We start from the raw sequence: 72,089 nt of genomic DNA, 5'->3' as shown, positions 1-72,089 counted from the left end.
CAAGGATGCCTATTTTGCTTCTTGAAGCCCTCTAATTCAAGCGCGACTTCCTTCATGGTAGGCCTATCTTTACCCATAATATTAAGGCATTCCTTTATGAGTTTTGCCATTTTAACTAGTTGTTCCTCACTTGCTTCCCTCACCAGTTGAGGATCAAGAATTTCCATTAAGCGATCTTCCTTTAATGCCATCAAAAAGTATGTTGCTAGATTTCGTTCTTCAATTTTCCTTTCGGAAGACAAAGGGTTTTCTCTAGTGAGAAGCTCTGCAAGAACAACTCCAAAGCTATAAACATCACTTTTCTCTGTTAGCTGGCTTGTATGGAAATACTCTGGATCCAAATAACCCAAAGTTCCTTGGACTAATGTTGTGACTTGAATTTCATCAATTGGTACTAACCTTGACGCACCAAAGTCAGACACCTTTGCAGTGTAGCTTTCATTTAATAATATGTTAGCTGATTTAATATCTCGATGGATTATAGGAATTGAAGCAGATGAATGGAGATACATCAGTGCATCAGCTGTTTCAGTTGCAAGCCTTATGCAGTTGGCCCAAGTAAGCCAAGATGTCATGCCCTTATTTTTATGGATATGTTCATAGAGAGTGCCGTTTGAGATGAATTCATATACTAGCAAAGGAACCTCAGTTTCAAGACAACATCCCAACAGTTTCACTACGTTTCTATGATTAATTTGTGTTAAAATATCAACTTCATTGATGAATTGTTCGACTTGAATATGACCTACCACTTTAGATTTCTTAATTGCAACTTCACGACCATCTGGTAATATACCCTTGTACACAGTTCCATAGCCTCCTCTTCCTAAAATACGATCATCTCTATAATTTTTAGTTGAGGCTTTTAGTTCGTTCTCTGAAAATATTTTTGATGATTCCGTACTTCTTCCATACTGAATAAGATGTTGTTTTAATAATAATCCCCCATTTTGCTCAAAGAATTTCTTTTTCATTTTAATCTGCTTATTTCTTCTAATTGTGCTAAAACATATGAAACTCATTACCAACAACAATAACAATCCTAAGCTCAAGCCTGCAATATTTTATGAAGATCATCAACACATTTCATTAGATGCGACATATAGATATAGATAATAGTAAAATAACCAATGATATTTTATGATATGGCAGCTATCAACAATAATAGATGACTATAACTTTCTTAATTTTATTTATTTACTTTTTTCTAATGAACATACGCCTAATGAAATATAAGAAATATGTATATTTATTCATTTATTAATGTACGATTAGTCTTTAGGAAAATAAAAAATATAAAATGAGAAATTTCAACGCATTAAAATCAAACTTTTTGCATTCGTGCCTAGCTACTAACAACACAATTCTAGGCAAACTAACTTAATTGTAGGAACTAGGAACAAAAATGTAGTTCCAACCATAGTTAAAGATAATGTTTTATCAATTATATAATATCACAGATATTTTAATCAAACATGAGTTATGTTAAGGTGTATTACCTAAACTTAACATTGTAGCTAACTTGGATGTATTCCTTATACAACCGGTTCCATGTTTTTGACCATCACCATGATATCCTTTCGGACAAGAGCAGTTGTAGCTACTTGGTGTGTTGGTGCAAATATGAGAGCAATTAGTATTGCTTGCATCTGTACACTCGTCGATATCTGTGCACAAAAAGTTTATATAAATGAAAATGAAATAAAAGCCTCAAAGAGGTTCAACAATGAAAAACAAAATGAAAATCATGTGAAAAATGAACACAAGTGTTTATGAGGTATCTTGGATACCTCCCCCTCAAATGTAGTTTATTATATTGAATATTGAGAACAATCTCTCAAGATCAAAATACTAATTCTATGAAGAACACTCTCAAGTTTCTTACAAATAAATAGCCCTCTCAACAATATGTGTTTGTGGTGTATGTTTCTATGAGTGATGAATCCTATTTATAGGCAAGGTATTCATCACTCTTAGAATTCCCTCATAAATTATCATAAACTCACATGTAACACCCCAATTACTATGGTAATAAACATTGCAATAAACTTCACGATAAACAACACATTAAACAAGGAATAATGTGCCCACATCAATGCCAAACGTTCACATTTTGACCAAGAAACAAAATCCTATGTCCATGCTCGAACGAGCCCAACATTGCCTCGAACGAGCCATCAAAACATAAGCCACTAACAGCTCACTGCACAGTTGATCGAACGAGCAGCCTTGCTGCTGCCTTCTGATCATTATTTTTTCGTTGTTTTGATCGAGCAATCTTCTTCCCATGCCTTGACTCATTCAAGGCATGGTTCCCTCCCTCCTTTAGTGAAGCATTATTTGCTCCACGTTAAGCACCTTGTATATCGTTTCAAACCTTAAACCAACGCTGCTCGACACATCCTTACCATCCTCCTCCAATGTACATGATAACGCATGTTCGATAATATGTTTAAAGTTACATCATTGTCACGAATATTGGTACTTGCATAAACAGGAAATTTGAAAATGCGTCAAACAATTTCAAATAAATTAAAAATTAACTTTCAAATTAAACACTAGTACACAATAAAATAAATTTAATTAATGGAATAAAATGTGTAATGCACCACATTTATACTATTTTTATGCAATAAAATAAAAGTTAATTGATGGAATCAATTGTGTAATGCACCATATTTACTTAAAAATTTGATTCCATATTTCAGATAAATTAACTTTAAAAAATGGACCTTAAATTTATCTTTTAAAGATTTGACCTTTATATGTCATTTTCTTTTGAAGGTCTACCTCTTCTCTCTTCCTTCATTAGAAAATCAAATATAAACAAACCCACATGTCTTCTTTCATTAAAACTTGATCAATTACTTTACTCAAATTTATAAAATTTTTCCCAAAATTAAATCTAATTTGATTAAATTTTACCCTATATGTTGTTAATGGTGACTCAAAGTAGTAAGCGCCATTGAAGAAGATGAGTATGGGTGTGGGTCAAAGAGGAGGTCTGCGGGGCGCGGAGAAGCTGCTGCCTCAGTCCGCGGGGCGCGGAGTGCGTTCTGTCTCCATTTCGCGGCTCGCGTAGTTGTACACAGCTCGCAAAATGGCGGTTTCTTTTCACGAGTGGTGTCTTTTGGGACGGTTACTTTGTGTTTATTATGTAATGACTTCCTTTTATTGGGCATTAGTATATAAACTCCCATTTTAGGATTAGTATAATGATTTACAAAATTGAGAGAGATTACAAGAGAGCCATTAATTTGTGAATGTGATTGAGATTCATCTTGTAATTCTTTGCGATCATAGTGAAATTATTTGATCCTTGTGTTGGTGGATGTATCTATCACATTGATAATGAACCACGTCAAATCTCTCATGTCAATTTCTTATTTTGCATTGAATTTTCTTATTGCTTCATTATTGTTCGACGAACTTGCTTCCGTTGTCGCACAACAATTGGCATCAAGAGCTCAGGTTTAAGTCCTTGGAGAGTTTTTGAGTGGAACAATGGCTGGAGTTTCTACAATAAGAATCGAGAAATTTACCGGGAAAAATAGCTTCAAGCTATGGCAAATAAAGATGAAGGCTCTGTTGAAACAACAGCAAATGTGGCGTCCCTTGGCTTTAGAGAGTACAACTGCGGGGTCGGAAGATCGGTTAATTGACGGGCAATTAGCAGTAATGGAGGAAAAGGCTCATTCTACCATTTTTCTAAGTTTGGATGATCATATCATCACGGAGGTCGCTGATCAGGCTACAACGGCGGAACTATGGATGAAATTGGAGTCATTGTATATGACTAAGTCGCTGACCAACAAATTATTGCTGAAGCAGCGGTTGTTTAGCTTCCGAATGCAGTCAGGTACTCCCTTACGGGAACACCTTGAAAAACTTAACTCTATTTTACTAGATTTGCGTAACTTAGATGTTAAAATAGATGATGAGGATGCTGCGTTGATTTTACTTGTGTCTCTACCGTTTAGCTATGAGAATTTTGTTGAGTCTTTTGTTGTTGGTATAGACTCACTGACCTTAGAAGAAGTGAAGGCAGCACTTCATACTAGGGAACTTCGTCAAAAAGTTATAGGTGATAATGGGGAGAGTGGCAGTGGATTGTTTGTTAAGTCCGGGAAGTCTAAAAAGAAAAAGGGGGTTAACAAGGGCAACAATACTGGATCGAGTGCTAGAAATGGCAATGAGGGACTTGGTAAGACTGTGGGAAAGACCTGTTATTACTGCAAGGAAACGGGTCACTTTAGTGCTAATTGTCCGGTGAGGAAGGGCATGTCCCAAGCTGCTGTAGTTGAGGAAAAACCGAAGGAGAACTATAATTCAGAGGAAGACTTGGCGTTAGTGAGTTCTGCTAATCTGGGGATCTTTCTGATGATTGGGTTCTAGATTCGGGGTGTTCGTTCTATATGAGTCAGCGTTGAGATTGGTTTGACACATATGAGTCTTGCAATGGGGGTAAAGTTATCGTAGGTAACAATGCACCTTGTAAGATTACGGGTACTGGGTCCATGAGATTGAGGACTAATGATGGGCGAAAGAGGACATTGACTAGAGTGCAGCATTTCCCTGCTTTGGGGAAGAATCTGATTTCATTAGGTACCTTGGAAGATTTGGGGTACAATGGAGTGTTTTCGGATGGGGAGTTGTCCATTTACCAAGGTTCGGAGTTGGTACTTAAGGGTATCAAGAGGAACACCCTCTATGTCTTTGAGGGTGTTACACTGTCTAGTTCTGCGGTTTGCACATCGGCGTCTCACCAGAAGATGACCAAGATTTGGCACATGAGGCTTGGTCATATAGGGGAGAAGGGGATGCAGCTATTGTCTAAGAGGGGTCCACTATCCAGAATCAAGGTTGCCAACCTTGAATTTTGTGAGCATTGTGTGTTTGGGAAGAAACACAGGTCAAAGTTCAGCAAGGGTGCTCACATTACTGATGAAGTGCTCGATTGTATCCATTCAGATTGCTGGGGTCCATCTAGGGTTGAAGGTATGGGAGGTTTCCGCTATTTTGTGTCATTTGTAGATGACAAATCCCGATACACATGGCTTAGGTTGCTTAAGTCAAAGGATGAGGCCTTCAATGATTTTAAGCAATGGAAAGCTTTGGTGGAGAATCGACAGGGTAGGAAGATCAAGAAGCTACGAACAGGCAATGGGCTAGAGTTTTGCAAAGAAGAGCTTAATAAGTTCTGTGTAGATGAGGGTATTGGTCGGCATCATGCCGTTAGGATGACACCACAGCAGAACGGTGTTGCAGAGCGAGTTAATCAGATACTGCTTGAGAGAGTTCGATGCATGCTCTCTTATTCAGGGCTAGGGAGGAGGTATTGGAGTGAAGCTGTGATGACAGCTTGTTATATCATCAATAGGGGTCCGCATTTGGGAATTGATTTCGGAATTCCGTTTGAGATTTGGAGTGGTAAGTTCCCTAGTGTCTCTAAGTTGAAGATATTTGGTTGTGTTGCTTATTATCATGTTAGTGAGGTTAAGCTGGATCCACGAGCGAAGAAAGGGTGTTTTGTTGGGTACGGTGATGGTGTGAAGGGGTTTAGGATCTATTCACCTTCGGAGGGTCGGATGATTCTTAGTAGGGATGTCACTTTTGATGAGAGCACCATGTATTCCAAGAAGAGCTCGGGAGTGTTCTAATCTGGGAAAGGAAGGGGAGAACTTGCTGCAGACAGATGGAGTACTTGAGGTACATCAGTCATCCATTGCTGATTTACCTCGAGTGCAATATATTGATGATGATGTTGAGGCTCTAGTGCCGAGTACTCCTGAACCTGAGGTTGTTCCATCCTCTCCTAACTCTGGGGAGGAGGTGGAGCAGTATAATCAGAGGTCATCTAGTCAATCTGACACCATTTTTGAGAGACCTAGACGAGTTATCAAGAAGCCTGTTAGGTGGAATGAAGAGATGGAAGGAAGAAATTGCTTTGTTGAGAATCTGGTAGGTTATACATTGATTGTAGCTGATGATGTAGAGTCATATGAACCTGCCATGTATAAAAAAGCAATTAGTTGTAGTGAGTCGGCTCAATGGCTTGCTTCAATGGGTGAAGAGATGTAGTCTCTTTACAAGAACAAAGTGTGGGAACTTGTGAAGGTACCAGAGGGGAGAAAGCTTGTAGGGTGCAAGTGGATTTTTAAGAAGAAAGAAGGATCATCTAAATCTGAGAAAGTTTGTTTTAAGGCTAGGCTACTTGCAAAGGTGTTCAGTCAGGTAGAAGGGGTTGACTTCGTGGAGATATTCTCACCAGTGGTTCGACATACTTCTATTCGTGTGCCATTGTCGAATGTAGCACATTTTTTGACCTTAAACTGGAGCAGGTAGATGTTAAGACGGCTTTCCTTCATGAAGCAACCCGAGGGATTCGAGATCCCAGGAAAAGAGCACTATGCATGCAGATTGCTAAAGTCGTTGTATGGACTTAAGCAATCCCCTCGGCAATGGTACAAGAGGTTTGATTCTTTTATGGTTTCGCATGGTTTTGATAGGAACGTGTATGATTGCTGTGTGTATCATAGTAAGTTGGATGACGCTTCCATGATTTATTTGTTGTTATATGTTGATGACATGCGTGTTGCCACAAAGAATAAATCGGATGCTGTTAGACTTAAAGAGTTGCTTAGCTCGGAATTTCACATGAAAGATTTGGGTCCAGCTAAGAAGATTTTGGGTATGGAGATCTATAGGGATCGGGCTAGAGGTAAGCTTTTCTTGACTCAGAAAAGTTACATCGAAAAGATTTTATCTCGTTTTGGGATGGAGAAGTCGAAGCCTATAAGTACACCAACATTTGTGAGCTGCATATTGTCTTTGTCTATGTCACCTCAAACTGAGGGGGAGTTGGCGTATATGTCTAGAGTCCCTTATGCCAACGTCGTTGGTTGTTTTTTGTATGCTATGGTCTGTACTAGGCCGGATATTGCGCACGTTGTAAGTGTTGTGAGTAGGTTCATGGCTCGACCTGGGAGAGAACTGGCAGGTGTGAAAAGAATTTTTCGTTATTTAAGAGGGACAACTGATATTGGTCTTGTGTATGGGAATGGTAAGGAGTGTTTGGTAACTTGATATAGTGATTCTGATCATGCAACTGATGTGGATACCAGGAGGTCGGTGACCGGGTATGTGTTTACTTTGGGTGGATCTGTGGTTAGTTGGAAGTCTACATTGCAGTCTTCGGTTACGTTGTCTACTACTGAAGCTGAGTACATGGCTTTAACTTCTACAGCTAAGGATTCCATATGGTTCAAAGGCCTTGTAGGTGAACTGGGTATCGCACAGGATTTTGCTACGGTGTATTGTGATGGTCTAAGTGCCATTTGCTTAGCTAAAGACCAAGTACACCATGATCGGACCATGCACATTGATGTCAGGTATGATTTCTTGCGTACTGACAAGAGAGTAAAGGTAAAGAAGATCGAGACCGCTGACAACCCAGCTGATTTCCTTAGGGGCGGTGTTAGGGAGCTCCTGTTGTAGGCATGTTGGCCTTAAGGTGGAGCATCATGAGTTGTTATACTTGGTGACAAGTATGTGATAGGTCTTGGTTGGAGACTTGTCGGGATGAGTCTTGGTTGAAGACTTATCGGGATGTACAGCTTATGCATGAGCTTTACATCGGGTTTTGGCTTGAGATATGTTCACTTTGTGTTGATGAGATCGTTTGTTGAATACGAGTTTTCGTCAAGGTGAAGATTGTTGTTAATGGTGACTCAAACTAGCAAGCACCATTGAAGAAGATGAGTATGGGTCAAAGAGGAGGTTCGCGGGGTGCGGATTGCGTTCTGTCTCCATTTCGCGGCTCGCATAGTTGTACACGGCTCGCAAAATGGTGATTTCTTTTCACGGGAGGTGTCTTTTGGGACGGTTACTTTGTGTTTATTATGTAATAACTTCCTTTTATTGGGCTATAGTATATAAACTCCCAATTTAGGATTAATATATGATGATTCAGAAAATTGAGAGAGATCACAAGAGAGCCATTAATTTGTGAGTGTGATTGAGATTCATCACGTAATTCTTTGCGACCATAGTGAATTTATTTGATCTTGGTGCCGGTGGATGTAGCTATTACATTGATAGTGAACCAAGTTAAATCTCTCGTGTCAATTTCTTATTTTGCATTGAATTTTCTTATTGTTTTATTATTGTTCGACGAACTTGCTTCCGCTGTTGCACAACACTATATTTGTTCGAGCTAGATCAAAATTTGAGGGTATGTGCTGGGTTGTGGTTTTTGAATAGGGAAAGGAAAGGGTGGGGTGGCATAAGGGAAGGCGTGGTCTATGGTAAGTGGAGGGTCATGGTGGCAGTACGGTGGCCGGGTAGGTGGGTGATGGTGCTAGGTGGGGGCCGGGCTGCTCTTCGACAATAACGGATGTGTGATGTTTTTTTTTTAAAAAAGTTATTTCAATAACCTTTTTTAATTTTTAATTTTTATCTTCTATTTGTTTAATATTTTTTTTTATGTTATTTCAAATAATAACAACAATTATAAAAAGACACGTGATAATATTTTTTAGAATAACTTGTTACGATAGATGAAGGAAACCATTAAGGTCTTTCAGAAGAAAATAACATGCAAAGATTGGATAATTATAGGATAAATAAAAGTCAAATTATTTAAAGATAATTACCTACAAGTTAGTACTTTTTTTAATATAAAAAACGTTTTATAAAGACAAAATAAATATCTTTTGTGAAAAATTTAGTGATATGAACTTTTTTTAAATTAAGATTAAGATTCACTGGGTCGATCAAAACCGAACAATTAAGGAGACGCAACCCAATCCGAATATGACATGTCCCAAGGTAGACACAACAAAAATGATCCAACCCAAACTATTTTAACTAAGTCTAAATCTAACCAATGTAATATAACCACTAGAAAAAGATAGGAGGATATACTTACTAACCTGTGCATCCCGGGTTAAGGTAAGGATTACCTTCATAACCTGGAAGACAACTGCAACGATATCCTTGATAACCACTCTCAAAATCGATGCAATTAGTATTCCATTGGCAAGCATAAGAAGACATATTCGTTTTAGCTTGCATACATGTTTGGCCTTCGCCAATAAACCAATCAATAACTATCGGAATTTTTTTTATTGTTTCATTGTATAAGTTAGTACTACTAAGATAAGAAATATCAAAGCTGAACTTATCATCCTCACCTAAGAATGCATAGCCATTAGGGTTAACTGTACTAACATTACGACTATTATAACTACGTAATACTATTTTATATTTTTTTAAGCCCTTAGGGATGGAGGTTTGGCAACAACCAATCCCTAAACATGATCCATTCATCACATCCGAGAGATTGGAGCATCCAACGGTACACCCAGTTTCAAAGTTGGGACCCACAATATGAGCATAATTATCGCAACCAATGACAGTTAATTTGTTGGCTGTGTATGAAAATACAATTGGATATTTGGCATTTAGTCTTATCGACGTCCATTCGTTAGAAATACGCAACTGACCATCAATGGATATATCTAGCACTTCCAGGTTACTTGTTCCTATGAAGGGTTTTGGAGGGTCATAGTGAGTATTGTTGCATTCTATGTTGTAAAAGTAATCAAGTGAACATTTTCCATCTAAACCAATGCCAAACGGGTAGGGAACTGTTACGTTCCCACATTTAGTTTGGCAACCATGTTTAGCTATTGGGTAGGCGGGCAGCTCGCAAATAATCAGCTCTATAAAAAAGGTTGAATTCAAACAAAGGCATAACAAGATGAAAGATAAGGATCTACCTACAATCGACATTTTTTTTTTTTTTTTGGTTATGCTTACGGGTGATCCAATGTAGCATCTACATATATCCACCAAGTCAATAGACGTCAACTCTAGTTAACAAACTCATCACGTCTCCATCGTAGACACGCATATGTTTTATTTTCAATAGACTTTTCTCAGCAACGTCCATCACAAATTTTCTAGCTTTCCTTTTTGTTTAGTAGCTGTGATCAATTTAGAAATATCAACTCTGGTATTGAGATTCACCAAGTCCACTAGACATGACGGGTCTAGTGTTGAGATTGACTAAGTCCACTAGAGTTGCGGAGCGGATCCATGGAAAAAAAATGATGTCATTAATTTAAGTAAAAGATTTATATTTAACAATATTATAATTAAAATAATTATGCAAGTTGAGTGTCGGTTAACGGTTATGTGTCGGTTAAAAAATCGGTTACAGCCCGGGTTTAGTTTTCCCATTTTCGGTTGTCAACCGGTTCGGGTATAGCTTCAGGTCGGATAATGTCGATTCGATAAACCTAAAAAAGAAAAATATTTTCTGGTCAATTTACTTTTGATTTCTGATCGAATTTTCAGATTGAATGACTTTTGAACTGCTCTAGTGGAAAGTATGATAGAAGGGAGTATTAATTACCTGGGCATCACCAACATGCAAGATCTCTAAAGATTACACGTGATTTGTCACACTCTTATTACCACGTAATGTATCTACGATTCCTAGACTTGGGTAGTTTCCTATTAATGTCATCTTTGACAGATATGGGTAATTTCCTATTAAAATTATGAGTTTTAAGAAAAAAATAAGTATTTGTAATTAATGACAATACGTGGTAATTTCCTATTACCATGTATTGTAGGAATGAAATTAAGAAAAGTTATAATCTATGAAAGAGATTAAAAAAATAGTGTGTCATTGTTCAAAAATAATATAAACTAAGTGAGACGAATTAAAATGACAATTAAAAAAATAAGTAAGATATAGAGAGTAATTAAAAAAAAACATAACAAAATTATTGGGACACATAACTAATTCCCTAGCTAATCACCTAGAATTCCTAAACCCGAGATAATTTCCTTTAAATAAGACCCTTTGACCTACAAGGTAGAAGATCATGATATTGATTTACAAATGAAAAAAAAATACTTTCTTAGTTTTAAATTATTTGTAATATTAGTAATATTGTAGCGGATTCAAGGAAAAAAAAAAGTGATTTCATTAATTTAAATAAAAAATTTATATTTAACAATACTATAATTAAAATAATTATCCAAGTCGAGTTTTCATATTCTAAAAGCAGCTCACAATATCGTCTAAAATTGTTTTAATTAAGACTATTGTCCACTATTCAAGACCCTTTTTGTTTGACACTGATTTGAAAGAAATACATGGCAAGATTAAATGAATAACATACAGAAAACAAATTATTTATGAATAAAATCCATCTAGATATTATAATTTTCAAATTCTCACTAAAATATGTTTTTAAATCGCGAAACTATAAAACTAAATCACATATAGAAACAATTCAAATGTGAAATAAACAATAAAATACGACAATAAAAACAAAAATTCATTTTGTTTCATTTTAATTGTTATTTTTAACCAAAAGTCTTTTGCATAGACATTTCAAAGTAAACAATAAAAAAAATGAACAAATGGCTTATATATAAGGAGTTGAAAAATACATTAGTAAAACAACCAACCTAGTAAATTAAATTTCTAATCATAACTTCTAATTATAATTCCATCAACATAGTGGTATTAATACAAACTAAAAAAGAAAATTGATCAGCAAAATTCTTGGTAATAGCATAAAATAATACTGAAAAACTGCAACTTCAAAAGCCCTTTTTGAGAAAAAAAAAAAAAAAGTCAAATAAAATTAAACAAGAGAAATGTTTGCTACTGGGATTCGGACACTAGCTCATTGCATGAGGTTGTGTAGCTTTAACCAATTCTCCCATCAATATTTATTGTCTTCTATAAAAATATTTTTGCCATAAAATAACCTCGCACAGTTCGTACTTAAGCACAGTTCACATTTGAAGTTCTTCATATATATATCATCATCATACCCAACATATCCCGCTCGTAAAAAATTATGGTCAGGATCTAGGGAGGGAAAGAAGGCGGCAATTTATACCTATAAAGGAGAACGCGGCCAAAGAGTCCCTCGACTCAAAAAGATTAAGAGATGTTTCTACAATGAAAAGGATTGGGTGAAGCTGAAACTAGCTCCGCCAGCCTGTATTTTATTACACACGATTAACCCTTGAACATAAAATAAAATAAAAGAGAGCATATAAATAAAATAAATATAAAAGGTACTGATAATAATAGTAATAAAACAACTAAAAGCCAAAGAACAAAACATCAATTTAAATATACCATATATACTCGTATTAATAATATTAATAGTAATAAGTATTAATACAAAATAACAATAATAATGCTTACATAAGGAGTAATATTAACTACTAATGCTAGTAGTACTTACACAATACTGGTGACTAAAATACTAGTTATATACTACTTTTTATACTATCTAATCCTAATTATTATAATACTACTGATATGCTAATAACTATGCTCAATACTAATATACCAAATAATACTACGTCTAATTAAAATGATTAACAATACTAATTAATATAAGAATAAGTGCTTATACTATGTTAATACTCTACTAATACGACTAATACTATACTAATATTTCTAATATGACTACAAAAAACTATTGAATTGGCGACACACTATTTCGTCGCCATTTCATAGTTAAACGGTCAAAAAGTGACCTTGGCGAATATATATATATATATATATATATATATATATATATATATATATATACATATATATATCTATATATATATATATATATATATATATATATATATATATATATATATATATATATATATATATATATATATATATGTATGTATATATATATATATATATATATATATATATATATGTATATATATATATATATATATATATATATATATATATATATATATATATATATATATATATATATATATATATATATATATATATATATATATATATATATATATATATATATATATATATATATATATATATATATATATATATATATATATCTATATATATATATATATATATATAAATATATATATATATATATATATATATATATATATGTATATATATATATATATATATATATATGTACATATATATATATATATATATATATATATATATGTATATATATATATATATATATATATATCTATATATATATATATATATATATATATATATATATATATATATATATATATATATATATATATATATGTATGTATATATATATATATATAAATTATATTTATATATATTTTGTATTAGTTATAATATTAAAATAAAAATATATACACATAAAACAAATAAATTAAAATAAAAGAGCTGAAAATATTATATATAAAACTGAATTTTATTTACAAAGTCACAAAAATTACAAAAATTTTAATCATTCATTGAGGAGGTGGAGGAGGGGGTTGATTCAAATTGAAATGCGATTCAAGGAATTTCATAAATTGTTCTCGTTCTTTTATTATTTGTTCAGTCATCCTTTGATGATAGTGATAGGCTGTCTGAGCATTTCCTGTTCGTATCGCTTCCCATAATTGATTATTAAACTTCATTTGCCGGGCTTCTAAATCCGCAAACCTTTGTTGTATAATGGCATCATAATCAGCTTGTGCAGGCTGAGAAGAAGGAATATCGGTTGGCTCAGGAGGATAAATAATTTGAGAGGCAGAACCAACCCCAAATACCTCTTTGTTTTTTTTGTTTTTTTTCTTTGAACCGCTTTCTACGTTTTTTATAGCATCCAACCAAATTTGACTTGGGTCGCGAGTTGGATGCTCCTCCGTCAAAGAACGATATTCATCCTTCAATAAAACAAAGAAATCAATTACCAATAAACAAAGTATTAATCGATACTAAAAATAAAAAAATAAACAAGTTTAAAAGATTATTACGTTAACTTTTTGTGACTTGCTATTCGTCCATTGGGAACAATCTCCTGTTTCATTGTCAAAGACCCCATGCGTTCGTGTAAATATTTCATAGGTCGTGGGTCTTTGACCTTTTGATTGTTCCTGAAATATTAAAAAAAACGACTTAAAACTAAACAAAAGATAATAAAAAAATTAAATATAATACTACTTAATTGACAAAATACTCACCAAATCCCGCATTGTTCTGGCGTGCGGGATTGAGCCACCTATATGGGTGGCTTCAGCTTTGTCTCCTCCTCCACGTCTATTGGAGCAATTCCTAGCCAAAACGGCTTTATTATCTGGGCGTTCCCAATCCGCCTTCCATCGCGCCCAGGTCTCATTATCGATGGAAGGAGGTTTAAATTCAGGCTTGCTTTTCAACGTCCTACGCCATTTGAAAAGCATATCCGCATATCGTTTTGCGGCTTTTTCCTCCCACAACCTTCGAACGAAATGTTCGAGGCGAGGGTCCCATTTGTATTGTTTCTAAGTACATAAATGTTTCATCAAATAAAATACTTAAAATAATTTATATATAACAAAGTCTAAAAATAAACAACAAAATAATAATTTTACCTTAAATTCATTAAAATAAAAATCTTTAATGTGTTTTGTCACACCCTTCCAACTACTACCTTCGACATCTTGCCTATAATTGAAGGTAGCCCTTATTTTGGATGCAATGGTGTTTCAGGATATGGGATTAAATCTTACAATAATTAACAAAATTAGTTTACATTGAAATTTTAATATTGAAAAAATATTAATGATAATAAGATGATTAAAATATTTACTTGTTTATTGTTGGTGCCTATGGAAGATTCAGACGAGGATCGTCTCCATCATCCTCTTCCATATTTTGCACGGAATCACTTGGAGTATTTTCACTACTCTCTTGAACTCGGTTAGTGTTGTCTTCGTCGTTATTGTCGTCGTGGCTACTCGACAAATTATTCAAGAAGGAAGATTCGGACAAGGATCGTCTCCATCATCCTCTTCCATATTTTGCACGGAATCACTTGGAGTATTTTCACTACTCTCTTGAACTCGGTTAGTGTTGTCTTCGTCGTTATTGTCGTCGTGGCTACTCGACAAATTATTCAAGAAATAGTTGCTAGCCCAATCATTAGGGTCGCTGCTCATTTTGCCTATAATATCTATACCATAAAATGTCCCAATTTTATCTACGTAATGAATTTTTTCATCTCAAATTAAACATTACTACGTATACTATTAAAGCATTTCGAAAATTACATTTAAAAATTACATTAGACATGTTTAAAAATTCGAAAATATTAAACAAAAAAAAAAGAATTCGGAACTAGATAATAACAACATATTAAAAATAAATTACTCTATAATTCAAAAGTTACATATTAAATAAAAAAAAATCTAGAAAAAAATATAACATAAAACATGCTCAAAGTATACCATAATTCATAATTCGAAAATATAAATTACTCCAAAATTCAAAAAACGCATAAAAATAACATTAAACATGCTCAAGTTATACCATAATTTGAAAATGTTAAAAACATACAAAAAATGACGAAACAAAATAATAACATTAGACATGCTCAAAATATACCATAATCCGAAATTAAAAAAAAATACATAATTAACATAAACATCATGAAATAACAAGAAAAAACATGTTGAAGATGACAATGTACTCCAAGGCTCCAAATATCAAACAAAAAAAAACATTCAAACATAATTTATCATCATAATCATCAAGAACATTGAAAAAATTAAAAAAAATAAACAATAAACACTAACCTTTTAATAAGAAGATGAGATTTTTAGAGCTGAAGATGAGTAGTAACCACAAAATGATGAGAATGAATTAAGAGAGAAAAGAAAATTAATAGAGAATGAGATTAATGGAGGAAAAGAAAATTTAAAGGTGAAGTATAAGGAATTGAAAATGAAGAAGTATGGAAAATGAGGATGGAGCCGTAATAAATGAGGAATTAGGGCGATTCATCTAAAGTTGGCGACCACCAATGACAAGACCAAACAGGTTTACTTTTCAGTATGGCGACGAGGAGGTTGGTCGCTAGTTGGTCGCTGACTGCATTGACAAGACCAGACAATTTGACTTTTCAGCCTGGCGACCGGCAATTTGGTCGCTGGTTCGTCGCCCAGCCTCGGTAAAGAAAAGTTTGCGTGCTGCAGTGGGGAAAAAATCGGCTGGTGCAGTATTATCATTATTATTATTGCCGTTATTATTATTATTATTATTATTATTATTATTATTATTATTATTATTATTATTATTATTGTTTATTATTATTATTATTATTATTATTTATTATTATTATTATTATTATTATTATTATTATTATTATTATTATTATTATTATTATTATTATTATTATTATTACTGTTATTGTTATTATTATTATTATTATTATTGTTAAAATCATTATTATTATTATTATTATTATTATTATTATTATTATTATTATAGTTTATCATTTTGTTGTTGTTATTATTATTATTACTACAAAATATTAATAATTCGGAGGATTATAATAAAATTGTATTAAATATTACAAAATATTAAATAATTACATGTACATAATTAAATTAATCTTCATCACTAAAATACTCGTCGTTCTCAACATCTTCATCTTTGGATTGTTCGTTTTCTGACAGTACAAGATCCACATCTTCTTCAGTATTTTCATCATTATCATGCACCTGTTGAACAATTTCGCCAGATGGATCAAGAACCGGTGTTTGGGAAACATCTTCTTCAATTTCAATACGGTCCCTATTTTCTTCTTGGAAAGCAGCATCTTTGGATTCATGTTCTACGTCTTTGTCAAATTTACTTTGTTTGACTTTGCAAACCGCTCTCCAGTCTTTTAAATTTTGTCTTGTACTCGGATATGGAAGATAATATACTTGACATGCCTGACTTGCCAACACAAATGGATCATATAAACGATACGAGCGACCTTGATATATGTCAACTAACTTATATCGTTTATGAATATTTGTTCCGCGGCTATTTCCAGTAGTAGTTGGGTCATACCAATGACATTTAAACAACGTTACTCTTTTGATAGGCATCCCCGGGTATTCAACCTCTACGATGTCAAGCAATTGCCCGTAAAAATCTTCTTCGTCACGACTATTGTCAGCAGCTTTGACGCACACTCCGCTATTGTCTGCTAATTTATTTGATGCATGACGTACTGTATGGAATCTATATCTGTTTGTGTAACAGACATTGTAACTCCGAGCATGTTTTAGTGGTCCTTCAGCAATCTGCTTCAAAATGTCACTATTCACTCGGTTATCGAATGATCCTTGTCTTGCCTGTCAGATAAATGGAAATAACTTTATGAATTTAATTAACGTAATACTTACATACATACATAATAGCTAACGTAATAGATGAACAACATACTGCAGTTCTAAACGCATCAGTGAAATTCTCCTGCACAAACGCTTCAATCCTCTAACTTGACCAATTCGGTTTATGTCTTTGAATTGAACTTTTAAAATCAGATACAAATACATCCACCTCTGGACAATACATTAGCACGTATCGATGTGCAATCTCGTAATCTCTTTCATCCAAAATATATGATATTCCTTTTCCATGAAATCTTATTGGATGACTGAAGATTGTGAATACACCAGTTACAATATTGTTGTAACTTCCATCGTCATTCCTAGGAAGGTCTCTGACCCTGCATCGCACATGTGGCTCAAAATAATGGGAAACAAAATGCCATGCTTCCTCGGTTAAATATGCGTTGCATATCGACGCTTCAACATGAGCTTTATTTTTCACATTGAGTTTCAAATGTCGAAGGTACCTGTACGGAAAAATTAGTTCACCGGTTGAATAATGAAAAAATTAATTACATATGATTTATATACCTCTCAAATGGATACATCCATCTGTATTGGACCGGTCCTGCAATTCTAGCCTCATATGCCAAATGGATAGGAAGGTGTTTCATGATATCAAAGAATGTGGGCGGAAAGATAGTCTCTAGTTTGCAGATGATAACCGGAATATCTGCTTCCATTTTCGTCAAATCCTCCACACATAGCTTTGCGGTTGTCAAACTTCTAAAATATAAGCTCAAGTAAGAGCTTCCCTAACCTTCACCGGTAGCAATTCTCTGAATGCAATCGGAATTAAGCGTTGCATGAAAACATGACAGTCGTGACTTTTCATGCCGAACAATTGATGCTTGGCCATGTCAATATTCCTTGCCATATTGGAGACATAACCATCGGGAAATCTAATACTCTTCAACCATTGAAGCAAGGCACGTATCTGTTGTTCATTTAATGTATAGGAAGCTTTAGGAATAGACGTACCTGTATATAATCATAATAAGATGTTATATGAATTATTATTAATTATTAATTATATAAAGGTTTGAGTGTACACGTACCTATAGGATGCAATTCTGAACGTATACCAAGTTCACGCAGATCGTGTCTACCCTTGATGTGATCCTTTGTTTTACTTGGCACACACAACAAAGTGTTGAAAATGTTATCAAAAACATTCTTCTCTATGTGCATAACATCCAAATTATGTCGAATCGTGTTAGTTTTCCAATATGGCAAATCCCAGAATATGCTCCTCTTCTTCCATCCAGCAGAGTACTTACTAGCCTCTTTATTATGTTCCGGTGCATCTTCTTCATTGACTCTCAAAAAACCAAACTGGTCTAATTCGTCTAGCAATTCAAGTCCTGTCCGAATGATAGGTGGGTCTCTTTTCTCAACAATGCTTGCTCTGAAATTTATTCTATTTCTCCTATAGGGATGACTTTTATCTAAAAATCTTCTATGACAGTCAAACCAACACACCTTCTTGCTATGCGTAAGGTAGAAAGCTTGGGAATCATCCATGCAGTAAGGGCAAGCATATCAGCCCGCAGTACTCCACCCGGACAACATCGAATAAGCCGGAAAGTCATTGATCGTCCACATTAAAGCTGCTCTTAGTTGGAAATTCTCCTTTCTTGACACATCAAATGTACAAATACCCTCCTCCCACAACATATTCAGCTCTTGTATTAGTGGTTGAAAATATAAGTCAATGTTGTGCTTTGGATTACTCGGCCCAGGGACAATCACGGTCAAGAACATATACGGCTTCTTCATGCACATCCATGGCGGAAGATTGTATGGTGTTAAAATGACAGGCCACGATGAATACTGTTGACCCGGACTTCCAAAAGGGTTAAAACCATTTGTACACAGACCAAGCCGCACGTTTTGAGTCTCCAATGCAAAGTCTGGATACATGTCGTTAAATGTCAACCACGCTTCAGCATCGGACGGATGTATCATCTCTCCATCCTTAGTGCGGTGCTCTGCATGCCACCTCATATGCCTAGCTGTTGCCTCTGAAGCATACAATCTTTGTAATCTGGGGCCTAGGGGGAAATAATGAAATTATTTCCGTGAAACCTTATCACCCTTACAATTTCTTCTCCATCTAGAAGTTTCACAAATGTAACAGCAAGTTGCATTCGCATTATTCCCCCAATATATCAAACATCCGTTAGGACAACAATCTATTTTCTCAACGGGTAATCCAAGGGCAGCTATTTGTTTTTTAGTTTTGTAGAAGTTTTTTACCATCGTATTCTCTTCTGGTAACACTTCGTTCACAATACCACAAATATCGTCGTAACACCTCTCAGTGAGACGATGGTCTGTCTTCAGGTTTGTAAGTCGACCAATAATAGACATCTTGGTGTGATTTTTACAACCTTCATATAAAGGACTATTTACCGAATTTAACATTTCAAAGAACTGTTGACACTGTGGGTTTGGATATTCGTCAACGTGTACCGGTGGTTCATTATCTACTGACGCTACATTATACTGTGAGGGAAGAAAGTGATGGTAATTGTCTGGAAACACACTAGCTACTGCATCATGTACCATCTGTGAGTATGGATTTGGATTGTTTGACGATTGCTCTCCGACTTCCGCTACAACATCAGATATTGTTCCTATCTCTGTGTTCTGATGATATTCCCACTCATAGTAATTTTCAACAAACCCCCTTCTCATTTGATGTTCTCTCATTTCATCTGATTCCTTATAACAACAATTTTTACACTTTTTACAAGGACATCTAATCTCAGAACTCATGCTTTGTGTACGAGCAAATTCTAAAAACTCTTCCAACCCTCTCATAAATCTTAAACTAAACTTTCTATTTTTTCGTCGGTTGTACATCCAACTTCTTTCTTGCCTAGAACTCATTAACACCTAAATAAAATATAATAACATAATTATTCAACTGATCAATAAAGTAAGTTAATGACAATAACAATATATGATAATAATAATAAAATTATTCTAATAAAAATTATTAAAGCAAACTAATGTCAATAAAAATAAAATATAAAATAAAAAAATATAAAAACTCAAGTAAATAACAATAGAAATTAAATAATAAAATTAAATCAAGTAAATATAAAACTCAAGTAAATAACAAAGAAAATAAAATATGTACTAATTAAATAATAAAATTAAATCAAATTTATGACAATAGAAACTAAATATAAATAATAAAAATAAATAAAAATAACTCATATAAAGAGAAAAACCAAAAAACTTACTAACCTCTTCTAATTCTTTAGCTTCCAAAATATACGATCCACAACAATTTGCAGCTTATTTATAGAACAAAATGGCGACAAGACGGCGATTATAAAACGATCGCCACTTTTAAATTCAAATTCAAAAACATGGCGACCAAAGGGCTAACAAAAGAACCGTCGCCTACATTTAAAAAAAAAAACAAAAATAAAACCAAAGTTGGCGACCAAGTGGCGACAAACCCACCCGTCGCCACGATTCAAATTAAAAAATAAAAAAATTTCGTCATCCTGGGCGACGAAATGCCGACAAGATATCCCGTCGCCATGTAGTAAAATAACAAAAAAAAAAGAAATATGGCAGATGGCAACCACTAGGCGACGATTCTTCCCCGTCGCCATAGACTTTCTGCTTTCGCGACCAGCCTTTCACTCGCCTTGCCGTCGCCATGGGCGACGAACACTTCCCCTCGCTATTTTTCCATCGCTAAATCAGTTCTTTTTTGTAGTGTATTATGCTAATGTTATACTAATACAGTTAATATATTAATATAATACTCATACGTCTATTATAAATACTTATACAACTCAAACTATATTACAAAACTAATAATTTACTAATACAACTAAAACATGGAAAGAGTTATTTTGATGGCTTGGTGCATATGCACAATAATGAATGTACTAGTTACGGATGGCAATGGGTCGGAATCAGTTCAGATTATTCACCCTTTGACTTTGCTCTAGATAAAACTCGAACTATGTTTTTCGGTCGGCCTCCACTTGGAGTCGGATTATGCAGACTCCAATTTTGTTCCGATTCGGACTCTCGGACCTCCTACGGAGTTTGGATTATTATCAAGCTTTATTCTTATCGATATTATACTAATGATTTAAAAGGATTAAAAACTAATCGATTAGCATTTCCAATACAACTTAACAAAGAAAATATGTCCTTCAAATTATAGAATCACAAATAGAATCGTTAGAAATCATAGAATCGTAATTAGAATCATATGAGTTTTCTGATTCTATCCAATTCTAAAATACTCCACAAAAAAGCTAAATTGAGCCTTAGCCCATCCAAATCAACTATATCCTTGGACCCTAATTTCTACTTTTTTGCTTTTAATGATTGAATTAAAACTCTTGACTTTAGAGCTATTTACTTATTATCCAGATTACCAGTTGAGACTTGATTTCATTTTGCATTAGTGGCTTATAAATGATTGAATTGGATATCATAATTATTAGGGTTTTAAAAATGTTACAATATAATGTGACTTTAATAAACCTATTGATCACTCTACTTGATATTGCTTAATTTAACAAGGATCATTGTTAATGTATCTAGTTGGTGTCTTCGTTTTACCAAATTATTGATTAGTATATATATTTTTGTGTTTGCATTTCATAAAAATAATAGAAAAAAGAAAACAAATAAGAAATATATTTGTATTATTTGAATAATAACAAAGTATTTAAATATTAAATGAGTTTTAAGTGTTCTTTTACAATAAAATTTCTAAAGAATATATATTAACACAAGCAATAACAACTAAATTATTTTTGCAAACTTCTTTAATCATTCGATTCACGATTCGATTCTACAATCCGATTTTGAGAGTTGTTTTTGATTTGATTTAAATCTACGCGTTTAACAAAATTGACTATTAACTACCCAATCTCTCTTTCAATATTCAATTATGAAACCAAAAACATTGCTTTTAAAACTTTAAGTAACTATGATTATATTCGATTTGGAGTCGGGTGTAGGGTTGGGTCGAGTCAGAGTCGGGTCGAGTCAGAGTCGGATCGGGATCGGGTTGGAGTATCGGATTTTTTATGAGGTCCAACTCCAATCCATCTCTGAATCGAACTCGGACAATGCAATCAAATTCGGATTCGAAGTCAGATACTATATTTCACCACAAAAAAACACGGAGTTTTGTGACGGAAATATGATGGTTTTTTCGACGCTTAAAAGCGTCAGAAAATATATTTTCGACGGTTCATAAAGCATCTAAAAAAAGTGCGTTACAAATTTTTGATACTTTTGTTTCAACAGTTATTTTTGTGGATAATAAAAATGTTTTTCCACGATCTTTGCTGTGGGGAAAAAATTTTCGCGCCTAAAACCTTAATGCAATTTTATGTTTTTAGACGCTTTAAAGCGTGAAGAAGAAAACCTTTTAGACGCTAATAAGAGTGGATAATGCAAATATTTTAGACCCTTTATCATGTCAAAAATTTTTACTATTTTAGACGCTTTTATACGTCTAAAAGAGGATAAACCATGGATATCTAGATTTTTGTTTTAGACATATACATGCGTTGAAAATGTATGAACTTTTGACAACTTATCATCACCCCAATATACATTAGCCTTTTCCATACTATATAAAATTCATCAAACATACATAATTACCAACAAAAAAAAACAAATCATCATATCCACAAAAGTATTCGAATTCGATATACTTATACGCACATACATTTCTCGATGGAGCTTTGACCTTAAGTTTTTGTAGCTTTATTAGAAAAGTTGAACCAACAAAAATACCTAATTTTAATATTCACATACACTCATACATTCGTCGATGTTAAAGAGTGAAAAATCTATAAAGTTAAAAGTTGTCAAAAGTTAAAGGCCTACAAAATTGTTTTCATTATGTTGCAATTTCCAATTTAGCTTCAAGACCTTCACAAAAGATGATTTCTTGGTCATACTATGAACATCAATAGCAAATATCTGCAACAAATCAAACAAAATGCACAACTTTAGCAAAACTAAAAAAGTGAAGGGTCTACTTCATCCAACTGCAAGCAAAACATAACATAAAAAAACTCGTAATTACACTTCTACCATAAGCACTAAAAAGTAATATGAAAAAGATTGGATGGATGATAAAAATAATAATGATTCTTACTGGTACTTTAATTTTGTTGTAACTAATCTAAGAATGAAGATAAATGATCAAGTTGAGTGAGAATTTTTTCATTTTGAGCTCTTAGTTCTTCAACTTCTTCGTTTTTTTTCAGAAGTTGGGAAGTAACCTCATCATTTCTTTTTTTTAGTTGGGAAATAACCTCATCATTTTTTCTCTCAACAGACAATAGGTAGGATTTAAGCCCCATAACATCACTTGAAGTACCACCACAATCACCCATCTTGCTCTTTCGTAATTGAGCTTCAATACCAAACACATGAGATCTAGTAACCCCAAGACCATAACCAACAACACTCTTATTAGGTTTGTCTTCTTGATACATCATCTCATTAAAAAATTCTGTCTCAATCAGCTCACGAGGTTGTTTCGAATCACGTAAACGTTCATCAACCCTACTTTTAGCAATGTCCTATAAAACTACAAAAGTATAAATGAAATATGCAATTACAGTTATCATAAGTATAAATGCTTCCAATTTGATACTCTAATATACCATGAATTCTTGAGTGTATGTACCCTCTACATAACCACCAGTCTTTGTAGTGTGAGTACGGTTCCACATTTCTAACCCACTAGGTTCTCTTTAATTCAACTTAACCTATATAAAAGCAACGGATTATCACAAAGAAATAAACTTATTACATTTCTAACCTACTAGGTTCTCTTTGATTCCACATTTCTAACCCACTAGGTTCTCTTGATACAAGCAAATGCAATTGTCTTATTATAAGCATTAACAATAATTGTAGTCATACTTACAAATTCAATTCTCCGTTGAGCATAACTTTTTGACTCTGTAGTATGTACATGATTATGCATTTCTCGAGCTCTTTTTCCCAATGTTGATAATTTCTGTCAATATTAAATTATTAGTTTCTAACTTGTTAAGTATAAAACTTAAATGTATGTTAAATTTATTATAATACACTATGTACAAATACCTTGAACTTTTCTGAGGCCCAGTAAGAAACCAAGCTAATCCACTGCTCTTTTATCACATTCTTAGGCATATTCTCAATAACCCTATCCTTTGTTACATTAGGTTGATAATAGTCCCTTTGAAGCTCCCACTTGTAATGCTTCCACTTCATATTTATATGTGACAATACCATTCGACGAATCTCTTTCGTATCAGGTAACACAAATTTGTCCTATATATATGGTGAGAATCTCCTTTGTCAAATAAGCATATGATGAGAATATTCATATCAAATTATAATAATAAAGAATGTTTAATGCATACCCAAACTGTTTTAATGATCCTTTGCTTAGTTTCAACTACATAATTCCAACCATTCTTTGATTTATCCTTAACATAAAAAACTTGTGTAGCTTGACTAGAATTAACAAATGGCTCATCAGTTAAAAATCGGCCCGTGTGAATCAACTTTGAAAAGCTCACTCGAGTTCTAGAACCACTTTATTCTATCCAGTTATTATGTCCACCCAATCACAACGATAAACCACGACTTTATAGGATCCAAGGTAGTCAACTTCAAGTATATCTGTTAATCATCCATAGTACTTAATTCCATCGGCTGCTACTATTACTCCACTATTTTGAGTTTTACGAGTTCTTTCACTAGCAAATGTCTTGAACTTGAAACTATTGATCGTATAACCCTTCATTCTTTTAGCATATGAACTTGGACCACAAGCCAATGCTATCAACAATCTTTTTTCGGGATCGGCCTCATCAATATTAGGTACCTAAGTAAAATATATTGTTTAAGTGGATGAATCAATAAAAAGTATAATCATTCAAATTTAGTTGATCAAAATTTGTTAATCGGTAACCTGTAACTTTAACCAATCTGGAAATTCCTCCAACTTCCATTTAATCACCAAATCATTACTAATAGTAATTCTATCATTTACCCTTTGCTTCTGAGATAAGAATTCTCTGCGATTAATTAAAAGTAATATATGTGTTATAATAATTCAAAGTAGTTCAAATAGGTTCAATAATATGATACCTAAGATAACTACTTACCTTTCATATGGTTGAAGTAACAAATGAACCATGATAGTGAAAAATGGAGGAAGGAATTCAATCTCCATTCGACAAAAGACTTCTATTATCTTGGATTGTAAAGCATCAAGGTAATTTGGATCGATTTCTTTGGCACAAAGAGACTTAAAAAATGATGTTAGATCATCAACAAGATCAATAACTGTGAAGGCTTCAGATGATTTCAATGCTATTGGAAGGATATCTTGCATTAATATGTGGTTGTCATGACTCTTAAGATTCATAAGCTTCTTGTTTTTCAAGTTCACACATCTTGAAAGATTTGACCCATATCCATAAGGAAATCTAATATTTGCCAAAACATGTAGAAATGACTCTTTGCCTACCCTATTCATACAATATGGAGCGAGTGGCATGATGAATTCATTGTCACTATGACGTTGCAGCCATAAATATGGCTTCACGTTTGTATTTTTAAAAAAGATGCGAGCAAATTCATCATCTCTACTTTTTCCATCGATATTCATCAAAGTTCCAGAAGATTATCCCACACATTTTTCTCTATAGGCATGACATCTAAGTTATGACGAAGAGTATTATGCTCCTAATAAGGAAGGTCAAAAAATATACTCGTCTTTGTCCAAAGAATCTTAGGAGCATTGACATCATTATCAATTATAGACTGTTGTTTTCGTCTTTTAAATGACTTTTGAATTTTCCCATAGTCATACTCTAAAGTTTGTTGCTCTCTTAAAACGTCAGAGCCAGCCATAGGTGAAGGAGCACTACCATGTTCTTTAGTCCCATCAAACAAACTAGTTTGAAATCTAAAAGGATGATCCCTAGGTAACCATTTACAATGTTCTATGTAACATATCTTATTTCCGACTCGTGTAAAGGGATTTGAGTAATTACACTCAGGACAAGCATTATAACCCTTAGTACTCCATGCTGATAACATGGCATAAGCTGAAAAATCGTTAATTGTCCACATTAAAGCTGCTTGAAGTTTTAAATTCACATTAGCGTACGAATCAAAAGCATTGACACCTTTCCACAATAATTTCAACTCATGTATCAAAGGACGCATATAAATGTCAATATTATTCCCTGTCCCTTCCTAGCTTGCCGGGAATGATCATCGACAAAATAAATGAAGATGGCTTCATACACGACCATGGAGGTAGCTTATAAGGAATTAAAATTATTGGTCATGTACTATAGGTTATGTTCATTAGACGATAAGGACTGAAACCATCACTACACTAGTGGAAAAAACCTCATTTGCTGCGGTTTTTTGGCGATAATATGCTGCGGTTTTGGCCCCAAGCATTAGTGATAGCAGCAGATGGCCTATTATAAATGCTACGGTTTTATACCGCAGTAGAAAAGTCAACCATATGCTGCGGGACTCCCTAAAACCGCAGCATATAGTGCAAGACTATATGCTGCGGGCCTCCACAAAACCGCAGCATATAGTTTTGTACTATATGTTGCGGTTTTATGGAGGCCCGCAGCATATATATTATTTTTTTTTTTGCTTTTTTCGTTTAATACTAATAAATAATCCAATAATATACAATGTAAACAATGATTAATCCAATAATCCAATGATAATCACCAATTATCACCAATAATTTCTTTGTAAACTCTCAATCGTATATATAATAATATGTACATATACAAATTAAAGTCCTAAATCTAAACTAATTACATTATTTACCAAGAACAAAAATTAGCAAGATACGCGGCAATCTTGTATTTCAATTGGCGCATTTCTCCATCTCTCAAAGGGCGTGTTCCCCTTGCAATGTCATATAAAACCTATAATATAATATTAAATTAAATGATACATAAATATTATTAGATTTTACCAATAGTAAATATATAATATTATAATTTAAGAACGTAACAAATACTTAAGGTGTCAATGTTTTCAACTCCAACCTCCTTCACGGATTGTAAGATATTGTCCATGTATTTGAGAGTATAGTAGCCGCAATCAACGATATTATCAGCTTGTTGAAAGCACTAAGAGAAAATAAATGTTAATGCCAAAAAAGCATAAACCCATAAAATCGCAACTTAGCACGTAATTTCTAGTATATGACTATCATTTTCAATTCTAAAAACTTCAACACAATAATATATACCAAATAGAGTTGTGTGCCAAGTTTCGTGCAAAACAGACCAAGTTTGAGCTACTTTATGCGCGAAAGTCCAAAAAAAGCTTAAAAACCCATAAAATCGTAACTTAGCACGTAATTTCTAGCATATGACTATTATTTTCAATTCTAACCACTTCAACACAATAATATATACCAAATAGTGTTGTGTGCCAAGTTTCGTGCAAAACAAACCAAGTTTGAGCTACTTTATGCGCGAAAGTCCAAAAAAAGCTTAAAAACCCATAAAATCGCAACTTAGCACGTAATTTCTAACATATGACTAATATTTTCAATTCTAAACACTTCAACACAATAATATATACCAAATAGTGTTGTGTGCCAAGTTTCGTGCAAAACAAACCAAGTTTGAGCTACTTTATGCGCGAAAGTCCAAAAAAAGCTTAAAAACCCATAAAATCGCAACTTAGCACGTAATTTCTAACATATGACTAATATTTTCAATTCTAAACACTTCAACACAATAATATATACCAAATAGTGTTGTGTGCCAAGTTTCGTGCAAAACAAACCAAATTTGAGCTACTTTATGCGCGAAAGTCCAGAAAACGCTTAAAAACCCATAAAATCGCAACTTAGCACGTAATTTCTAGAATATGACTATTATTTTCAATTCTAAACACTTCAACACAATAATATATACCAAATAGTGTTGTGTGCCAAGTTTCATGCAAAACAAACCAAGTTTGAGCTACTTTATACGCGAAAGTCCAAAAAAAGCTTAAAAACCCATAAAATCGAATAGTGTTGTGCACCTTTAATGCTGTCCATTTCGGAAATGTGGCTCTGGATATAGATCCCATTTCTCCACACACTTTCTTCATTGTGCTTAAACGCATGGGAAAAGCATAACTATATATATATATATATATATATATATATATATATATATATATATATATATATATATATATATATATATATATATATATATATATATATATATATATATATATATATATATATATATATATATATATATATATATATATATATATATATATATATATATATATATATATATATATATATATATATATATATATATATATATATATATATATATATATATATATATATATATATATATATATATATATATATATATATATATATATATATATATATATATATATATATATATATATATATATATATATATATATATATATATATATATATATATATATATATTATTTATATATATACATATATATATATATATATATATATATATATATATATATATATATATATATATATGTATACATATGTATGTATATATATATATACTATATATATATATATATATATACATATATATATATATATATATACATATATATATATATATATATATATACATATATATATATATATATACATATATATATATATATATATACATATATACATATATATATACATATATATATATATATATATATATATATATATATATATATATATATATATATATATATATATATATAGATATATATATATATATATATATATATATATACATATATATATATATATATATATATATATATATATATATATATATATATATATATATATATATATATATATATATATATATATATACATATATAACATATATATATATATATGTATATATATATATATATATATGTATATATATATATATATATGTATATATATATATATATATGTATATATATATATATATATATATATATATATATATGTATATATATATATATATATATATATATATATATATATATATATATATATATATATATATATATATATATATATATATAACACTTAATTAAATGAAATTTGGTAAAATTTATAAAATTGCATACGCATTCAACAAGGCTTTGAATTTTGTGTTGCGAGACGGGCTTTGAGGTTTTTGTAATGACTCAAAGATGTGCACAGTGTTCGTTAAAGGACATAAGACCAAAAGTATCCAATGCAAACTAAAAACGCAAATTTAAAATCAACAAATTCGAGATTATGTGAACTTAAAAATCAAAAGATAAGCTCAATTTCAAAAATAAAACTTACTCTTCCACATATGGAGCCAGAATGAGCGTGTGTTTAGATGCAAGGGAATTAATCAAAGCAGTCTCAATGTATGCTTTGACGTTATCTGGATCATTTACGCTTTTAGTGCCGGAAATCGACTCAAGACAAAACCATTCAATTTTTATTGGAGGTTCGCTAGAATTTAGCTCCTCGTACGCCACACTAAACTCACGAATAAGAAAATTTTGTCAGTAATTCAGTTGTTAATACAATTAAACAATAATGCCTAAATTGTAAGATAATGAACATCACCTCATGTAGACATGGATAAGAGCTACATTCAACATTTATCCTCTCAAAAATTGCCCAATGTCACTAGGACCAATAATTAAAATGGGCTCTCAACAAAGCAGGCTTCTGCAGGGTTAGAACGATTGGGTCTTCGTCACGAAGGCGAGATGCACATGTGTGCAGCCATTTGCAATCTTGAGAGAGATCTTTTAGCTCCGCATCATTCAAAATTCGAGTGATTGCCATCGACTTTGACGCAGTCGACACCTTTGTTGAGGAACCGATCTCTCTCCTAAAGCCCTTTGGACTCTTTTGCTATTTCAATTTATACAATTAAATTAGTGTAAGCATACAAATGATTATTACCATGGTAGTGAATCGGACCCAAGCACATGGCCATGTGACGACACTACCTAGGGCGTCTGATAGTTTCTCAAGACTCCATTCTAGCATTGGAACCGGGAGTGAGAAATCTTCAAACCCCTTTAGAATAGTTTCCACGGTCACACTTATGTGGCCACTTGTAACAGGCATCGAATGCACTGTTTGGCCCTCTTTGGTTGGTTGTGCCACACAATATGCAACCTCAATTAAGTCGCTATCACTAGCAACACCTAACTAAGGCAGCAAAAGAGAACAAGGAGGCAGCAAAACACGTTGCAATTTAAATTAATAAGTGCTTATATATTTAAAAACTATCTACCTGTACCACTGGCTCGGAAGTTGGCTCCGGATTGTGAGCAACGGAGTTCATTGTCTCCGGTGTGGGATTTTGCCCTTCAAGGGTAGTAATGGGCTGGGGTGCTACGGGCGTAATGGGCTCGGGTGTTGGCTCGACCGAAGCGTTAGGATCCAAACAAAATTAATACACATAGATACTTATTTATACCAAACAATTTAACCCTAAAAATATAAGCACTACATTGTGTTCTAAAATAAAATCACTGAGAATAACTAACATTGTATGCTTCATCTTTCATACTTCATATTCTAATTCTATATAACCAAACATATATTCTATACTTCATACTTCAATATAATCACTACATTATAAATAAAATCATATTCAAAATATAAATAATAAGTTAAAATCATTTAACCCTAAAAATATGTATATTCTAATTCTAAAAATTAAAAACATATGTACAACAACAAACCACATTTTTAACAAAATACACATAAATCAAAATAATTAACAAATTAATAACATAACTTTGAAAAATATCAAACTCATTATACAAAATATAAATAATAATGTCAAACTCCCAAAACCCTACAAATATGAAAAACAATAAAAATTAGCATTACTAGAAATTACCTTGTGTGTGTAGATGAAGAACAATCACAATGTCATCTACAATGAAATAAGAAAAACAAAATTACTACACATAACCATTTTTTGCAAATATAAATAAAAATAAACATCAAAAAACAACGTCAATTCGTGAAAATTACCTTGAAGAGAGAAGATTCGTGGGTATATGAAGAAAAATTCGTGGGTTTTGAAAGCTTAAATAAGAAATTCGTGGGTTTATGAAGAACAGAGTATATGAGGAAGCAAATTCGTGGCCTTCAAATGTCGTGCTTAATTATGTCGTGAGTTTATGAGCAAATAAAGAAGAGAGCAAATGAAGAAAGCTTATGTTGTGGGTTTATGAGGAAGAAGAAGCAGGAAGAAGCAAATGTAGTAACAGTGAGTTTAAGCAAAATGACGAAGAACACGAAGAACACAGAACAACTTGAAGAGATTGAAGACAAGAACCAGGAAGAACAAGCCGGAAGAACAAGCACGAAGAACAGATTGAACAGCAAATGTCGTGGGTTTAAGGAGAATACAACAGTATATGAGGGTTTTGAGCAAAATAAACGTTGAAACGCGGGTTTTAAATTTTTCAGTAGTAAAATGCTATAGGTTATTTGCTGCGGGCTGAAAAAAATCGCAGCATTTGTGACCATATATGCTCCGGGCAAAGAAAAACCGCAGCATTTGTTTGATTATATGCTGCGGGCTACAGAAAACCGCAGCATTTGTAGTATATTTTTTTTTCCTTTTTTTTTTTGCTATTTATTGCTGCATCTAATGAAAACCGCAGCGAATGACAAGCAGCAGATACGTTTTTTTCCACTAGTGATAGTTGGTAATTTACCAAAAAAGTAAGTTGAAAATTAATGTAAAATTAAAAACAAATTTGGAAAATTTACATAAAAAATTTGGAAGACAAAAGAAATTAGAATTTATTTTATATTTTGTTTATATTTATTGATATTTTATTTTAATTTATTAAAAAAAATAAAACTTGCTATTGCAAGTCATCCGCCAAATTTACTTTAGGAAAATACACCTTAAAGTTTGGATTATTCATGGTTAATCAATAGGTGGAATTATTGTAGGAAAATCATGAAAAGATTGGATTATTATAGGTAATTTTTCCTTAAATTTTTAATTTTATATAATATACTTTATCGTTTATATTAAGTTGATAATATTCAGATTTTTGTGATATGTAAAAAGTTTTAACTAATATTAACTCTGAATTTATGAATTTATGGATTTATTAAATTTACTAAGATGCAAAAATATATCGATCATGTAGTCCATTTTTGGATAAGAGTTGACATGTTGTCATCTTGGAAACATTGGGTAAATGATAATTATGGCTTAGATGAAAAAAAAAAAAAAAACTCAATCCTTAAACATCGTCACCCTTTTCTTTTTATCGCCACCCCCTCCAAATAAAATTACGAATTTGCCCCTGAATTTAAAATATTTACAACTTTGCCATCCCCTTAAAATTTGTTATTTATAATAATAATAATAATAATAATAATAATAATAATAATAATAATAATAATAATAACAACAATCACAATAATAATAATAATAATAATAATAATAATAATAATAACAATAACAATAACAATAACAATAACAATAACAATAACAATAACAACAATAACAACAACAACAACAACAACAACAACAACAATAATAATAATAATAACAATAATATAAATAAAATTAATAATATAGAAACTTCGGAGTCGAAGCCAATCACCAGAGACATGAAGATTCAAGTATGAGTGTACTTGGCTTCATGTAAGTATGATGAAATATAAAATATGTTAATATACGTGAAGGAACAAGAGTCTGTTCGAAACAAGTCAATTTAGGAATGAGTTAATTTAGGAACAGGTCACTCTCCCTAACAGAACGAGTATAAGTCAGTTTAGGAACACCCTAATGAATATATGACTAACGAATCTGTGTAAAACACAATAAAATATAAAATGATAAAAATCGGTAATTTAATAATTTATTTATTATTAAAATTATTTTTTTAAAATAAGGAGTTAAAAAGATAAAATTTGCTATAAAAAGGCCACGTTTTATTAAGAGGTTTTTTATTTGCAATAATCAAATCCTTTAGAAAAACCGTCCTTTAAAAAGTGGAGTGAAGATAAGAGATTTTTACTCCATGTTTTACTAAGAGGTTTTTGTTTGAAATAACCAACTCCTTTAGTAAAATAATTCCTTAAACAGTGGAATGAAAATAGGAGAGTTTTACTCCACTAGAGAAAACGCGTGTGACTTGTTTAATGGAGATATTTTAATTTTAATTTGCTATTTTTTAGGAGAAAATATCTCATCCTTTTAATTGCTATTTTATCTAATTGTTTTATAAGAAAAAATATATCTTTTCAAATATGATTTTATTGAATATTTTTATGGGATTATTTGAAAAGAATTTATATAAAAAAATTATATTTTACGGTGAAAAGATTTCTTATAAAACAAAATTATGTTTTACGTAAATTAAAAAGCAATTATTGGAAAAGTAAATGTCATAAACACCACCCTTAAATTTAGGAAGATGGGTGTTAAGGGCAATTAATTAACCGACATTATATTTTGACTTTCCTAAATATAAGATTCATGGAAGTTATATAACAAATGGGAAGTAGTGGGAAGTTAACTAGCCGAAAATAGCTTTTCTCATTCTTATATAAAGACTTCCTTTACTCAATTAGAAAGTGAGTCTCCACAACTCCACCATTGGGTTTTCACTCCTCAAGAGTGTTTACTTCATTAAAGGATGGGTTTCATAAATATTGAGTTTCACGTAATATCCTAAATACATATTTGAAGTCTATTCCTAAAGTTCCTCTCATGTAATGGTATGTTCCGTTTCATAAGTATATTAATATAATCTAAAGTTTACTTATACATAGAGTTTTAAGCTCATCCAACGATGAGTTTGTACTTCGAGACAAGTGTAGAGAGTTTGAGTAAACTCTTGTAATTTGGAGAATAGGAATTTGAGTGAATCCACACAAGAAAGCTAAGAACTTAGAGTTAAGTTTGAAATGGTTTCCCCCGACCAAGGGAAAAGCTAGCTACTCTTTGAAAATAAGAATTGGTGTGTGGGCAAAGGAATTGCTGGGATATGTCGGTCTCTCCCCCCTGGTGTGGAACAAGGAGCTCCTTCAAAGGTGAAAAGACATATCCAGCTGCTGGAGACAAAACACACATGATGATGCTGATGTTGTTTTTCTGTTTTTACATATTTGGTGTTTTTTTTTTGCTTTCATGTTGCTGTGTTGAATAGGATTCTCAAACGATTATGTGTTGTTTTTTCTTGTTTCCTATGTCGGCGTTTCTATTGGTGCGTAAGGTGAAAACGCTCAGGGCATGCACTGGTTCCTTCTGTCTTATGAAAGGCAAGGTCAAGTTATTGGTGTTGCATAGCCCACCCCTATGCTGTTTTGGGTGGCCTGACTCTGCTCCCCCTTGCTCAATGGCTTTTCCCCACGGGGTTTTTTATGCCGGCGGTCCTGGGGCTTCTGTGGTGTCAGTGTTTTCTCTTATCTATAATATATCTCCCTAACTTTCAAAAAAAAAAAATATGTATATATATATATATATATATATATATATATATATATATATATATATATATATATATATATATATATATATATATATATATATATATATATATATATATATATATATATATATATATATATATATATATATATATATATATATATATATATATATATATATATATATATATATATATATATATTCCTTTATTCTTTTTTGTTTCTTCATTTTCAGTTTTTTCATTTTACGAGAAAGAACTTTAAACTAAATTTTTGAAGTATATATTGGAGGTAAATATATTTATGTGGAGCCTTGTTAGATATTTGTCTTGATATAGTGCTTTTTAATATATATAATTTTTATAATTTTTTATGATGCATACTTAATGATATATAGAGGCTTAAAATTTTCTTTAAAATGCGTGCAAAAAGAAAAATACACTAAAAAGGAATGAAGGAAGTAACTGAATTAAATTAAACATACTCTCTTTTATTCTTCATATTTATTAAAATTGTTACAATAAGAAATGTTCACAAAAAGTGAAGATATATCGAATATTTTAAATGATAGATAGATATATGGAGTAATTTTATTGAATAATAATTTAATGGAGAAAAATAGTAAACATAAGTATTAATATTATTAAAATAAAGTTAGTGAAAAAATATAAGAACCATAATAATTAAAGTTATAATTTTTAAATAAAGTTAATTTGAAATTTGTAGACTCAATAAACAATGCCCCGTCCGTTCTTTAATGAAGTTCCCACAGGGAATTGTTTCATGGGAATTAAGAAAATAGAATATATTTGATAAAGGTAATATTATTTTATTTAATAATAAATTTGATGGAGAAAAACTTGGTTTCATAAAAATAAAAATAAAACTTTAAAAAGTTACTAGAAAAAACATTGGGAGCACAAATAATATAAAAAATATTTTTTATAAAGTTAGTCGGAAATAAGGGAAAAACATAAGAAATATAAAAATATTAAATTGAAAATAGTGAAAAATATATAAAAACCATAGATAATATAAAATATTATAACGAACAAAATTTATAAAATTTCTAAAATAGAAATATCTAAATGAGATACTTATTAATATTATTAAAATATTAAAAACAAATAAGATACTTAAATTGATAAATGAGATTTTCTTTAATAAAGGGAGAAGTAATATCTAAATGTTTAAAATAAAACATTACTCATTCCTACATGTCTTTAGAGCATTATTATTGGTAATCTAATTCAAGGTCACATGACCAAACTATAAGGAAAATAATAATAATGGTGATCTAATATTAGGTTGGTTAGGGAAAAGATTGGGTAAAATGGTCTTGGGGTGACCCGTTATGGTGAACGGTCACCCTATTTTTTTTCAAAAATTTTTGCCACGTGGCGCGTTCTAATTGGGCCTTGAAAATTAACAGCCTGCCCCCTGCATGCCTCTGACACGCGTGCAGCTGCAGGCCACGTGGCGCGTTCTGATTGGGTGAGAAAAACTACCCGTTTTATCCTTTAACGGCTATTTTCGTATTAAAATAATTTTTTTAAAAAAAAAATTATACCAAGAGTCATATTTTTTCGAGATCTATAAAATGAGACCCATATTGATATTTTTTGACATAATTTTATTTTTACATATTTTGTTCTTATTTTCCTACTTTTTTTGGTTAAAAAAAATACCAAAGTAATCATTTCAAAAATCCCAAAAAAAATATGGATTCAAATAACCCAAATTATGGAAGAAATCCATGTAAAAAAAAACCAAGAAAAAAATCTTCTTACAATCAAAGTGCTCAAATTCAGTATCAAAATCCTCCGTTCAATCCTCCATTTTCTCAAAATACTCCAAATTTTTCTTACTATATTCCTCAAAATATCCCAAATTCATCTTATTATGTTCCTCAAAATACCCAAAATTCTCAAACTATGTTTCACCACCATCATCAATCTCACAATGTCAACTCTAATATTGATATCTATTCAACTCCAATAAGGGGTGAAAGTTTAGACGAAAATGAGATGGAGTATGATGACGATGATGATGATGATGATGATGATGATGAAAATGAAGGAAATGATCAAGATGATCAATATGGTGAAGATGGAGGAAATTCTGTTCATCATGTTGATGCTAGTCTTTACACCCAACCATCATTTCAAGATCTAGTTTCACAATTTGGTTCACCGCCGAGCTTCACTCAATTGGTTCAACCATCTCAACAGCTACCTAATAATAATGATGAAGCCCCTATACCTTCAAAGAAAAGTTGGGATTTGATTGAAGATATTGCTCTCATATGTTCAGTCATGAACACAAGTACAGATCCAATTGTGAGCACCAACCAAAAGATCAGAGTGAGGTGGCAGAAAGTTAAGGAAGCTTATGAAGCAGCGAGGATGGAACGACCCCATCTAATCCCACGAAGAACCGCCGACATGCTTAAATGTCGTTGGGGTAGAGTTGCTCTAGCATGTTTGAAGTGGTCTGGAAGTTATGATGAGGCTCTTAGGAGGAAAAAGAGTGGCACGACAAACGAAGATGTGCTTAAAGAAGCGCATTTAATCCATCAAAGAAAACACGGTAACTTTAACTTGATTGAGCAATGGAAAATTTTAACAAAGTATAACAAGTGGAAGCAAGTGGTAAAAACTAATCAAAAAAACAATTGGATTAACAACCAACTGGTGATGTTAGTAGTAAAAGTAGTGGGAAAAGATCAAGGACGGAAGAAGATTCTGAAACTCCAACAAGTGAACCTCAAGGAGGATCATCCACTCGCCCCGAGGGTGTGAAGAAGGCTAAGGCTCGCATGACTGGGAAGATGGTTGCAGATCAATCAATTCAAGCTTTGAGTGCATTTGGAGAGAGTCTTCGACTTAATTCATAAATAATGAAAGAGAAGACAGAACTTCAAAAACAAAAAGAAGCCCGAAAACAAAAACAACTTCAACTGGAAGAATATCAAATGAATTGGGAGATCTATGAATCATTAAGCAAAAAGGAAAATCTTCAGCCATGGGAAGCTGATATGATGGTTCAACTAGGACAATACCTTCAGAATTACAATCGTCAGTAGATATTTTAATTATGTAATGTCTTAATTATGTTTTAATTATGTATTGTTTTTAATGATGGTTTAATTATGTAATGTTTAAAAATGATGTTTTAATTATGTAATGTCTTAAAAAGATGTTTTAATTATGTAAGGTTTTCATGCATTAGTCTTCTCATTTCTATCACCTTTTAGCATGCATTAGTCTTTTCCTTTCCATCACCTTTTGGCATGCATTAGTCTTCTCATTTCCATCACCTTTTGGCATGCATTAGTCTTTTCCTTTCCATCACCTTTCGGCATGCATAATATTATATATGTGCACATCCAAATTCAATTGGATGTATAACTTCAAAATGAGCTTTTCTAAGTTCAATTTTGCCTCATCCACTTCAAGTTCTTCATCTTCTGACGAAGAGAATAAGCTAATACATAATATGGTTGATTATGCCTTTCAATACGCAATTCCTCCCATTGTTTCAACATTACAACCAAGGGTGAGAACAAAAAAAAATGTCGAATTCAAAGAGACCATTCAAAAGGTCATTCCCAACTATTTAATGATTATTTTGCTGAAAATCCTACATATTCTTCTCGATTGTTTCAACGTAGATTTAGGATGAGGAAACATGTATTTTTACGGATAATGGAAGCTGTCTCCAACAACGATCCATGGTACACTACCAACATTGATGCAACTGGTAGAAAAGGTCTAAGTGCTTTACAAAAGTGTACTGCAGCTCTTCGTATGCTAGCATACGGGGTGGCTGCTGATCAAGTTGATGAGTACCTCCGAATTAGCGAAAGCATAGCACGAAAAGCACTCACTCATTTCACAAAGGGAATAATCAACCAATTTGGGCAACATTATTTGAGAAAACCAACACCACAAGATTTGACGAGATTATTAGCCTTTAGTGAAGAACGAGGATTCCCTGGCATGATTGGTAGTGTTGATTGCATGCATTGGGAGTGGAAGAATTGCCCAGCAACATGGAAAGGGCAATATCAAGGCCGAGCTGGTGTTGCAACATTAATTCTTGAAGCTGTCGCCGATCATGACCTATGGATATGGCATGCCTTTTTTGGGATGCCAGGTTCATATAATGATCTCAACGTGCTATATCGATCACCTCTTTTAGTTGATTTGTTTGAAGGAAGGGCACCACCTGTCAAATTCACGGTGAATGGAAATCAATACGGCATAGCTTATTATCTCACTGATGGCATTTATCCTAAATGGGCTACTTTTATTCAGTCTATTACTGAACCGCAAACAGCAAAAGCAAGGTTATTTGCCCAACATCAAGAAGCAGCAAGAAAGGATGTGGAGCGAGCATTTGGGGTGTTGCAAACTCGATTTGCAATAATTAGAAAGCCCTCACTTGCTTGGGATGAAGAACGACTCTCTGATATAATTACTTCTTGTATAATTATGCATAATATGATAGTGGAAGATGAAAGAGATACATATACACACTATGCTGATGGTAGAGAGTTCATAGGAGATCGCCCAAAAGGTCAATCAGAAGGTACAAGTGGATTAAATGATGACTTTGAGTATTACACAGATAGAATTGTTAATATCAATCGATACTTGGCAAATAAGGATGATGTTGAAGATCGACAAACACATTTATCCTTAAAAGATGACTTGGTTGAAAATATCTGGCAAAAGTTTGAAGAGAACCGCAATTAATGTATCATTTAAAATTTCAGTTTTTTAATTTGTGTATTTATTTTATGTATGTGCATTGTAATATTTATTTGAAGTTAACAAATTTTTCTTAAATATTAAAAAATATTTATTAAAAATTATATTTATATTTATATTTATTAAAAAATATTATTTTTATTAAAAGAATATTTTTTTTTTTAATTATAAAATAGTAGATCTATTTTAATCAAATAAAAAATTATATTAACTTTGTAAATAAAAATATTATTATAAAAAAATAAAGATAAATGTTAGATAAATTAAGGGAGAGAAATTATGGTGGGGTAGAAAAAAAGTAAGAAAGAGAGGATGATGAGCTTTTAAAAGAGGTCATTGTTAATAAAATTAGGTTGAAAGATGAAATTTTAGGAGAGAGAAAAATTGTGAAATAGTAAGATGACCTTTTTTGGGTCATGAGTAAGGATGCTCTTACAAGGAAAAGAGGGTCAGTAAGTTAGATAAAGGCGTTATTTGTTTAAGGACACATGTTTCTAAACTATGTATCATTTGTTTAATGTATCATTTTGATCATTTATATATTAAACTATGTACATCTAAAAATTATAAAAAATCAATATCATGAAAGTATGTGATGAAACGATTGAAACAAAATCTCACTTGATTATATTTATAGTTAAACATTAGCCGCAATATATAAAGTAAACTTGAAAAAAAATAGTGTCAATAACCGTAATATAACATATATTCTAAGACGGAGGAAGTATAAACATTAGGACTATAATTAATGTTCTCTTTTATTTGCTATTAGTGTCATATTTACTTTGTGCACTCTATTTAATTCACAATTTTAATCATAATTATCTTTAATTATGCTTGATTAAAAAAATATAAAAAGTTGATATTAATAAAATATGCATTCAGATGAATCAATAAGATCCCACTTGAGTATGTTTTAATTTATAATTAAGAATAAACACATATCAAAAGTAATCGATGAATAGTATTTGTTCCGGTTGTGGAGAGAACAATCAACACTCTCAACAAAGATGAAGAGAATGTCTTTTAAGGTTCACAGTGTATATGAATTACTGGGGAGGTCTGAGTTGCTTTTTCGATTGTTTCACCATGTTTTCCTGCACAAGGTAGCAAACGAGGGCCGGAGAGGGGTCCTCCGAAGTTCCTCCACTGATGAATAAGTCGGTAAGGGTTTTGAGATAATTGCTGATAAAGTTTATAAGGATTTAGAACTATTTTTGTACGAGAGAATAATGCTTGGGTTTCGGTGTAAAATTTACGCTACCCTTGGTGATGCATGACACTGTATATTTATAGTAGTGGGCCTTAGGAGACGTTCCCAAAACCCTAATGGCAGTTTAAGCTTTTACCTTAAATAGAATCTTTCTCGGGATCAGTGGAGAGAGAAATAGAATATTTTGTAAGCCTACGTGGCGTTTGGTGATTTGCTTATCCTTACACTATGGTCCCCACTCTTTGTCTTTTAGTACACTTACATGGGTAGGGCACGACGTAGGTGTGGTGTCTTCCCTTATATAAGTATTGATAGCTTTTCTGAGTATAGCTGCAGTTGCTTCCTGCCACGTCATCGTTTCCGTTGTCGTCATTCTGCAGGATCAATCATCCTGCAGGTATTCATGTTCTTCATTCTCTGCCATGGTCCTTTTGATATGACCCTGCTGCTTCTGTGAGTCCTGTAATCTTGAATCTTAGCTGAGGAGTAGGTTTAGTCTTCTAGGGAGCTAAGTCATCCTCTCAGGGAGCCTGGACCTCTGAAAGAGTCCTGGTTGCTTTGTCCTGTCCTACGTTTATGATGGTGATTGGGGTCTCTCCTCATTCGGGATCTTGAGACTAAGGGTCATATTTCAACACATACAGTATTTAAAAAGTGAATGAGACAATAATAATGAATAAGAGTGAGAAATAATTTAACATTGTCATTATAATTTATAAATGATTCTGAACTATATCATAGAAGTACAATATATTGAAAATAACTAATTATAATTTTTGTTTCAGCAAAACGTCATTCTTTACAAACCCCGTCAAACATTAAAGTCTTGTACTTGATTGAGAACGTCAAATTTATTGTAGCTCACCAAAATCATAATTATTGTTCTTGATTGAGAATACCAACTTTTATGAACTCACCAAGTTATTATTTTTCTTTTTATTGAACATGAATATTTTAACAATGAGAAAACAAGTAAAATTTTATTTATATAGTTTAATCACATATTTTTATAATATTAAATTTTTATAATATTTCAATATATATAATTTAATATATAAATAAATAAAATAATAAATTAAAGTGTATAAAAATTCAAATATAATAAGTATAATGGAACGTGGAGGAGAAGGAAGTATTTAATATGGTCTTTTATTGGCCTTTTATTTCTCTGCAAAGAACTTGCCTGTATGACAAATTATTAAATTGTCAAAAAGTACGTATAATTTTTTTTTTTTAAAAAATAGCTAATAAAATGTGTTTTGCTAAAAAAGAACTAATAAAATTTTTTTTGTTTTTCAAAGAGTACCAAGTAACGTTTTCCTTTAGTTGACCGTCAAATATAAAGATTGATTGGTCAAAATCAAAAATTCTTCTTCCAAATTTTCAATTTCTTTTCCAATTTAATTTCGATTTTGAGTAAAAAGTAGAGGAAGAAGATAGTGAGGAAATTGAATTGGAAAAGAAATTGAGGACGAGGAAGAAGAATTTTCGATTTTAACCAGTCAATCGTTATATTTGACGGTCAACCGAAGGAAAACGTTAATTGGTACTTTTTGAAAAATTTTATTAGATATTTTTTGACAAAACTTTTTTTTAGGTACTTTTTGGAGAAAAAAAATTATTAGGTAATTTCTAACCTTTTCCCATTTATACTTATCCAAATAATGAAAGTACAAATGAATGCTCATCTAACGCCAACCACGTCTAGTCGTTTTCTTCTTTGTGTTTTTTTTATTACGGTCTCTCCATTTTGTTTCAAATTTATTTAATTTTAAATGTCTTATTTGCTTTTTATACTTTTGCTAAATGCACTAATTTAATCATTAATATTTTTAATTATGTATAATTAAAAATTATAAAAAATAGATATTAATATACCTTATGTTGAGATAAATCGAACAAGATTTTATTTGATTATGTTGTAATTTATAAATTAAAAATAAATTACAAATTAACAGTGGTTGATAAATAGTATTCAAAAAGTAAATGGAACGTTTGAAAAGAACCGAAGGGAGTATTTATTAATTACTCTTAATTTGTAATTTATATTTAATATGTCTATAAGTTAAAATATAGTTAAATCAGATATTGTGTTATTTATTTGAACAAAAGATGTATTAATATCTACTTCTAATTTTTTTTTTATAATTTTTTATTATATTCAATTAAAGATGATAGTGCATCAGTAAACGTGAAAAAAGAAAATATAACATTTGAAATAAAACAAAGTGAGTAGCAGAGTAGTAGATATAGAGAAATATAGAGAGTATACTAGTTCTGTATAAATAATTTTGCATTAAAAATAATCAAATACACGTAAATTCCATTAATTGATTAAGTTTAATTTATACATTAAGAACTCTTAAAAAAAATTATACATTAACAACAAAATACAAATTAAAACTAATTTGTAAGCAAAGCCAAAAACAAATATTACAACTAATTTGGAATAGATGAATTATTTTTGAGCGGACATTAATAAAGCTTAAAGTCTCCAACGTAGGTCCTAAGAAGAAATTATGGAAAATAATATATACAGCCCTAAGGGCCGTATAAAAAAGGAATCTTGTATTATATTTATGTAATTTAATATTGTTTTTGCTTTGGAAACATAAAAATTTAATTATAATTAATTAGTTTATCATTTATTGTGTCTTGGAAAGTTAAAATAATTATATTAAATATTAATTACTTTTCAATTTTTACATTAGATTCTCTTGAAAAGTTCAAATTATTAATAACAAAGAAAATTTGTTAATTTTTATGTATAGCCCTTAGGACTGTAAATATCACTTCCATATATTTAATATTCCATCTGTTTTCATATATTCTTCTTAATTATAATTTACGAATTTTAATGTGAAACTTTAACTATGAATACTGATCGATCTATATAGAAAAATATATTCATATGGAATCTTAATAGATTCATCTCAATATATATTTTTTAAATATCAACTTTTTAGATAAAAACTCACAATTAAAATAATTTTAATTTTAAGTTTGCATTGGGATCTGCGCAAAAAGTGAATGATAAGATTCCATATGAACAACTAAAATATTCATATGAAATTTTGATAGATTCGTCTCAATATATATTTTCTAAATATCAACTTTTTAGATTTTTATAAACTCATAATTAAAATAATTTGAATTTTAAATTTATATTGGGATCTGCGCAAAAAATGAATGACAAAAACAAATGAAAAACATAAAAAATAATACTTAAAGGTGTTTTAAATAGACTTGAACATTTATATTTGTGAACGAATTCAATTAGATCCAAATTTAAAAATGGTTTAACATAATAACATGGATACAAAACCAATTTTAAATCCATATAAAATACCTGATCCGAAGTCAATATACCTCTACATTGACACTTGTTTTGTGTACGAACCAAGGGAAATTACTAAATTTAAAATTAATAATTCATATGTTTTGAAATACTGCATTTGATCGTGATATCTTAGGAGAGAAAGTGTCACTGTTAGTGGGAAGTAAAGGTGTTTATTCGAGTGATCGAATCAGTTTTGGACGAGTGTCATTCGATTCGATTGTATTTCGGATCGGTTATATTTCGGATGCGTGTTGCGACGGGTCACACTCGGGTCGGGTCAGTTAGTCACGGTTCAGTTGAAGATCGGTTATTCGAGCCATCGGCTTAGCATCAGTTCGGTGTCGGTTGAAGTTCGTGTCAAGTTTCAATCGGTCTCGAGTTGTCATCGGTTAATAATTGGTTAGGTTTTACCAAGTACAGATCGGGTTCGGGTATTTTTCAAGTAGAATTCGGCTACGAATTGCGAATTACTTAAAGCAAAATAGTGAAAATGCAAATCAATTAGTGATCATTACTACATTGTTACTTTTACTTGTTTGACGAGAAATTAAAATTATAAAGTTCTATCAATTTTCATCTAATTCGATTAAAAGTTGTTAAATAAACATTGACCATTGATTATTAACTCTAAATATTTGAAACCATGTATTTATATAATTTATTTTATTAAAATATTTATCACTTTATTAAAATAACTAATAAGATGATTGAATATGAGTCGATCATACTTCTATGTAAAAAATTGGTTCAGGTTTACAGTAGTTCGATCTAAACTTCGTTCGGGTTAAGTCGATTTTAGTAGGATCGAGTTCGGTCGCGAGCATGACTCGAGTCGGTCATTATTAGGTTCGGGTAATCTCGGTTAACGGTTATGTGTCGGTTAGAAAAATCGGTTATAGCTCGGGTTTAGTTTTCCCATTTTCGGTTGTCAACCGGTTCGGATATAGCTTCAGGTTGGGTAATGTCGTTCGATAAACCTAAAAAAAAAACATATTTTCGATCGATTTACTTTCAATTTCGGATCGATTTTTCAGGTCGGATCACTTGCTCTGGTGGAAGTATGATAGAAGGGAGTATTAATTACCTGGGAATCACCAACATGCAAGATCTCTAAAGATTACACGTGATTTGTCACACTCTTATTACCACGTAGTGTATCTACGATTCCTAGATTTGGGTAGTTTCCTATTAATGTCATCTTTGAGAGATATGGGTAATTTCCAATTAAAATTATGAGTTTTAAGAAAAAAATAAATATTTGTAATTAATGAAAAGATAGAGTTAATTGTAGGAATGAAATTAAGAAAAAATATAATGTATGAAAGAGATTAAAAAAAATAGAGTGTTATTGTTCAAAAATAATACTCCCTCCGAATCAAATTAGATGTCCCATTTGTTTGGGCACGGTTATTAAAGATGATGTGAGGTCCATTAAAAAGGGTAAGTAGTAAAGGGTAAGTAGTGAAGGGTAAGTAGTGAAGGATAGTTAGGTAAATAAGGTATATGGGGGTATATTCGTAATTACTTGTGTGAACTAAGGATATTTAGGTAAAAAAAGATTGACAAAAATAGAAATGGAACAACTAAAAAAACTTTGCCAAATAAGAAAATGGAACAACTAAAATGATTCGGAGGGAGTATAAAATAAGTGAGACGAATTAAAATGACACTTAGACAGTAATTAAAAAAAAACATAACAAAATTATTGGGACACATAACTAATTCCCTAGCTAACCACCTAGAATTCCTAAACTCGAGATAATTTCCTTTAAATAAGACCCTTTGACCTACAAGGCAGAAGATCATGATATTGATTTACAAATGAAAAAAAAATACTTTCTTAGTTCTAAATTATTTGTAATATTTGTAATATTGTAGCGGATCCAAAGAAAATAAAAAGTGATTTCATTAATGTAAATAAAAAATTTATATTTAACAATACTATAATTAAAATAATTATCCAAGTCGAGTTTTCATATTCTAAAAGCGGCTCACAATATCGTCTAAAATTGTTTTAATTAAGACTATTGTCTACTATTCAAGACTTTTTTGTTTGACAATGATTTGAAATAAATGCATGGCAAGATTAAATAAATAACATAAAGAAAACAAATTATTTATGCATCTAGATATTATAATTTTCGAGCTCTCACAAAAAATATATTATTAAATCACGAAATTAGGGAACTAAATCACATATAGAAAAAATTCAAATTTAAAATAAACAATAAAATACGACAATAAAAATAAATATTCTATTTGTTTCATTTTAATTGTTCATTTTTAACCAAAAACCTTTTGCATAGACACTTCAAAGTAAACAATAAAAAATGAACAAATGGCTTATATATAAAGAGTTGAATAATATATTAGTACAATAACCAACCTAGTAAATTAAATTTCTAATCATAACTTCTAATTATAATTCCACCAACATAGTGGTATTAAAAAATACAAACTAAAAAGAACATTCATCAGAAAAATTCTTGGCAATAGCATAAAATAATACTGAAAAACTGCAACTTCAAAAACCCTTTTTGAGAAAAAAAAAAAGTGAAATAAAAATAAACAAGAGAAATGTTTGCTACTGGAATTTGAACATTAGCTCATTGCATGAGGTTGTGTAGCTTTAACCAATTCTCCCATCAAAAAATATATATATATAGGCATGGCCACGGTCCGGGTTGGTCCGGTTCCGTTCCGGTTCCATCCGGTTCCGGTTCCATTTGGAACCTGTCGCAAACGGTTCCGGTTCCGGTTCCGGGCGGTTCCAAACGGTTCCTTGGCTGTTCATGAGGCGGTTCCGGCGGTTCCAACTCACGGGACGGGCGGGTCGGACCATCGGTTTCATTTTTATTTTTCTTTAAATATTTATATAATAAAAAAATACTATAATAATATTTATTTATATATATATAGGCATGGCCACGGGGCGGGTTACCCGGAACCGAACCGGTGCCGAACCGCTTGGAACCGGAACCGTTTGCGACAGGTTCCGAACCGCCCCGAACCGCGAAACCGTGAAACCGCCGGAAAAAAGTTGCCGGAACCGTGAAATCGCCAGAAAAAACCGTCGTGAACCGGGTAAAAAACCCGCGGGTTGGAACCGGAACCGGTCCGGGAGAACCGGTCCGGTTGAACCGGCTCAACGGTTCCGTGGAATCAGAACCGGAACCGGGACCGGTCCGGTTGAACCGGCCCACCGGTTCCATGGAACCGGTTCGCCAAAATGTGACCGTTACGTTACCGTTAGCTAGCCGTTGCCTTCTCCTCTATATATACTCATCACTTTCAATCATTTTCATTCACAACTCATCTCTTCTCCTACTCTCTCTACTTACTCTCTCTACTTAATTCTTTAATTACGCAATTATTCTCTTAATTACATAATTAGTCTTTTAATTATTTCTTAATTTAGTTAGTTACATAATTAATTATTTATTTATTTCTTAATTCTATATTTCTATTATTACTTCAATATTATCAATCATGTCTTCATTTTTGAAAAAAGCCACAAAAAAAGTTACTAAAGTGGCAAAATCATTGGGAGGTTCCAGTTCCTCCAAAAGAAAGGCCACTTCTACTCCGTCGGTATCAACAACACCTTCCATTAGTAATTATAATTATGAACATAATTATCCGGAAGGGTACGACCCAGAGTTACATAATTATGCAGAAGAAGTGGAAAGAAAAATACAAATTGATGAAGAAGAGGAACCAACGACCCCAATTGGGATACATATATCTCGACAGTCATCAACAAGATCACATGAAGAACAAGGAGAACAACAACAACAAAGACAAGCTCGTGGTAAACGAGTCAATTTCCAAACTATCGGTTAGTTTTATAATTTTATTCTTCAAATTAATTAAACTTTAAATTATTTATTTATTTAATTATAGTTTTATAATTTTAAATTATTTATTTAGATGAAGACGAACCAGTAAGACAACCTTTTCCGGCAATGGCACCTCCTAGTGGTAGAGCTGTTTCACATGTGTGGTCGTATTTCACAAAAGAACCAACCGAGAATTCAGATATTTTCTTATGCACTTGTCAAATTTGTGAAAGTCAAGGAGTAAAGCCCTTAGTTTCATACAATTTCACCAGAGGTAAATACTTTTTAAGTTTTTTATACATACATAATACATTATACATTCATACATTATATATTCATATTTTATAAACATTTATTTATTGTGTTTTGTGAATACGTGTTAGGTGGTGGTACGGGATCTTTTAACAAACATTTGGCAAAAAAGCATGGAATCACAAAAGAAACTCATGCAGCTTGCGGGAGCGGGACCACAAGTGGAAGCCGACAGACACAATGGGACATTCCCAGCACAGGTATGTCTTTTAGATACAATCGTAATGACATGATTGATGAATTTTCTAGGTATGTAATTTGTGATGAATTGCCTTTTAACCACGGTGAAAGTAGGGCATACGAGCGTCTCACTAGAAAAACTTTGCAACCACAATATAGAGCAATCCTAAGAGCACTCTTAAAAGACGCACAATTAAATTATACGAATCAATGCGCTATGAATTAGTTGAAATGTTTAAATCGTTTAATGGTAGAGTTAGCATAACAACTGACATTTGGTCTGCTCCCCCACATTTAGAACCTTATATGTGTGTAACAGCACACTGGATAGATCGAAATTGGATTATTCAAAAAAGAATAATTGCTTTTGAGACAATGCCAGAAAAACATACCGGTGAAAACATAAAATATAGATTAGTAGAGAATATGTAGAGAATGGAACTTATTAGATAAAATATTTTGTTGTTCAACTGATAATGCAACCGCGAACATTAAATGTATAGAACTTTTGTTTAACGAACCTGCTTTTAGTTTAATCCTTGGGGGTAGCTTATTACACATACGTTGTTGTGCGCATATAATTAACTTATCTTGCCAAGCAGGCATAAAACAATTAAGTGATTTATTAGAACCAATTAGGGATATAGTGAAATGGCTTAGGATCGGAAAGATAAAAAGACAATATAAACAATTATGTGACCAATACCAACTTAAAAAAGTGTATTGGTCATTAGATACTCCTACACGTTGGGGCTCAACCAACGATTTATTAAGAAAGGCGATTGCTTATCGCCCAGTAATAACACAACTATATAGTGAGTGTACAGATAGTTTCATAGCTGATGACACTTGGGAATTAGCTATAGGTGTACATAACATATTAGAAGCGTATGACCACGCGACTAAGATTTTTTCTTATGTTTATGAACCGAACGTTCACTTAGTAATAAGTGAATGTATTACTATTTTTTATCATCTCCTTAAATATACACATGAAGATACTAACCCAAAATTGAGGCCGATTCTTGCAGATATGATGGAAAAATGGCAAGCATATTTTACCGATTTTCCTTATATTTATGGAATCGCAACCATTTTGGACCCACGTTTTAAAACTGAGGTCCTTACTAAAGTAATAGGATTTTATTACCAATCGTTAGATCGCCCGTCTACTGATGTACATAATTATGTAGGAACATGTAAAAAATATTTAGTAGAACTCTATGATTTTTACGCTAGTGTATATAACCCGAAACGCGATATGTCTAGGCGTGCTAGCGTTTCGGCACGTTTCTCTTACTATAATTCGGTAATAGCTAACATAATGACTCAAGATGATAGTTTTGTAGGATCATCTTCTTCTTCCTCGACCTCATATTTAGAACTAGATAGTTATCTTAAACACCACTTTGAAATAGACCAAAGTATCTATAATATTTTGGAGTGGTGGAAAGAAAAATCTGTTAAATTTCCCATTTTATCGAGAATTGCAAAGGATATCCTTGCAATTCCCGCGTCAACAATTGCGTCGGAGTCTGCTTTTAGTGCAGGTAGAAGAGTTTTGGACGAAAAGCGATCTCGTCTTGCTCCACATAGTATACAAATATGTGTTTGCAAGAAAGATTGGGATCAAGCGGAGATTCGAACACAAGGACTAAGGAATGATGATGATCAAGACGACGATGATGATCCATGGATGATGATGGATACATCTGCATCATCGTCAGGAGGAGAGTCAGCGGAAGCATCTAATCAACCACATGATGATGACGAAGACGAATAGGATCAATCCGACAAGCGACAACGATAAATCAACATTCAACAACTATAAATAAAAGGTATGACAAAGAACTACGTGGGCTTTGATTCCTTCGGGATACGTAGGTAGCTTAGTATTCATTTGGGTACTAGGTTCAAGTCCATTTTCTCCCTCTTTTTTTATTAATCATCTTTATCGACATTATCATTGATTCGTTTCTTATTAGTTTATTTTTTTCATTCTTTTTAGTAAATATTTCAATAACGATGACAACTTGACATGCAATGAATTTCGCTAATAATCAAGTAATCATCAAAGGTACGTCCGCGATATTATAGTATTTTTTTATTATATAAATATTTAAAGAAAAATAAAAATGGAACCGATGGTCCGACCCGCCCGTCCCGTGAGTTGGAACCGCCGGAACCGCCTCATGAACCGCCAAGGAACCGTTTGGAACCGCCCGGAACCGGAACCGACAGGTTCCAAATGGAACCGGAACCGGAACCGGATGGAACCGGAACGGAACCGGAACGGAACCGGACCAACCCGGACCGTGGCCATGCCTATATATATATATATATATATATATATATATATATATATATATATATATATATATATATATATATATATATATATATATATATATATATATATATATATATATATATATATATATATATATATACATACATACATACATACATACATACATACATACATACATACATACATACATACATACATACATACATACATACATACATACATACATACATACATACATACATACATACATACATACATACATACATACATACATACATACATATATATATATATATATATATATATATATATATATATATATATATATCGGGGCCTCAACCATCAGCTTAAGCTTTTGGTTGAGTTAAATCTGTGAAGAGGTCACGAATTCGAATCTCAACCACCCCTCATTTAAAGTGGAATATTCAGCGCCTTTGCATATCCACACTTCTATCCCAATGGGCTCTCGTGTGAAGGAGCGTGTTAGAGTATATAATATATCCTGGAGCCTCGAACATTAGCTTAAGCTTTTGGTTGAGTTGTTTTCTTAACAAAAACATAAGAAAATGGTCATAGTGAGTTTCAATTAAAAGTAACATTTTCACACAAGTTTAGACATTTCATAAAGAATATTTTAAGAAAAACTTAAAAAAAAATTTAAAATTTTATTTTCAAAATGTTATATAATATATATTTTATAAGATATCTTTCATATTTTAAGGAAATATATCATTTCATTTCATTATAAAAAATACAAGGATTATAAAGAAATATTCTTGATAACTTATTTTCTTTTTCTATACATTAAGTAATGTAAAGCTTTGAGCTACCATTAATTCATAATTGGTATTATGTTGTGCAGGACTTTTCTTGCATAAGACTTATATTAAAAGTTTAATATCATTTAGTGTGTCTCTTGGATTCGATTCGATTCGAGTATGGGATAGCTTTACTAGAAAAACATATTTGACGGGTGTTATTTATTACACGTTTGTCGTCAAAAAAATTGTGAAGCGAAAAATCACTAAACTTTGTGTTATCTTCTATACACAGTTTACTAAATCGTAGATACTTTGTATTAAAATGTTCATACTCTTGTATACTAAAACATAATTATTGAATAAAGAAGGGGATTTTTATTTCGTGATGAAAGATTGCCCAAAAATAATTTTATACATGAAATAAATAACATTATTGTCCTTGTTTTTGTTGGAAAAGGAAAATAATTGACAAGAATTTGTGAGCTCATCAGTTCGTCGGTAAGATGTGTGATGGCCTTGATTGTTCGTCAAATGATCATATACCAACTAGTCACCGACCATTATTAGTGGTCAGTGTACAAGTAATCGGCATATTTTCTTTGTCGGACAATGGTCGGTTTTTACACGTGAATACTTTGTGGTTGCAAATTACGATCTGGGAAACACGGACACGACACTGAACAGGCGTGTCCCGTGTCGGACACGTGTTGGATACGAACACGCGACGGACACGCGAAAATCCGTGTCCGACACGCCAAATGAAGTGTCCAATATTTTAATATTTTTTCGGACACGTGGACACGGCAAGGACACGCGACCGACACGGCAAGGGACACGGCAAGGACACGTGTGTTATTAAAAAAAAAAAAATTGAAAACTGAGTACAGCAGTAGGCAGAAGGCTTCTCGAATTCCATTTCCCTCTCAATTGCAATTCCCTCTCTTGGTCTTAGCCTCTCACTCCTCTAACCCTAAAAACTCTACACCTCTTCCTCCACCTCCACCACGCCACCGACGGCTGCTCCTCCATCACAGACAAACACTCGAAGTCGGTGCTACAACTGCTGCTGACTAATTTCACTGTGGGCTGTGGGTTGTTCGAATCCAATCAAAGAATCCCTAAAAATCGAAATTTTTGATTTTGTTTAAGGTATTTTCACTCTTTATCCTAAATCCTAATATTAATCTTGTTCTAATCTTTAATCTTAGTGTGAATCTTAAATTCTTAATCTTAATTTCTTGTAATGTGCTCTTTCGACCATTGAATTCGATTACTGTGTTCATCTTTGATTTATAATCTAAGTAATATGGAGCCCTTTATTTGTTTGAAAAACCCTGGAATTTTCTAGTTTGATGAGCAAATTGGGTTTAAAAATCTACGTGAAATAATGTTTTGTTTTGGTAAAAACTGGAAACATTATTTGATGAGCGAACTGCTGTGATGGAGGTATAGGCTTGCATCTCGAGATCGACTTATCGAAATTTTAAATGGAATTTCCAGTAAAAATGATCCTGAAATCAGGGACTATCCATGGTGTTTTCCTTTGATTTCATCTTCTAGCTGTGTAGTTAATTGACTTTGATTTCAATTCAATAAATTATAGTCTTGGATTGTAAATCTGTGTGGTTTGCTGGTTATATCTGTGTAGTTAATTGACTTTAATTGTGGTTGTTTGAATTTGAAGAGTTCAATCATGTCTAGTAGTGGGGCTAGTGGCTCCGATTCATGCAATGTAAGTGGTGATGCTACAAATGAAGAGGGTGATTTCGGTTCTTATTTGCATTTTATGTGATTTTTACGTTTTTAAAGTGTTTATTTACAAATATCAAATGAAAGATTGTAAAATTATCTTTAATTTTATATATTTATTATATTACTATTTTCGTGTCTCCGTGTCCGCCATTTTTAAGTTGGCGTTTTTCCATACCCGTATCGTGTCCGTGTCCGTTTTAGTGCAACCTGATAACTCAATCAGTACAAAATAGTCAAAATAAGTGACAAGCACACGTACGAAACATAATGTCAGGTCACCAAGATATTAGATAACCTTGGACACATCTTTTAATCTTCACTCTTACCGGAGATACTGATCTACACATAATATTGAACTTATAGAAGTTTCTGCAACACGTATTTCTTAAGTAAATTTCTTATTTGCGTTTGGAAATAAACATTTAATTTCAAATTGTAGATTTTAATTATGAAATTATTAATAAAGAATTTGAGAATGATAAGATTTGGAAAGTCATTCTCAAATCCTCATTTTTAACGACTTTTTATAACAACGATAAATTTGACTCCAATCCCAATTTGAATTTTTTTTTATTTACTGAACATTAAAATTTGAGTCAAAATCTATATTTTCAAATTAAATCATTACTCCCAAATATAACATTACGTAATTTCGATCACATATAAAAGTATCAGTTTTTTTCTTATTTTACTTACAATCCCTAAAAACATTCTCCAATCATACTCATTTTGAGTTTCTTGCAATAACATCAGAGAATTTCATACATAATACTTTGTTAGTAGCACTCAAATATATATTATTTACATAAACGTTTCACAAATAATATTTTATCAATTAAACCACATTTGAAACCATTTTCCATAAGATATTTTAAAGTCCATAATACCAAGTTCTAGATGCTTGCTTTGATATATAAAGAGTTTCACTAAATTTAAAAACATGATTAGGTAATGTATGCAGGATTTTGAGTAATATATATCTGTTCGTTTTAAATTTATAAGTAAAAAATAATCATTTAAAATTTTATTTTATTCATCTTATCGCAAAGAATTCTTAATATAAAAATAATTTTGTAATTAATTTTAATCTTTTAGTTAAATATAGTCTCTTTCTTTCCTAAAGTATATCCTACAATAAAAAAACAAGAATTAAAAGAATTAGACAAGTGTGACGTCATTGTCGTCATATGGGCATCAAAGCTAATGCAGGCATGCATAAATCTAACAAAGTGGTGATAGTTAATATTCAATAATGTTAGTAAGAGGGAGTAAATATTTTTGGGATAAATACAATTAAATTAGTAAAGTAAGGTTATTGGATCGAGCAGAAATTAAGCGAATTTTATTGTTATTAAAGGTTAAAAAGAGTTGTAAAATAAGGAAGTTGAAAAAAAATAGAAAAATTACAAGAACTAATTAGTTCCCTCATTTTGAAAAAAATATTTACACCGGTCGATTGTAGAAAAATATATAAGCTTGATCATTTTTTTTCCTTTATCTTCCTCTTATTATTATATTCTTTACGTAACTTTTATTTCTCTTTTAATATTCATATCTGTTGACCTATCTTTCATTTCTCATTTAATATTCATATCTGTTTACCTACCTTTCATTTCTCTTTTAATATTCACTTGTCGCTCAATTATTCATGTTCTATAAAAAAAAAAAAAAAAAAAAAAAGCTAAGGATGACCTTGATACGTTTAAAATGATTAGTATTCTCAATCAAGAGCAATAATTATGATCTCTAGAAAGTTAAAAAAAATTGACGTTCCAAAACTTTAATGTTTGACAAGTTTGTAAAGATTGATGTTCCGTTGAAATAAAAAAATACAACATTATTACCTTTTTCTGTTAAAAAAATTAATATTACGCAGGTATAAATTAAATTTTTTTTATTTTCTTAAACACGTGTCCCACTACATATAATAAATACCACCTATATGTCTCCCTTATTTAATAAATCGCTCTTTGCTAGCTAGGAGATCTTGGTAAATAACTGTGATTTATAAAGTTAACAAATTATTCTTATACAGTAGAATTTAATAAGATGAGAGTTTTGTAATTTTAATTTACCTTAACATTTATTGTTTTGCTGGCTTCTCATACCACTGAACTTGCAGGAATGGCAATTATTTAAATACCAAGCCATATGCCTGCATTATTACTTACTCCATTTTAATATATACTTTCTCCGTTCTCATATATTTGTTATATTACCGTTATTGATACTACTTATTATTTAAGTTTCTTTTATATATGGTATTTAATGTGTAAGAAAATATATAGTCAAGTGGGATTTTTTTTGAATCGTCTAATCACATACTTTCATAATACTAACTTTTTATAATTTTTACATGTATATAGTTCAATTTATAAATAATCAAAAATAAATTGCGTATAAAGTCAAACATAACAAATATAATAAAACGAAAAAATTACTTACAATTAATAAATGATTTTTTTTTTCACACCACATGTCACAGTGACTTACAAATCCTCAGTATTTCCAGACGATGATAATATATTTGATGCCATGTAAGGACAAAGTTGTGTCTTTTTAAAGGATAATTATTTTAAGTGGCCATTAATATACTTCCTCCGTTGCATTATTATTGTTATATTTTACTTTTTACGTAATTCAATGTGTTATTTTGTTAATTTACATATTAAATTATACGCATCTAAAAATTATAAAAAGTTAATATTATAAAAGTATGCGATTAGACGATTCAAATAAGATTCTACTTGATTATATATTTGCTTGTACATTAACCGCAATATGTAAAATAAATTTAAATAATAAATAGTGCTCATATTTAAAATGTAGCAATCATTTTAGATCGGAGGAAGTATAAAGCTTAGACTTTCCAATGTGCGTATTAAGTAGAAAATATAACTAATGATAGTGTTTTGTGTAGGAACTACCGCTAGGCGCTAATTACTGAAGTTAAAAATAAGTGTACCACATGAGTTATCTTGGGCATCACCAACATGCAAGATCTCTTAAGATTACATTTGTGACTTGTCCATACTCCTCTGATCACATAATCTATCTATGATTCCTAGACATGGATAATATCCAACGTAATTTAATATGTCATTTTAATCTTTATGATTTTAATTTTTTAGAAATACTTTAAACATAAATTTTTTATTGTTTCAAATATATTTTCAAAATTAAGTGGGATAAAATAATTTTGAAAAATTAATTGGGATTAAATTACCCCATTATTAGAGGGCGCCCCTAAATACTAATACTAGTTAAATATACTAATACCCTATCTACTCATACTAATAATGTGAATAATAATAAGTATTAGGATTATTTGCAAAGAAACACCTTTTAAAATCCTTTTTTTTTGTAAAGAAACACCTTTTATAATTTTTTTTGTAAAAAAACACCTTTTAAGAGACTTTTTTTTAAAAAAAAACCTTAAATCAGTTTCCGGTGACTTTTGTCAACTTTCCGGCGTTGACTATGCCATTTGTCTACTTTACGACAATTGACTTTTATTTTTATTTTTATTTTTATTTTTATTTTTATTTTTAATATTAATATTATTTTTTTGAAAAATTTTTATTTTTATTATTATTTAAAAAAAATAAAAAAAAATATAAATAATAATAATAAAAACATAAATAAAAAAAATAATAATTTTTTTTAAAATTTTTTTAAATTTTTTTTATTATTATTTTTTTATTTTTCCTTTTGTTTTTATTTTTATTTTATTTTAATTATTATTATTATTATTATTATTATTATTATTATTATTATTATTTTAATTTTAATTTTATTATTATTATTATTTATTATTATTATTATTGTTATTTTATATTTTTTTTACTTTTTATTTTTATTATTATTATTAATTTTTTTTAAATTTTTTTTAAAATTATTTTTTATTTTTGTTTTTATTTTTATTTTTTTATTATTAATATTAATTTATTTTATTTTAATTTTTATTATTATTTAAAAAAAATATTTTAAAAAAAATTAATAATAATAATAATAATAATAATAATAATAATAATAATAATAATAATAATAATAATAATAATAATGATAGTAAAATAAAAATAAAAAAAATAATAATAATAAAAATTAAAAATAAAATAAAAATACAAACAAAAGGAAAAATAAAAAAATAATAATAAAAAAAAAATTAATGAAAAACTTTTTTTTTTAAATTTTAAAATAAATTATTTTTTTTATTTTTGTTTTTATTATTATTATTATTATTATTATTATTATTATCATTATTATTATTATTATTTTAACTTTTTTAAAATAATAATAAAAATAAAAATTTTTTTAAAAAAATAATATTAATAATAAAAATAAAAATAAAAATAAAAATAAAAACAAAAGTCAACGCCGGAAAGTTGACAAATGGCATAGTCAACGCCGAAAAGTTGACAAAAGTCACCGGAAACTGATTTAAGGTGTTTTTTTAAAAAAAAGTCTCTTAAAAGGTGCTTTTTTACAAAAAAAAATTATAAAAGGTGTTTCTTTACAAAAAAGAGATTTTAAAAGGTGTTTCTTTGCAAATTTCCCTAAGTATTAATACAAAATAATAGAAATAATACTTAAATAATACTCCCTCCATTCTTTAATAAAGTTCCCACAAGAATGCTTACTGGATTTAAGTAACATGAAATCTTGTAGATAGTGGATATATTATTTTAAGAAAAATTACCTAGAATAATCTAACTTTTTCATTATTTTCGTACAATAATCTCACATATTGATTAATCATGAATAATCTCAACTTTAGGGGTTATTTGCCTAGAGTAAACTTGGTTAACTTGATGACCTGCTATAGTAAATTGAAAATTAATAAAAATTAGAGAAAAATTTTGAAAGTTTACATAAAAAATTTTGAATAATAAAAAAAAATCAAAAAAATTTTCTGCATTTTTTAACATTTTTTTCAACATTTTATTTTAAATTATCTTTCTTTTTTAAATAAAACTTGCTTTGACAAGTCATCTGGTTACCTGGTTTACTCTAGAAAAATACACCCAAAGCTGGGATTATTCATGGTTAATCAATATGTGTGATTATTGTAAGAAAATCATAAAAATGTTGTATTATTCTAAGTAATTTTTCAAGTATTTTATTAAATAATAATTTTGATGGAGAAACGTGAAGACCATAAACAATATAAATATAGTAAAAGAATATTAGTAGACAAATATATGAGGACCACAGCTAATAAATTTCTTTTTTATAGAGTTAGTGGGAAATATGTGATTTCTATAAGCGGGATATACTAGGTATGATGATGATGATTATGATAATAATGATGAGTGGGAAATATATGAGTACCATAAGAAATATAAAAAATGTTAAAATGAAGGCAGTGGAAGATATGTAAGGACCAAAAGCATTATTAAAATATTAAAATGAGGATGAACAAGGTTATTTTGTCCAAAATTTGAGATAAAAATAGAAAGATTCTTCGTAGGAAGAACTAATAGAACGTCCAAAATGGCAATTGGGAACTTCTTTAAGGAACGGAGAGAGTAATAATTACTAATGTTAAATATAGTAAATAGTAGTCCCTCTCAAAATTACCGAAATAAGAATAAAGATGAAAATTATTACTATAGAAATGTAGCGAATATTATGGACAAAGGAAGTACAATATTAATGACTATATTACTAGTTATATACTAATTACTACACTATGTAATCCTAACTATTATACTAATAATAATAATAATACCAATATACTAATAGCTATACTAATACTAAAAATAATTAAAATTACTAATACAACAATAAGTGCATACTATATTAATATTATACTAAAACAACTAATATTATGCGAATTCTAAACTGATACAATAATATAATACTTATATGTCAATTAGAAATACTTATACAATATAAAATATACTAATCAACTAATAAATTACTAATATAATTAATACTATGCTAATATATATTAAATATAATTAATATAATATTAATATGATCATACGCCACTAGTACTTAAATATTAATATTAATACTAATAGGACTACTACACAGTACTATTTATTTTTTCAATCTTATTTTATATATTGAGGCTGATGTGTAAAAAGAAATATAGTTAAGTATGATCTTGTTTCAATCGTCTAATCGCATACTTATATTATATCAGATTTTTATAATTTTTGTTAAGAATAATATAAAATATAAATAATTAAAATTATACAATTAGATTGCGTAAAAAATAAAATGTAATAAATATTATAGATGATGAAAAATATTTTCAAGTAATCAAAAGTCAAAAGGCAACAGTCCTTGGTTGAATCTTGGAAGAAGTGAAAGTGTAGGTGACGTGTCATAGGCAGTTTCAAGAATTCAATACGATATTGCATAGTGTGGTTAAAGTCCTTTTTATTTGTTATTTTGGATAGTTTTATCTGTTGTTGTTTTGATAAATTTTACAATTTTGTATCATAATTTTTAAACATAAGTAATTGTGTTCATTTCTATTTTAATATTTTATTAATAAAACTAAACTATGATTAGGATTTGGAAAGAGAAAGACAATGACAACTTATAATTATAAAGAAGAGTACGATCAAAGAGTCTCTCGACTCGAGAAAAATCCACAAATTAATCATTAGTTAAAAACTTCTATAGACAAAAACACCCCTATTTAAACAGTTTTTGATCTCTTCACGCTTTTTATTATCTTTTTTTAATAGTTTTGTATTACTTATGATTTTTAGTTGTTTTTCATTAACTCTCAACAATTCTTGTATGTGACTGTCTCACTGTAAGACGAGTCCATATAAGCAGTAGTAAACATAATTTAAAAAAATAATAAAATTTAAATTCATACTTGAAGCGGTTTTTTTAAAGTGTTTGAGCTCACCCAATTGAGGTCGTCTCACGGTGAGGTAGTCTTAAAAAAGAATTAGTATAACTTTATTTAAATTTTTTTTAATAGTAGTCTAATATTTTTAAATTTTTTTTCTTTTAATCTTATTTTAATATTTTTTAAATGCTTATAACAGAATAATGTCACCTACATTTAAAAGATTTTATTTTTATTAATTTTCTTGAACATTTTCACAACTTAAAAGGAACAAACGGATTAATTCTATATTTTTATAAGACTACTCACTATTACCTAAGCAATAAAAAACACTTCCTTAAAACAATTACTCTTTTTTGTTATTTTTCTTCTTCTTATTTTTTTTTTCACAGTTTTCAAAGAAAATTTTTAACCTTAATATCTCTAAATATGCATAATAATAAATTACAAAAAAGTATACATTAAAACGAATCTAACGAAATCTCATATAAATATATTTTATCTTTTAAAAATGTTTCAAAAACATTAATTAAATTTCTCTCTTCTTAAGATGGGATTTTCTAAATAAGAATAACATTAGATAACGAACAAAGTAAAATATATCATGTCATACAAGATTTTGGAAAAAACTAATTATTATAAATTTTAAAGTTACTTTTGTTTTAAAATTTAAACTCCCCTTATAATTGGGTTATGAGGTCTTCAATACATAACATAATTAAGTAGAGTATCTTTTAATGATTGGTCTCCAACCGTTTTAATTAGAATAATCTTTATGAAAGTCAGACATTATAAGAGAAAACTCCTCTTGTTTGGAATTTCTAAGAATATAGTTTTAATTTTTCTTTTTGTTTTATTGAGACTTATTCTTTTCGACCAGTGAAATATGAACGTATTTTTTTTTTAAATTTTCAAATTCATAATGTTTTATTTTCTCAATTCTTAACTTTTGCAACCCTTTTCATTATATCACCACCTTTTTAATAAAATTACTAAAACGCCCTTAAATCTATTTTTAATTATAAAATCAACTATTATTATTACTAAACTAAATTTATTAATAATAATTACATTAAAAATAAAAAATATTAATTTTACAAAGAAAAAAAATTTTAAAATCGAAAAATAAACCTAACCACACGTTTTGTGTTGAAATTTGATACATAATCACTCTTTTGGCCAAAACTTTTGATAGGAAAATCACATAACTGCAATATTTGCAGCATTAGAACCTAGACTTAAAAAACCTTTCAATGATATATTACATGCCGAATTTCGATAACCGAGCGAGAAATGATGATCGTTTAAAATTTGCTTGTATTAAAATTTATATATGTTCAATCTTTTGGGCATACCATTTTATAGAAAAATCATATTAATGCAAGGTTTGCGGCATTAGAAACTAGATTTCAAAAGCTTTCTAACAACATATTATATGCCCAATTCTGACAATTGAGCGAGAAATGACGACCGTTTAACGTTTGTAGTGATTTCTATCTTTCAGTCGCGCGTGACCGGACCGCAGTTCGGTCATGCGTGTATGCGACTAAACAGCGGTCCGGTCGCGCGTGACTAGATTTTAAAAATTCCTGCAAACTTTAAATGGTTGTCATTTCTCATTTGGTTGTCGGAGTCAGGCATATAATATGTTGTTGGAAAGCTTTTGAAGTCTAGTTTCTAATGACGAAAACTTGCATCAATACGGATTTTCTATAAAAAGTTATACTCAAAAGATTGAATATGTATCAAATTTCAGCACAAGCAAACTTTAAACAATCGTCGTTTCTCGCTCGGTTATCGGAATTGGGCATATAATATATCATTGGAAAAATCTTGAAGTCTAGGTTCTAATACTGCAAACATTGTAATTATATGATTTTTCTATTTAAAGGTATAGCCAAAAGGGTGAACATGCATCAAATTTTAACACAATCATATTTATGCTGTAATCATATTGATGCTCATTTTCTTTGGCCATTGTAATTCAATTATTAGTTTTAGCTTGTTTTAGTTCAATGAATGTTTGGAAAGAGTTTTTTGAGAGAAGTTAGAGATTGAAGGTTTGAAAAGTAATCAGGGGCAATCTTGGAATTTCAATATATAAGGGGTGGCGATAAAATGAAAAGGATTGCGAATTATAATAATGCCTTTTATTTTTGACTTAACGAGAACACCAATTTTTTTTTTCAAATCCTATCAAATATCGAATTTTTAAATATGCTGTTGATTTGATGCCAGGCTGTAAGATATGATTAAATAGACTTTTCATTATAATTGCGGTGCATATGATAATTACTAATATGTCCTATTTTAATTTGTATCTAAAAGAAATTGTGTTTTTTTTTAAGAAAGTGGTAATAAATAAAGAGAATAAAATATATGGATGAAATTAAAATAGGGTTAGAATATATATTAAAAGAAATTAATTGACATTATCAAAAAAAAAAAAATTAATACAACAAATGAAAATAAAAAATATTGCAAAATGAATATCACGAAAGGAAAAATTATTTCTAAAAAGCCAACCTTTTGGCCATCTGCAAATAAAGGGTCAACGTTTCATTTATTCAATAAAAAGACAACCTTTATCTCATTTTTGCAACTAAAGAGATAGCAGGTAAAACAACCTGTTGTGACCGGTTAATTCGAATTTCTTAAAAAAAACCAGAAATAAAGTTCCTACGCTAATAAATTCTTCATCTTCATTGTAATAAATTCACAAATTAACATGAACCTTTTACCAGAATATTGTTCTGCCATCTCATTGTTTCAAAGCACCATTCCACAAAACAATTTAAAACCAGTAACAACAAATCAAAACAGAATATTGTTTTGCCACAACATTGTTTCAAAACAAAACAATTCAAAACAGACCCATTACATTACAGCATTAGCTAATTGATGCTTGAGTTGGTTGAGTTGATGCTTGAGTGATTGAGCTTGTTCCTGCAACCTAAACAATTCAATACAATTTAAGTCATCATTATTTACAAATACGATGATTCATTATGTAAAATAAGATGCTTACTTCGGATGTGGATGTCCTACCACCTCTGCACCCTGCTTGTCCAGATCTTCCCCCTCTGGACCCTACACCACTATGGATTGACCTTTCATTTCTACCTATTCTTAATTTGCTCTCATCACCAAAAAACCCTTCATCTGAACCTGGAGGTGTCTCAACATCATCTGAACTGTCCCCAGAATCAGAGTTTACATTTCCTTCCCTAAAATCATTTTTCAGATCTGTTTGTTGAGCTCTATACGTACCCTGAGCAGCCTCTCTTTGCACTCTTTCTAAAGAATTAACAAGCTTAGAAATTTTCCCTCTAAACTTGTGTCTAGTAGCTACAAACTCTTCATCACTGGATCCTTCAACATCTACTAACTCATCCACTAAATCAATATCCTCTAACTCATCCTCACTACTCACACTATCATCAAGGCCTACTTCATAATCCTCATCTTCTGAACTACTATTACCAGATGCACTCCCCTCTACGGATTTATCTACAAAATCAGAATGAATTTCAGGCTCAAGAGGGTGGTCAACATTAGTATTAGGCAATAATGCCCTTTTTGTAGTAGTGGCTGCTGGTAAATTGCTCCTAGGACTTCTCCTCAATGCTATATTAGTACTCCTTCTAGGGGTTAACTTTTTGGGCTGGACCTTTGGTTGATCAAGTGGTCCTTTATCAAGATTAGTTACAGGGAGTGCTGAAGTTGGATATTTATGAAGCACATACACATTCATTATCCTCATCTGAATTATTGCATTATGTAATTCAACAACAACATTTTACCCATCTATCTTCCTTAAGCCATCCTTTAAAGTGCAACCTGGAAGCAATTAAAAAAGCCCTTGTATACCTCTATCTCCATTGCACTTATTAGCTAAACTCATCAAGTAATCCATGGACAAATCATATGGATCCACCTCCATTATTCTACCAAAACCTCCAATATAACTAATACTATCTTTAGCTTCCTTGAATTTACCCCCGTACCAAATTTTAATAGACACGTTTTCATCCATTATGTTCACAATTACACAAAAATCCTAATTTCTAATGTTCACAATTGCGAGCAGCTGTGGATGATTTCAAGAGGTACAATCCTGCTTGTTTTTGTAGGGCATATATGTCATAAGAGAGTAAATTCCAACAATTACACAAAAATGTTAATTTCTAATGTGTTTAACCAAATTCCACCATAAGAGAATAAATTCCAACAATTACTAAGCAAATTCCAACAATTACGCAAAAATTCTAATTTCTAATGTGTTTAACCAAATTCCATCATAAGAAAGTAAATTCTAACAATTATTAAGAAAATTCCAACAATTACACAAAGATCCTAATTTCTAATGTGTTCTACCAAATTCCACCGTAAGAGAGTAAATTCCAACAATTACTAAGAAAATTCCAACAATTACTAAGCAAATCATAATATCTAATGTGTTTAACCAAATTCCATCATAAGAGAATAAATTCCAATAATTACTAAGCAAATTCCAACAATTACACAAAAATCCTAATTTCTAATGTGTTTAACCAAATTCCACCATAAGAGAGTAAATTCCAACAATTACTAAGCAAATCAATGATTATCAATAATGAGACATCTATTGAAGAAATTTAGAGTTAGAAACTTACTTAGGTTGTGATATTTTAGTGGAAATCAACTTTGCCCTAAATTTACATTTGTGTCGCCATTGAGAAGGATTAAAGGGACCGATTTTTTGGGTTGAAGATGCAACAACTGGTTTGGCAAGGGCTTGAAGATGCAGCAACTGGTTTTTCGTGGGTTGAAAATGCGAAATCAAGGTGAAAGATGCACACTATTTTCGTGGGTTTGCAAGGGAAATGTAAGATGTTTGCAAGGGAATTGGAAGATGTTTGTTAATTGGAAGAAGACAGAGATAGATATGTTCTCGAAATAAATGCTAACCGGTAACCAGTAAACTATCTGTTTAGTTGCAAAAATGAGACAAAGTTGTCTTTTTATTGAATAAATAAAATGTTGACCCTTTATTTGCAGATAGCCAAAAGTTTGGCTTTTTAGAAATAATTTTTCCATCACGAAATAAGTAATAAGTTGATGATTATTCATGTTTCCTTAATAAAGGGGACCCAAATTATTGCATATAGGAGTGATGACCACTAGTCTAATCACTAATGATATGACAATAATGCAGTACTTTTTATACTCATCTATCCTGATAGAATTGCATCAAAGAGAAAAAAGTAAATTTTTAAGAAAGTGGTAATAAATAATAGAGAGATAATAAATTGTGTGGATGAAATTAAAAGAGAGTTAAAATGTATGGATAAGATTAAAAGAAAATGGTGGACCATTGTCAAAAAATAAATATAATACAAATTAAGTAGGACGAACAAAAATGAAAAATGCTTCAAATCCAATGAGACGGAGGGAATACTCAATTTCAATTTTTATTTTGGAATGAAATTGCTTTACCCCATATAATATCACTATCTTTTTGTTGTGTTGTTACTTTTTAAAAATATTCTTAAATTTATTTATATTTATTAAATAAAAATTATCATTATTAAACTAAATTAATAATAATAATTAATTTTAAAAAATTAGACCTGATCAAACACCGGGTCGGGTCGGGTTCGGGCCGGGCCAGGTGGAAAAAACAACCCATTGATGAGGGCCGGGCCGGGCCAGGCTGAAGTGCGGGCCTAAAAGTTCCTACCCAAACTCGTAATATGTGGGCTTGCGAGCTTTTTTGCGGGCTTGTGGGCGTATGATATATATTATTTATACATAATTAAAAACTTAAATTACGAATAATTGAAATAAACAAATACAATTATTACATATTATACATAATTTAAAACACAAATTACAAATATGCTAAAAACTTTATTCATAAATTCCACTCAATTTCCTGGAAACACGAATGAGAATACGCTAAAAACTTTATTTATAAAGCCTCAATCAGATCATGGATAATATGCAAAACGACATGGATGTACAAAAAGAAGGCATGAGATTAGAAGATGAGACAATGGCATTAGCACATACTACCTCCTATTCAGCTGAATTGTCCAATTTTTTTTTTGGCACTATTCACTTATCACTCTTAATTTGTATTTTACTCTTAATCTATAAGTTAAAACATAGTCATATGGGATCTTGTTTGATTTGTCTCAATACAAGGATTATTAATATCAACTTTTTATAATTTTTAATTAAGCATAATTTGAGATATTAAGAGTTAAAATGTTGCCTCGGCAAGTGTGAAAAGTCAAATGGGACAGTTCAGCTGAATAGGAGGGAGTAATATTCACCAGAAACTACCAGAGAATGATGGTTTGGATCTTCCCGATTCTGATAATCATGCTCCTAAATCTAGAAAAAAGGGTGGTCTTATTACCATGCCTTTTATTATTGGTAATTAGAAATGAGTAAACCAACATATTTCGGGCCGGCCCGTGGGCCAAGCACAAATCCCAAAAAAATTCGGGCCACTTATTTTCTACCCAAACCCGCCCATCGGGCCATATTTTGGTACCCAAACCCTCACCTTTTTGGGCCGGGTCGGACCGGGCCGACGGGCCGGGCCGCCCATGATCAGGTCTATAAAAAATAAGTATTAATCAAATAAAAAAATAGTTTTAAAAAATCAAATAATAGACCCAGTTTCACAAAATGTGCGACTGAGCCTAGATTCATGCACAAACTGTGCGACTCAGCCTAGGCCCAATCGCACTTTTTGTGCAACTAGACCTAGACCCAGTCATATGTTTTGTGCGACAGAGTCCATTTTTCGATTTTTCAAAATTTTCTGTTTTTTATTTATTTAATATTTATTTTTTTTAATTTTATTGTTAATCATAATTTTAGTTTATAATAATATTTTTGAATTTCATTTTTATTTTTAGTTTATATGCAACTCCCTTATCTTTTATTTATTTTTTCTCTCATAAAATTTACGAATAAAAATTCAACTAAGAGTTGATCAAAATCGATGTTTACCAATCATTACCAATCATTTTGAGGATCGAATATGTCAACCATATTATTTTGATGTTGAATTTTCATTGAGATTGTTTTCGAGAGAAGTTAGAGACATAAAAGTATAAAATGAGCTAAAGGCAATATTGGAAATTTAAATTGTAATTTGTTTGTAATTTGAAGTATTCATGCATTTTTAAATTATCAATATACAATGATTTTGAGGGTGTACGAGATGATCGACTGTACAGGTCCTCCTTCATTATCCCATATATGAAAAAGTTAATTAAAAAAATTATATAAGTTTATTAATAATATAAATATATTAACTGTAAATAAGGCGTAAAAAAAAAGTTTTACACAAAGCCCTCAAGTTTTTCAAAAACATATAATTTATTTAATAAAAAGTATCCCAAACTGAAATGGTGATGCATCGATTCAGTAAAATTTCACATAGTGATATAAATTAAGCATCAAAAAATTGCAAAAAAGGCAATCGTGATTAATAAAACATCGCTAATATATCATTGTAAAAACAGTAATTTGTGAACATATCTTATGAAAACAACTAAAAAAACAAAAAATACAAGCTATACTTAAAGAAGATTAGCGAGTATGTTTTAACTTTTAAGTTTTACTTATAAATTAAGAAGAATGATAAAAGCATATTTTGTTATATGAATTATTCTTATATTGAAAAAATTAATTAACACCTCAATTAATTAAGTTTTAACTTAATAGATTCCTAAATAGTGTCCAAAACCAATTATTGCAACTGATATGGAATAGATGGATTATTTTTTAGTGGCCATTAATAAAGCTTAAAGTTTCCAATAACGTGCGTATTAATTGAGTAGAAATGTATAATTAATTACTCCCTCCGTACTTTTTTATCTTCCACATTACTATAATGGGTAGTTTTAAAAGTTCTTCCACTTTAGAATACTTTCTATTTTTAGAAAGTTTTTATCTCACTTTTACCCCTTAAAACCCCTCCTTTTCTTTTAATGTACCCCTTTTCTTTTATTTATAATTATTTTCTCTCTCATACTTTCAATACAATCATTACTTCACACTACTATTTAATTAAAATAATACCCACTACAACCTCATACTTCCAATACAATCATTACTTCACACTACTATTTAATTAAAATAATACCCACTACAATCCAAATATTCTATCTTCTTTAATATGTGTGAAAACCTAAAGTGGAAGATCAAAAAAGAACGGAGGGAGTAGTGTTTTGTGTAGGAACCACCGCAAGTTACTGAATTTAAAAATAAGTGTATAGATTAATTATCACCTAATTTGTATAGATTACACTTGTGACTTGTCCATATACTTCTCACCACATAATCTATCTATGATTCCTACCTAGATATTAGATAAGTCCAATAAATTTAAACTAACCGTCTTTATCACCTAATTTGTGTAGATTTGCGCAATTTGGATTTTATGGATTAATAATTCTTCGTCATAATTTAATTTTGCACGTATCAAACCATTATTTCAATCTTAAATATGTTTAAATATACTTTGATTATAAATTATCATAAGTTGATATCAAAAAATTTTAAATTGAGACCAATCAAACAAAATCAACCTCGACAGCATTTAAATTTTTAGATTGAAACTAAAATCCAAACAAAGAATGATTGGTGAATAGTGCCAAAAATCAAATTAGATACGGGTCAACCCAATAAAATTGATCTCATCACGAGAATTTTTAAAGAGACGATCTCACGGTGAAACCATCTTTATTAACCGACTCAATGTACATTTATAATCTTGTTTCGGTAATGAAACGAGGAAGTGGGATACACTTGAAATACCTGGAGATAAGTAGAAGTGTGATCAAGAGAAGTGACTTATGATAGGAGGTGACCTGAATTCCTGCAACATAACACGTTAGCCTTGTCCGGGGGGTGATCTCCCGGAAAACCCCTCCGACGCTCAAGTTAGAACGTAAATCGGAAATTAATGAATGACAGATTGTAGAATGAATGCAAGAAGGAAGGTCGGGATTTAGATTGCTTGTTCTAGTGCTAGTGGTTGGGAAGGCTTGAGGAAGTAGTGTAAGCAAGGATACTAGGAAAGCTGTTTTTTTGATGTCCCCTCTCCTCTGATGGTTGTCCCTATTTATAATATTGAAGGAGGAAGTTACTTCAGAGAGGAAAGGTGGAAGATCATGGGAGTAGTGGGAGTAATGGGAGGTGGACTGGTCATGGGAAGAGTGGACAGTTATTCTCCTTGAAACAAGGAGAGCCAAGCATGACTGAAGAGTGAAAGGTGGTGGACAGTTATTCACCTAAAAAGGAGGATGGCCAAAGAAGATAGATGACAGGGAAGTTAAGTATTCTGAAGGTAAGATGCCATGAGCCCTCCAAGGGAGATGGGAAGTCCAGCAGAAAGCCCATTGACCACAAGTCAAAGTCAATCCGGAAAGGTCAAGGGGTATTTTAGTAATATGATGTTTAATTAATAAATAAATAAATTAATTAAAAAACAGTACCATGACATTTAGCCCCACGCATGAAGGGTGATGTGAGGGGAGAACCATAACGACTAGAAACATCCTCCTTTATGCGGAAAAACAGGTGCCCTGGCGAATCTTCTCAAGGATCTTAAAAATTGAGTTTGCAAGCTTTGAATCGACAGTCCTTGTGCTGAATTCTGAGTTATAACGAAAAAGATATGACCTTTTAAGCTTGTCAGGTAAGAACATATTGAACATGGGCCAAACGGGCGTGTGAAGCCGCGGCTTGAAGTATGCCGCGGAGTAGCCCCAGACGCGTTATATTACAGCAGCGAAATAGTCTGTGGGATCTAGATTCCGCGACATCTTGTCTCGACCTTTGCTTTCACTGATATCGCAGAAATCAGGTTCTCAACAAAACACCCAAGGAGGGTCCGACTTATCGACTATACGGACTAAATCAACTGTCTGTTTTGAACCGATGCCGCGTAACGCCAAGGGTTTTTACGAATCCGATTCCTAGTAATGACGCGGCATTGCATTCTTCTCAATATATTTTTATCCCTATGGTTGAACTATGCCGCGAACTAATAGTTTGCATCTTCACTCGTAAGTTCAGCACGAGAATCCCTCTTTAATACTTAGAATATTTTGAGAAAGAGAAGGACCCCCTGGGGGTCCGACTTATCGACCACACGGATATCTTTAAAAATGTTCAGTACTTGGTCCAAGCAGCCCTCCTTATTCCAGCATGGTACGGAATGAGCCCCATAACTCGCATCTTCAATCCCACGGACACACATGAGAGGTTCTATACTTAGAATTTTTCACTTGGACTAGGGTCATTTGGGGGTCCGACTTATCGACCACACGGATAAATATGGGAATCAGCCACTTTACTTTTTACCCCTCCTCTTTTATGACGAGGAACCAGCTCGCAGACCCGTGTCTTTGATCATACAGAAATATGGGACTTTTCTTTATATTATGACTGGGTGCACCAAGGAGTCCGACTTATCGATCACACGGATTTCCTTCACCCTTGAGATATTTTTATATTTCCTTCCATCATATTTTACCCGCCGTGTCCATAAGTCGGACGGAAGAATAGGTAATCTCTATACTTAAAATGATTTTCCTTTCTGGAGGTTCAGTTGAGGGTCCGACTTATCGACTCTCCGGACATATTCGAGCGCTAAAGGACTTGAATAATTATCTGCTCCTCCCTCCCTGGGGGTCTAACTTGTCGACCCACAGGTTGGATGGCTTTGACATTCAAACATATTTATGACGTTCCTCTCTAATTGGGGGTCCGACTTTTCAACCTTCCGGCTATATTCAAGAGTTAACACTTAGAAAAATTTCGCAACATACCCTTTCAACCAGGGTCCGACTAATAGACTTAACGGTCATCACTAAACACTTTAAAAGGTATGTTTTCCCCTTATTGGTAGTCCGACTTATCGACTTCCCAGTTTTCCTCCGGAATTCCGTCCTTTCGTTCGAATGCTCAAGTCCCAAGTGAAGCATTTATTGCTGCTATAAATAGGGTAGTTGGAATAGTTCCATTTCACCTAATCTTCATTAACTTCTTCAAATCTTCAAATTGCGAGAAAGAGAAAGTAGAGAAACGCTCGGACAATCTTCATCCCTTCTTCAAACTTCTGACAAATCTTTTGAAGATCTTCAAAGTTTCTGACAGATCTTCATCAAATTTCTGACAAATCATCAAATTTCTTCAAGGTATTCAAACTTTTCCCAGATTTTTCGAATTTCTTCAAGTTATTCTTCAAACTGTTCTTGAATGTTAGCCTAGAACTTTGAATTTGTTTATGAATTTAGTCTCTATTCTTTACAAGTTTCGACTACTACTTTATTTTTAACATGGACGTCGCGGCTACTCAAGAGACTATAGCTAACTCAGACACCAACCCTACTAACTTGCCGGAAACTCTTTTGATAGTACCTAGGCGTCTTAATAAAAAGGGGTTACCAATGAATGACTCGGATGAAAGTAGTTCAGTGAGAATTACCCCTCATTATGAACCAATAAAAGATGGGGATGAGTCGTCTGTATCCCCTATATACCCTCCGGAAATTATAAAAACTGCTCCTTGGGAAGTGAGCGTTGCTTTCTTTCCAAATTACTTGCCGCGAATAAATCCTGACCTAGAAGGGTTATTGTATGTAGATATGGAAAACTTTGAAGGATCAGCCGAGTCTTCCGGAAGGGAGAGTGCAGCGCCAGTTCCTCCTCCATTCTACATTCCAAACGGCGGGCCCCTAAATTACTTCATTGATTTACAGACCAAAAGGGATCTAGACAACCGCCGGGAGGCCATCTCTCAAAAGTGGGGTTTGAAGGATAATATAAACATTATTACCCCGGGGAATTATGACACCGTTAGGTTTCCTCCCCCACATTGTATAGCAGTATACTTTCCTTCTTTTGAATTAGGGCTCAGATTTCCTCTTCACCCGTTTTTTAGGGAGGTGTTAGAGTTTTTGAACATTTCAGTGCCCGAGTTATACCCAAACGCCTGGGGTTGTATGGTGGCCTTTT

General features: G+C 31.2%; 3 protein-coding genes across 3 annotated transcripts in view; 2 read left to right on the top strand and 1 right to left on the bottom strand.

Moving 5' to 3' along the window:
- The window catches only part of LOC130823644 (putative wall-associated receptor kinase-like 16), a 10,222-nt gene extending 408 nt beyond the window's left edge, over window positions 1–9,814 (bottom strand). The window contains exons 1-3 of the mRNA XM_057688354.1: window positions 8,934–9,814; window positions 1,500–1,667; window positions 1–1,054 (exon numbers count right to left, since the gene is read on the bottom strand). The exon at window positions 1–1,054 is cut by the window's left edge and continues 408 nt beyond it. Coding sequence (XP_057544337.1) covers window positions 1–1,054; window positions 1,500–1,667; window positions 8,934–9,795 — 2,084 coding nt within the window. The 5' untranslated portion in view covers window positions 9,796–9,814. The remainder of the gene's footprint in view (window positions 1,055–1,499; window positions 1,668–8,933) is intronic.
- Window positions 9,815–36,693: 26,879 nt separating this feature from the next.
- Window positions 36,694–37,655, top strand: LOC130823210 (uncharacterized). The gene is made up of 2 exons (XM_057687842.1): window positions 36,694–37,388; window positions 37,463–37,655. Exons 1-2 carry the CDS (start codon window positions 36,694–36,696, stop codon window positions 37,653–37,655), a joined length of 888 nt encoding a protein of 295 aa, XP_057543825.1.
- An 811-nt stretch (window positions 37,656–38,466) lies between these two features.
- Window positions 38,467–39,519, top strand: LOC130823209 (uncharacterized). Its single transcript, XM_057687841.1, has one exon. It carries the CDS (start codon window positions 38,467–38,469, stop codon window positions 39,517–39,519), a length of 1,053 nt encoding a protein of 350 aa, XP_057543824.1.
- The last annotated feature ends 32,570 nt before the right edge of the window (window positions 39,520–72,089 follow it).

Source organism: Amaranthus tricolor, chromosome 9 (assembly GCF_026212465.1).
Source record: "Amaranthus tricolor cultivar Red isolate AtriRed21 chromosome 9, ASM2621246v1, whole genome shotgun sequence".
In the NCBI taxonomy this organism is placed as follows: domain Eukaryota; kingdom Viridiplantae; phylum Streptophyta; class Magnoliopsida; order Caryophyllales; family Amaranthaceae; genus Amaranthus; species Amaranthus tricolor.
This window is presented reverse-complemented; position numbering and strand designations above follow the sequence as displayed.

Bases quoted from the DNA above. Each gene is read 5' to 3' on its own strand.
- LOC130823210 (XM_057687842.1), top strand. From the start codon at position 36,694: ATGTTTCACCACCATCATCAATCTCACAATGTCAACTCTAATATTGAT. The intron at 37,389-37,462 runs GTATAACAAGTG...TGGTGATGTTAG, and splicing joins CAATGGAAAATTTTAACAAA to TAGTAAAAGTAGTGGGAAAA.
- LOC130823209 (XM_057687841.1), top strand. From the start codon at position 38,467: ATGGAAGCTGTCTCCAACAACGATCCATGGTACACTACCAACATTGAT.